Consider the following 72,089-nt stretch of genomic DNA (forward strand, 5'->3'; position numbering starts at 1 on the left):
ATATTAAACATTTTTGATGCTGTGGTCTTTATATATTATATTATATGTTATGATATTGAAAGCTGGAAAAAAACATACTCCACTCACAAATCATAACTACATTTAAAAAAGTTCTATAGAGTCTACATGTATTAGGTAAAAATTCAGGCAAGCCTTGAAAAACTCCAAAAACTTTCTGATCATTATTCAGGTGTATTAACGTTCCTGTGCGAATGAGAGTTTAAAGCATTTTAAATATTTTTAGCTCGGTTGCATGTAGCTATGGAGTGAAGAGAGCAAAACGGCCACGTTAAACTGTTAAACTTCTCATTATATATAATAAGATATATATCAGGCAAAATAATATATAAGTAGGCCACCAAATGTTCAAGCTAGCCTTCTGCAAACCTGAAATACTGGATCTGACCCTGCTTACAGTCGTGACTTATAATATGCTCCAAGTGTAGGCTGCATTCAATTATTTCTCCGGAATATTTATGATTAAGTTACCTTGAATTTTTATGAGCTGACTGTGAAGATATTAATGTAAATATTTTTGTAATTTTTATTAACTTGTCAGCATGGGTAAGTAACTGTGATTTACATTCAATATGCCTTCCCAAATGAGAGCTATATAAAACATTTACCAAAAATTATGTATTAACGGATTTGTATATCTATTACCGGATCTCTAGACTCCCGATCTAACAAAAAAGGTCTTTTAGACATTATAAATGGAAGCAAAACGAAACATCAACAGAGGGATCGTACATATGCAACAATGTGTTCTAATCGCGACTGCTGATATTAAAGCCTTATTTGAAAAAACCCTTAATCTTTTATCTTTGATCACTATTATCTGTAAATTTACGTACATCTCTGAGATTAAGCGGGGCCATTAAGGTAAAGTTTTCTTACCTGATATGGGTTCTTGACAAAAAAATCCCCGCGCAACTTATTTCCAGTCCAGTCCACTACATATGTATTTTTTTAACCTCCGGAGCATCCAGTCTAAGCCCATACCGCTGGAAACAGTACCAGTATAAGTAAATTAGTCGTAACTGGGAATCGGACCCAGGTCGCTGGTGTTGTAGTCCAACAAGCTTGATAACCATTGCGCCACTGACCCTCTGCTTAACACTGTCAGAATGCATGTGTCGAAAAATATCGACATGTACATCAACAATGTTGTCTATAATAACTGTAATGTGTGTGTGTTTTTTTGTTGTTTTTTTTTTGTTTGTTTTGTTTTGTTTTGTTTTATTTGTTTTTTTTATCAGACATGGCATGATCAGTCAGTGTTCATGTGGGATTACCGCTTTTGATTTTAAGTTAACCACTGTTAAATCAACAGCAGTTTTTCACCATTCTTGCTTTTTGAACAGCCCCCTATTGGTGTTCACTGGAAGAGACTAATGGTTTACCCCCGACCGTCCGTCAGTCAGTTCGTTAATTAGTCACACAAACTAGGATCCTGCGATAACTTCAAAAATAAAAGATTTTTTATGACACTTTGTACATATATAGGTGACAATATGGAGAATCAGCACGTCGTTTTATTTGTTGTTATGACAACAAATGCGGTTGATATGCCAACAAATCAGTGTCCAAAATATGACAGAAAAGTGGATTCTGCGATAGCATTTAAAAGACAAAAAATCTTGAAATTTGGAATGTAGAAGACAATGTTGAGAATATGCAAACTATTCTATTTTCTCCGTGTGTCCATCCGTTTGTCCGTCTGTCTGTCCTTCCGTCAGCCTAAAATGGTGAATTTTGCCATTCGTTAAATAGTACAAGGTTCTTTTCATGAAACGGTATACATGGATGGGCATATGGAGAATATGCACATTCTTTTACATTGGCAATATTCCAAAATCTGAGAAAAAAGTACATCAAGCGATAATTTAAAACGTCCAAGAAATGTTTCCATGAAACCGGACTTGTAGATGCGAGGTTTATTTGGAGAATGTGCCGATGATGCAGTTTCTTCTATTAAATTTCAATATAAAAATGTAGTTCTTATGGTAAAAAATATGAAAAATGTTCCTTCAGGTAGGGGACTTTTATTGCTGGGCAAAAGTCTTGTTTCGTGTTATTTTGCAAAGATGTATGTTCTAAAAATGTAAATAAATCAATCCTTATGTTATGCAGTCAGTTCCAGTTTCACTTAGATTAAAACCACACACGTTAACCGGTTGCGAGCAAATCATTTAGTTGCGGGAAAAACAGTTCTCCGGTATTCTTCCCGGAATCTGCAATGGGGTGTTATATTTGGTGCAAAATGTGCTTCTATAAAAACACGAACGAAGAACATGTAATGTGTTTCCCGTTTTAAACTAACGTATATTTAGTAAGTAATGGAGTGATTTTGTTGAAAAAAAGACGGAAAACGAACATTTAACGCTGTTAGATATTTAATTCACTTGTCAATTTACGGACTGTCGTACTAACGTCATCTTTAAAGATACTGTTTGCTCTGAATATTGTCCAAGTTTTAACCGTCAAAACGCAATATTCAACGAGTGATAGGCATTCAAACATGACTTGACTGGCGGCATTGCAAAGTTTTAAATTATTTGTGTGGCAAGGAAGAGCAGTTTGAAATAAATGGTCTAAGCAGTGATATAAAGCTCGTTAGCATTTTACACCAGCTTTAATTAACACACATATAATTAAACATACAACCGCCCTACAATGCGATGTACCGTCAACACGTCTTTTTTGTAGGTTTTCTTATGCTATGCAAAGTTAGTTTTTACATTATTTGCGACGTTTCTTTCAGGAACACAATGCATAATTATGTACCTGTGCTACTACGCCAATACAACATCTGAAATATATCGGCAGTTAATTTAGCACCTCTGTGGCAAATTTAAAGTACAACCAACTTGAGCTTGACTGTAATACAGGAAAACCAGGACATCGAACAAAAATGTTTGAATCTGTTAAACCCGTGCACATACTTTATCTTTGGCTGAAAATAATCATTTACACGTATCATTACTTGAAGAAAATAACCAGTGTTCCTGGAATCTGCACCAGTTCAAACCTACCCTCCGCAAAACATGCCAACTTCCCCACATGAATCAGAGGCTGAGAACGAATAATTTATGACACAGTGTCTTAAGGGGAACATACGTCTCGACTGAGGATTGAACTCACGACCCCACGATACGCGATCCATAGTTCTGTGCTCTTGGAAACCATATGCTATTTGTTGTTCCTTGACAAAATCTGAGATATAAACACGGGTTCGGTTAAGCCGTTTACGAGAAGAAGCTGATTTTTTATTTTCAGCTCTGACAGTCCCTAAAGGGGGTTAAGAGGAACCATTTGAATAGAGTCGATAGAGAATCATGCAAGGGCTCTATATACCATGTTTGTGGTAGATCCATTAAGTGGCCCATTAGAGGAACTCGATGAATTTTCTATATTTTAGTTCAAATGTCAAGCAGGACAATTTGAACAAACTTGGAAAGGTCAAGGTAAGGATGCTCTAGACCAACTTTGTTTAAATCCCACCAATCAGTTCATGAGACATTGTTCAAAGGGATAGTTTAGCCCAGACTGCTCCTTAAAAGGTCAAGCTGAAAGTTTTGAATAAAGTTTGAGAAAGGATTCTACAGACTAAATTTGGTGAAGATCCATAGAGTTGTTCCTGAGAAAACATTTAAAGGTTGTTTTTCTATTTTCATGTCTAAGCCCACCCCCACCCCCACACCCACCCCACCCTACCCCTGTAAGCGGGAAAGTGGAATCACTTAAGTAAACTTGAGAGATGACCATTCAAGGGTGCTGCAATGCCCATCATGTGATTCATGATAGGAAGTTGTTTTAAGGGTTTTCTTTATTGAGCTCTGGTAGCCCTTAAAAGGGATCAAGCATAACTATGTAAGCAAATGGAAAGAAGATCTTACAATGATGTAACAGACCAAGTTTGGTGAAGATCCATCGTCCTGTTCATGAGAAGTAGTTTAAATTTTTTTTTCTTTCCGTTTTTAGCTCTGGTGGCCCATTACAACGGGCCAAGCAGAACCGTCACAGTAAATTTGGGAGATGTCTACATAAGGTAAGTTTGGTGAAGAACTATCATCTGATTTATTAGAATAAGTGGTTTAAAGCTTTTTTTTTTCTACTGGTAGCTCCGATGGGTTTTAACGGAATAAAACTAGGAGAAGACTATCCCTTAATTGAAGCTACAGACCAAGTTTGGTAAAGATACATGAAGTGGTTCATAAGGTGTTTTGTTTTATTTTAAGCCATGTCGGCCCCTGAAAGCGGCCAAATGGAACCATTTGAACAGACTTGAAAAAGGTCCGTACAATGAAGCTACAGACAAGGACTGGCATTTGTCACTATTACATAGAATAAAAGAAAAATTACAAAGTTGAAATTTTTTGACAAATTCGTTATTATCAGTTTAGTGGCTAGTCTAATGATTACAGGTCACAAGGTCTCTGGCGTCCTCCATAAAATGGGTCAAGCGGAACTGTTTGATTAAGGACTATTACAAAGATGCTACACACCAATTTGATAAAGATCCATCATCTGGTTCATAAGAAATCGTTTAAATGTTTTTCTACATTTAATTCTGGCGGCCCCTAAAAGGAGCCAATTAGTGAACCATTTCAACAAAGAGTACTCTATAAGGATGTTAAAGACCAATGTTGGTAATATCCATTATCTGGTTCTTGAGAGTCGTTTTAAATTAAAGGTTTTTTTCTCTACATTTAGCTGTTGCAGCCCCCACATCAGTCAAGCGGGACCAAGGAAGGTGAAGATTTATCATGCAGTTCATTACAATAAGCTGCTTACAGGTTTTCCTATTTTTAGCTCTGGTTAGTCGCTAAATGGTATCAAGCAGGGCCAGTATGAACAAAGTTGAGAGAAGACATAACAAGGATGCTACAAATGAAGTTTAGTGTATATCTATCATCTAATTCATCAGAAGAAGTCGATGATAAAGTTTTTTCTTATATATCTAGCACTGATGGAATTTCTTCCATACCGAAGAATATTCCTCCGACCAATAATCGATAACGGTCATATTTTCTATATAGAAATAAGAAGGGCATGTACACATTTTACTTAATAACAAAATTACTAAAAATAAGAAACCTTAGTTGCAAAAATATTACCAAAGTTCAACATTTGATTCATCACACGGTATTTTTAAATTAAATTTTATTTTTATTTTTGATTCGTTCCTAACATGATGTTTAATGCCATCATTTCGTCATCTTTCCCCTTCTATTTTCCATATAAAATTTGTAAAAATCTCACACATGCGTTTCTTAAAAGTAATTTTTTGGATAAAACCAGTAATATGAAAGCTTAGATGCAAATGGTTTCCTACTCTCGATAAATTTGTCTTTTGAATGGTATTTATTTCATTTTTGTAAAATAAAAATTTGATTCGTTCTAAGACGGTTAATTTCCACTGATTTTGAAGAATAATTAACTTCTTTGCGAAGTTGTTGTTGTAGCGTCATGTGCAGACGACATGTAACGTGAACATGCGGTATCGTGATCAAAAGGTTAAAGTATATGATTTAATCAGTTTAGTTAATTTGTGATTGAATATTTTATTCGACACAATGAGTGTAAGTTTTAAATAAATTTTACTTCGCGAATAAGTCTTTTTGTGTTAATATCACAAATTTTACAACATGAGAAATTCAATTAAATATTGCAGTTAATATCCTAGTTCTAAGAAGAAAGAGATGCGGGTTGGGGGATGGGGACAGCGGGGGTGACCGGGTGAGTGTAAACACTGGGACAATAGTTTAGTGTATACCTATCGTCTAATTCATCAGAAGAAGTCGATGATAAAGTTTTTTCTTATATATCTAGCACTGATGGAATTTCTTCTGTAAACACTGGGACAACTACGAAGTAAACATATCAATAGGGGTTTTTCTTGAAGTTTTTCAATACATATTTTAAATGTTTACTCACTAGTGTATTGTACATTTTTAAGCCCGAAAGGACACAGTAAAATTTTCATTATTTTAAAGTAACTAAAGATACAAATATATGATAGAATAACAACACCTGAAAAGTGCCTTATTTTGGTACCACTGTGCAAGAAATAAAAATATTTGAATGAATTATGTCCGTTAAGATCCCAGGGGAATTAAGTTAGTATGACTGAGGATGTAAGCACATGTACATTATTATTTATTCTTTTGTTTCTTTTGCTGTAACTCCTTTCATTCATCATTATCGTGTTAATAAATCTGTGATGACTTAATGAAAACAATAAAATGTCCGATTTTGTAATCGGCGTGAAGTTGGCAGTACAGCAGTAGCAGCAGTAGGAGCAGTTAACTGCTGCTACTGCCAGCAGTTACAGCAGTTAACTGCTCCTACTGCCAGCAGTTACAACAGTAAACTGCTCCTACTGCCAGCAGTTACAGCAGTTCATTGCGTGTAGCAGTTATCTACCAGCAGTTACAGCAACTGATCGTGTGTACTAACACCAGTTATCTGCTCTGCCAGCAGTTACAACAATCCATAAAGTTGTATTACCAGTTAGATGATGAGAATGACACATATAGATGTCACTTACTGCAGTTTTTGGAGTTTTCTATATGATATTGAAAGCTGTTGAAATACGAATTTTTGAGTTGTTTTTTATATTTCCTATATCAGTTAAATGACGATATCTGGTATCAGTGTCAGATAGATGTTACTGTCAACAGTTACATGATGTCTCTACGATCCGCTTCATACAGTTTCCTGTTTATGTTACTACAGGTAATTAATGATGCCAGCAATAGAATGATGTTACTAAGAGCAGTATCGTCATCTTTCTTACCATTTTACTGCCAGCAGTTAAATTGTTTATGAGAACGTTCACCAGTCTCCTATATTCGTAATTGCTAGAATTTAAATATTGCTAAGAACAATTTATCTGTTACATATATGTTAATGATTTATGAGAGCAGTTTACTAGGTGTTTATATCTGTTATTGCTAGCAGTTAACTGGTTTATACGAGATAGTTTAAAATTCACCTATACATTTTGTAATACCAGCAGTTAAATTATTTACAATTCTCATTTATGTTTCTGCCAGCAGTTAAGAGGTGTATGAGAGCAGTTACTAGTACCAGACTCCTGTCACTACTAACAGTGAAATGACCAATGAAAGGAGTTTTCGAGTTTTTTGTGTTACTGTCAGCATTCAAATAATAACATCGTATAAGACCAGTATATCAGTTTTCTACATGTAACTACCAGAGATAAACATGTTTTATGAAAGCGACCAAGTTAAGAGGCTCCTGTTACTGCTAGAAGTAAAATGGTTTGTGGCAGCAATTAACAACCTCTTGTTACAGACAACGAGAGCATTAAACAGTTTCGTATCAATTTCTTAAAAGAAAGCTTCAACCCCGAGTTCCCCAAAACAAGACTTTTCCCGGCAAAAACCGCCCTACCTCGACCCGGGTTTCTCCCAAACAAGAGTTTTCACGGAATGGCGGCCACCCGTGCCTGGTGGGGGACAACCCTCTCTACAATGGCCACCCGGTCCGATCCAAAACTCAAGGTCTGGGGCAGAGCTGGGGGCGCCCAAACTGAAGAAAATGGAAAATTCCGAAAATGACCTAAAACCATCTTTGAGACCCACTCACGAGTAAACAAGAGTTTTCCCGGAATAGCCACTATGCTGGCCACCCAGAGACCGTCACCCTCTACAACGGCCACCCGGTCTCAACCCAAACTCAAGATCCCATAGGGACCTCCTATTAACTGCTGGAACGATTTTAGGCCACCCCCGACCCACCCCCGCCTCACACCTCGACCCGGGTTTCTCCCAAACAAGAGTTTTCCCGGAATTGCGGCCACCCGTGCCTGGTGGGGGACAACCCTCTCTACAATGGCCACCCGGTCCGATCCAAACCTCAAGGTCTGGGGCGGAGCTGGGGACCCCCAAACTTCTCGCTTTTACCAAATGTACATGATGCGATAGAACCGCCTGGGTAGCCTAGTGGTAGAGCGTCCGCCTCGAGAGCGGAAGGTCTTGGGTTCGATCCCTGGCCGCGTCATACGAAAGACGTAAAATATGGTACTATCAGCTTCCTCGCTTGGCGATCAGCATTAAGAGGATAGTGCTAGGTCTGGTCAGCCCCGTGTCAGTATAATGTGACTGGGTGGGATATCATGTCACGTGTCTACGGCGTGATATTCTAGTGAGGCATCACCATAAAGTTGCGCATTGTGCTCACTGCTACAAGTAGACACCGTCGTTTATATGACTAAAGAAATGTTGAAAAAGACGTTAAACCCGAACACACACACACACATGATGCGATAGATGCAGTCCTAAAACCTAGTTAAGTGTCTTTACGGAGCCAGGAAATTCGATTCCACAGCATGCAACTGTTTGTTAATATTTATTCCTATCTTCACGTCAATAATCTTAAAATATATCTCACTGAATATATATGCTATGCCTATAAAATACAAGTACTCATTTTAATTAGAAAACGTGCCAAATACGAAACCATAATTGATCATACATGTAACTATCTAGAAAAGCGCGCGTTTTTCTACTTTCATTTTAATTACATCAAACTTTACCATAGGCGTAGGAGCAAGGAAGTGGGGAGGGGTGGGTGGGAGGCGGGGGTAGGTAGTGCACCCCTCTCTCCAATTTTGTGCTTGAAATAACGGTACAAAAAGGAAACATTTAGATGCACTGAATGTACTAATATAGGGATTTACTTGATGTGATGTATATTGCAAAGAAGTAGAACGTTTTTATTTACACAAAATACTTTATGTCATCAACATCATCAAACTAGTGTAACAGCTTATTAACTGCTATAACTGTTGGCAGTAGGAGCAGTTGACTGCTGTAACTGCTGGCAGTAGCAGCAGTTAACTGCTGCTACTGCTGTACTGCCAACTTCACGCCGATGATTTTGTAACAGATTATTGCGTAGTATACGCCGAATGCCTGTCCAAATAAGATTAAAATACCGGTAACAAAACACAACAGATGTTACTATACGATTCATTAAAACGATTCATTAAAATATTCAGATAAACTACAGAAATATCAAGCAACACGCAATTATAAATTACACGTTAACTACTGACAAATGGTAAAGGCTTTTTTTTAAAGTCAAAACTCTTAAAATCATAATTATTTCTTTTTCTTTCCTAAATATATTGAAATCCGAAGATTACCATGTCGAGAAAACAACTATCGTTGCATTTCTGCAAGTTTGTCACCAATGACTCCGTTTTTACTTTATGATTAAAACGTTGATTTTTTTGTTGTTGTTGTTTTTATTGTTGTTTTCTTTTTTGTGTGTGTCAATCAGGTCTCTTATTCTTGCAAAAATTCTTTTACTGAGTAATGATCTGGCATATGAAATAACGTATATGTGAGCAAACTCCGTCATGCCAGCGCCATCGCTTGAGAGTTGGATGAAAATAGTACACCTTGCAGAGTTCGTTATCAAAGAGATCAGGCTCGTTTACTCCCCAAAACGTGAATGACGCATCGGTTGGTTCAACTGAGTACTTCCACACTTTACTTCCTTCGGATCTAATGCCATCTATCCAAACACCATCGTAGTTAATAAAATGTTTTGTTAATGTTTCGTTAATGTCCTGAACTTTAGTTGCAGAGTCAATGTTCACAAGATGTCCTCCATCATGCAGGCACACCTTCTCCGCGTCATGTCTGTTTTTCTTGTCTAAGTACAATTTGATACAGAAACCGTGTTTTGTTTTGGTATAAGTATTCGGACAAGTGCTTTCACAAACCTCCGACTCGAATTCAACTTTGGGTGCAGAATGGGTTTTGCAAAGAATAGTATTGAATCCACAGGTTCTGCTGCGGTTTCGACTTCCAAATTCTCCAAATTTTCGGGTATCACACCGCGACCATTCATTCCAGTCTGTACAGTTATGTAAACGACATATTTCCTCTATCACTCTTTCGTCGTTCCGCGTACTGACTTTTTGTTCAAGCTTTATGATGATTTTCCCAATCAGCTTCAGAAATGGTTCGTCGACTTCCTGGCCCAGATCCACAAGCGTCTGTCCACTTATTGTATCATTGATAACGGTATCATCCGCAGCAACGGTAATGGATAAAGTGCATCCCGTTATCAGTGCCAAACAAATTGCGGTTAGCATCTTGGACTTCATGTACAAAGTCTAAAGTTCACTTAGGTATTTTCTGAATAAAGTGCTAACTGAAATATACACAATAAGTTATAAGAAATGAATTAATATAAGTTGAAATTATTCGTTTATAATATAGAAGATGGATCATAGAAATACTTATCATCTACAAGTGAATATAGTTCATCTGTATAAAGTCAGTGTTTATTCCAATCCTATTTTGAACTGATAAGTTTTCACGGTTAACTTCCATCTTCGCCGGCTAATGCTAACGGTCTGATTCTGTATAACATTTATTGAGAGTAACGTCATCAGGTTTGCCCGCTAGATGAGTAGGATAGATCTTGGACTGCCCAGTCCAATGTTGGTATAATGTGACTGAATGGGGTATCATGATACGTGTCTCCTGTGAGGCAGCACTATATAAAAGTTTGGCATTGACTATTAAGTTGGGTATTGTGTTCACTGCTACAAGCTGACACATTTTCAATTATCGTTTTTAAAAGTACATCTGATCATTGACTGACACGATATATTGCAGATTTTATATCAAATTTCTACTTGAATGAAAAAGCTTCTTTTTTGGGGGGTGCGGGGGGGGGGGGGTTCAATTTACTGTACCTTTGAGAAGATGATATTTGAATAAAGTTACGTCTTTTCAGTAATGAAATGATTTAATTCATTTAGTAAAATGTGTCAAGTTAAATGTTTTTTCTTTTCAATAATTTAATACCATACTGGATACAAGTTTATTCACACCATGTTAAAAAAGGGAATCATTGCTTAATTACTAAACAGATCAAACAGACGAACGAATATGAAAAAAAATAAAAGCAGTGCTCACCATTTACCAAATTATCCCGTAAATGTCCTTTTATCCTCGACCACCAAACTGTACTGCAAAGAACTTATATCTTCTTCTCTAACTTAAGAATGGAAACAATACAAAACGCTTGTTCTTAAATCTTTTCAGACAGCTTAAATAGATTAGGGAACAATTTAACTTAAAAATATGTTCATTTTCTAGTCATAGAAAGACAATAGTTTATTCAGTTTGTAAATGAAAGATAAAAATGAGATAAATACATTGTTTCGGAGCCGGAAAATAAATAAAAATGTTTCACACAGTTTAAACGACGCAATATGTATAAATAAGCGCAATGAGATTTGGTTCACATGTCTTGACACAATTTTCTACATTTATATTTACATTTTGTGACTGGTATTGTCATTGATCATCGTTGTTGATTATATTGAAATATTGATGGAAAATTAAAAATGAAAAAAAAAGAAAATGGGGGGCGGGGGGTGATGCATGATCGGGGTGATGGGCATGACTGGGTGGAATGGAGTGAGGTGGGGGAACAGTACAGCTTTGCATGTTGATAAATATTCATGGGTTTGAAAAAATAATAAGGAAAGAATTTTTTTTAGAGTGGGGAGGGGAGGGGGTGTGACCAAGGCAAGGTGGTGATCAGGTGTGGGTACACAACATCACATGTTTATAATAAATGTTCAAGGAAAAGAATGAAAGAAGGTTTCTGAAATTCTACCAATTGTTTGGTTTGTTATATACAAATATGTAGATTTTCAAACAATTAAAGGGCAATAACTCTAAGGAAAATTGACCAATTGAAAAAATAAATGACAGACATCATCGAAGTATGTTGGTTCATATTTATTTCAAGTTTCATGAAATTCTACCAGCTTGTTACTGAGAAATGGCAGCAGACGTGGATTTTTTCATTTAATCAAAGGCAATAACTCTAAGGGGAATTGACCAATCCAAAAAAAAAACTTGACGGGCATCATCGCAGTAGGTTGGTTCATATTTCTTTCATGTTTCATAAAATTCTACCACCTAGTTACTGAGAAATGGCTGCAGACGGACATTTTTCATTAAATCAAGGGCAATAACTCTAAGAGAAATTGACCAATCCAACAAAAACTTGATGGGCATCATCGCAGTATGTTGGTTCATGTTTATTTCAAGTTTCATGAAATTCTACCAGCTAGTTACTGAGAAATGGCTGTGGACGGACGGACGCACGGACAATGCCATTTCAATACCCCACTCCCGATTTCATCGGCGGGGAATAACTAGCGCGCCAATACGACAAAAACCCGTATTTGTCGTTTAGGCGTGTTTGAAGGGGATGAATATAAGGTCGCTATATATAATACTTTGTCGCTAACATGCTAAACGCCCATATTTTATCGAAGAGATATCAGATGGAATATTTCCTCAAGTGACGCATATTTTCCGGAGAATCGTAGCAAAGCTGGACAATCTGAAATTGAAAGGGTATACGATTTTGCTTGTAAACAACACGTCTTTTCATTATATGAAATTTTAACGTCGATAAGCAAGAGCCTTAATTTCATGACTCCACAATATTTCTGAGTTCTCAGAGAGTATATGTCTTCATGGTTCATATTTTTTTAATCTTTTTGTAAGAATTAACATCCAAGACTTAATTTCTTACAATGTCTCTGTAGTTATTAAGTGCTTGTGAAATTTGAATATCAGTGTAACAAGAGGGCCAAGATGGCCCTAGGTCACTCACCTGAGAAACACACTATAACAGTGTAAACATGTTAATAAACCTACTGATTTCATGAAAACAAATATTTTGGTCAATTTTCATTAAGATTGGACTAAAAATGTGGTCTCTTGAGTTTAAACAAGTATTTTCTTAGATATGACTTAGTTTTTGACCCCAGATGACCCATTTTCAAACTCGGCCTAGATTTCATCAAAGCAATCATTCTGACCAATATTCATGAAGATCAATTGAAAAATACAGCCTCTATTGCATACACAAGTTTTTTCTTTGATTTGACCTAGTGACCTAGTTTTTGACCCTAGATGACCCATTTTCGAACTCGGCCTAGAATTCATTGAAGTTATCATTTTGACTTAATTTCAGGAAGATCTATTGAAAAATACAGCCTCTATGGCATATATAAGCTTTTCCTTTGATTTGACCTAGTGACCTACTTTTTGACCCCAGATGACCCATATTCGAACTTGACCTAGATTTCATCAAGGCAATCATCCTGACCAAAATTTATGAAGATTAATTGAAAAATACAGCATCTATCGCATACACAAGGTTTTTCCTTGATTTGACCTAGTGACCTAGTTTCTGACCCCAGTTGACCCTTTTTAAAACTCGGCCTAGATTTCATCAAGGCAATCATTCTGACCAAAATTCATGAAGATCAGTTGAAAAATACAGCCTCTATCGCATACACAAGGTTTTTCTTTGATTTGACCTAGTGACCTAGTTTCTGAACCCAGATGACCCCTTTTCGAAGTCGGCCTAGATTTCATCAAGATAATCATTCCGACCAACATTCATGAAGATCAATTGAAAAATACAGCCTCTATCGCATACACAAGGTTTTTCTTTGATTTGACCTAGTGACCTAGTTTTTGACCCCAGTTGACCCATTTTCGAACTCGGCCTAGATTTCTTCAAGGTAATCATTCTGACCAAGTTTCATGAAGATTAGTTGAAAAATACAGTCTCTATCGCATACACAAGGTTTTTCCTTGATTTGACCTAGTGACCTAGTTTCTGATCCCAGTTGACCCCTTTTCGAACTCAGCCTAGATTTCATCAAGATAATCACTCTGACCAATATTCATGAAGATCAGTTGAAAAATACAGCCTCTATCGCATATACAAGGTTTTTCCTTGATTTGACCTAGTGACCTAGTTTCTGATCCCAGTTGACCCCTTTTCGAACTCAGCCTAGATTTCATCAAGATAATCACTCTGACCAATATTCATGAAGATCAGTTGAAAAATACAGCCTCTATCGCATACACAAGGTTTTTCTTTGATTTGACCTAGTGACCTAGTTTTTGACCCAGATGACCCATTTTCGAACTCGGCCTAGATTTCATCAAGGCAATCATTCTGACCAAGTTTCAAGATCAGTTTTAAAATACAGCCTCTATCGCATACACAAGCTAAATGTTGACAGACGACAGACGACGGACGCAGGACATCGAGGGATCAGAAAAACTCACCTGAGCATTGCTCAGGTGAGCTAAAAATGTACGTGAATCATCCCAATGAAGACGTAAGCTGCAATGTTGATTACACAAAACTAATATACGTGTACCTACCGAATATCAGTGTAGTAACAGAATACGTTTACATTGGTAGATCTACTTTATATTAGCTTACAGAATCGCAGGCTAGAATCTGGTTCTAGAGTTACGGATCTATACCACTAGATAATAGTGCAGAAGTTGTCTAGGATTACGGATATTCTTGGTAAGGACCTCCTTTTATCAGATGTCTACATATAGCTTATTTAATCTTCAATTTTGCTGCGAATGAAATATCAAATAAGATTAAAGCAATCACGGTTTCACCCAATCTTAAATGTATCTTTTGCATGTTTTAAACTTTACTGCTTCATTTCCATTTGTAACAAAATTGAAGATTTAATTAAGCTACAATACCTGGAAACAAGACGCCCAAATGGGCCTAAGTTGCTTGTGACTTTTAGACCTTGCTTCCGACCAAGTCTGGTGAACCTCCATTAAACAGTCGGCAATAAAAAGAATACACGGGACCAAGCTGCACCATTTGAATTCGAATTCGAGCAAAGACCATGTACAGGTGGTACAGTTCAAGTTTGGTGGAGATCCATCAATTAGTTCATGAGAAGTTGAAATTGTTTTTTATAATTCTACTTTTGGCTCTGGGGCCAAGCAGAATTATTTGAATATAACTGAGATAGGACAATACACGATGCAATTGATAATAGGTAAGGGTAGATTTCTCGGAAGCACAGGCCACGTTCTGCAATGAACGATCAAGTTGTTCATGAGAACTTTTTTTTCTATTTTCATCTTTCTTAAAAGAAGTCAAGAAGAACAATTTGAATAAATTTGAGAGAAGACTATGGAAGGATATTACATACCAAGATTGGTGAGATATATCTACTGTTTCATGAGAAAAATTCATTTAAAGGTTTGTCTATTTTTAGCTCTGGTGGCCTCTACCAGTGGCCAAGTATAACTATTTGAACATTCATGAGAGAGGATATATAATACATATATAAATTTATCAATATATAAATCTATACATGAATGCTACAGACCAAAATTGTTTGAAGTTTTTTTTTTTTCTACTTTTTTACTCTGGTGTCTCCTAAAAGGAACCCTGTGTAACCATCTGAATAAACTTGAGAGAGCAACATACATAAATGCCACAGACCAAGTTTGGTGAAGATCCATCAAGATCTCCATAATCTTGTTCATGAAAAGAAGTCATTCAAAGTTTGTTTTTTTCTAATTTTAGCTCTTTCAGCCCCTAAAAAGGAACCAAGAGGGACCATTTGAACAAAATTTAGACAGAATACTATAAAACTAGGAGTTGTGTTGTTTTATTAAGTGGTTCATGGGAAGAAAAGATTTTTTCTATATTGACCTCTAGTGGCCAATAAATGGGACCGAGCAAAAGCATTTGAAAATATTTGATAGAGATCCATACCAGGATGCTACAGACCAAGTATAGTGCAGATCCATCATCCAGTTCCTCAGATGACGTTGTTAGGTTTTTGTATTATAATTCTGATTCTCCATAGTAGTAGCCAAGCAAAACCGTTTGAACAAATTTGAAAGCAGTCCTTACAAGGATGCTACAGAGCAAGCACAGTGAAGATTTATCAAGTGAATTAAGGGAAGAAATTGTTTAAAAGTTGTTTTATATTGTTTGGCCAAGTTTAACCATTTGAATAATAGTGAGAGAGGTCCGTGGCAAGATACTACTAACGAAGTTTGGTGTAATTCTAACCAGTAGTTTAGGTAAAACTGTTGATGCAGGGTGCCAGACCATCCACCTATACTAATAGCTAACCCTGAACAAAGTTCAGGCAAACTAGGAAGAGATCCTCTACAGTCAAGTAGCGCAAGAATCTCTCTGTCAAGGTATTAGAAAGTATTCTACAGCCTAAAAGGCTTCCAAACAGGAATGCACAATAATTTGGTAACAATAACAACTGTACATAATCATGTCTCTGCATTTCTTATCAATTTCATACAATTTATTATTTTTCAATAAAGCATTGCATGTATCACAACAGCAGCTTATAAATTTAGTTTTACAATAGCAAAACAAGGGTCATACTAAAATGGCTAAATATTTCTCTCGCTTCCCATTTTATCAAACACAATTACCAATAATTTGGAAACAATAACGCCTGTACATAATAAAATTATATATCTTTGCATTTCCTTTCATTTAATTTACATTAATTTTCTAAAATGAAGCATTGCACATACCAGAACAGCAACTGATATATTTAGTGTTACAATTGCAAAAGAAGGATCATACTAAAATGTCTGGATGTTTGTAATTTATTACACATTTTATTAAACACAAAAAAAGATAAATCAAGACAAGAAGTTGTAACAAAGTTACTGACATTCCCACTGCAAAAGATTTACTGGCATCCCAAATCTAGGAATATTTCTAACATAACATACTGCAAGCCAATATAAAGTCCTCTACAAATTAAGGGGCAACATAATGGAAATGTCCGTCTCAATTCTACAAGCAAATAATCATATATACAAATGTATTATGCTATAATCAATGAAAAGATAATTAATTTGACAAAAAAACTGGAAATCTATAATTGGTAATTATTGCATTCAAATTTTAATATTAGCTGCAATTAAATACACAATGTGTATTAAAGTTCAATTTCTATTCTGAGATAAAACATCTGAAACTGTTGGTTACAACTGTTTACATTTCTGCATAAATTATTGCCTTTGGACCAAAAATGTTTCCTTAAAGGAGGTCAATCACATTTAAGCAATATTTTATGACATTTTTTCATTTCTAGTGTATTCTGTTATGAACAAAAAGACCCAGTACATAGAGCTAAATCCCTTGTTTTGTCATGTTTTATGAAATTTTGTAATTACTCCGCTTTAACATGAAATTATTCAAAACATGAACTATTTCATTTGATTTCAATATAATTTCTAATTTTACATTTGCATTGGATAGTAAGTTTTAAAATAGTGTGTAGCTTCCTCATTCATTGATTTCAAATCTATCCTGGTTGCGCAACCAAGATAGGTAAAGGGAGGTAATATTAAGTTTACAAACATGCATTTCTAATGAATTTTGGCTAAATATATATTTTTAATGTTAATCTTTGACAAATATAGTAAAATAGTTCTATATTCATATCAGTCCTTAGGCAAAGTATGCTGATTAGATTAATACATATGCTAAAATAACTATATCTTTGTTGGGCAACCAGGATAGGGAAATTAGATTTTAAAAATACTTCCAGCAAAAGCTATTTGTTAAACCTTTGATCAAATCCATTACTTTATCAAAATCTGACTAACCACCTTTAAAGCCGGGTTTAAGCTATTACAGAGTTTGTTGTATCTTCTATATGGAGTAAAGAAGGCAAAAAATGGGGAATAAAGTATTGTTTGTTATATCTGAGTTTTCATTATATCCGTGCTCCCTATATCTCAGTTTTACTGTACATACATACATTATATGTTATAATGCAAAAAGTTCGAGTCTGGGTTGGCATGTCTGAAAATCTAGAGTTTGTTATCTGCTCTTAAACATCTATTTATACTGTCTATAAAAATGTTATGATTATGATATACTTCATCGCCTTAAAAGGAAAGAAACAAAATACACCAACACAATTTTTAATTGAATCCCTATGACACATCAGCTTGTTGTGTTGAATGTTTATGCCAAGTTATCTGAATATGCAAGTAAGCCTGAACAAGAAAAATGGCCTAAATTCATTGACCTTTGATCTTGGGACCTGTGTTAAAAGGCAGATAAATTTCTTAAAACTTTATAAATTGAGATACATATTTCAAAGACTCACTTAACTAAATCATTTATCACTAATACATGAAAGTGCTTTCTAGGATTTGAAGTTGTTAAATTTATGTGATAATGAGCTGCTTTATACATCTGTATACAAACAAAAGTAAATCTGAAAATTGCCATATTTTTTCAAGGTGGTAAAGGGTCTCTCATTTGAACATAATTTGTTGGCAAGTTTCTTAAAGACTTTCCTTCTGTTTTCTTTCCACCCTGTTCATGCACTTGTCTATAAATATCTACAGCTTTTTCTTCATCATCAACATCAGTGTCTATGTCACTTCCCACTTCAACAATTTTCACACCACCCCCAAATTTTTCTTTCAATATCTGTTTCTTTTCCTCCTCCAGTTTTTGACGCTTCTGAAGCAGTGAGTACGCCCACATAAGGTCGTCTTCCCATAATTCCTTGCTACCAGGATTGAGGTGTACTGCTCTCGAGAAACTGTCTACAGCCTGTTTATAATAAATCAATATCACATGACTGAAAAGCTTTCACATAGCAAAATCTAATGTTCACTACTTTTTTAATACATCTTTAAAACTTCAGTTCTTTAATACAATATAGCTTAATCTCAAGTATTTATTTTTTACAACATAACTAATTTTTGAGGACTGTCTTTACTAGGGAGTTAAATCTTGAGTACTTAACATTTTACTTCATAGCTGAATCTCCAGTGCTTTGCTTTTTACTTCATAGCAAAATCTTGAGCATTTAACTTTTTACTACACTGCTAAATCTTGAGTACTTTGCTTTTTACTTCATAGCTGAATCTAGAGTACTTAACTTTTGACTACATACCTGGCAGCTAAATCTTGACTACCTTGCTTTTTATTTCGTAGCTAAATCTAGAGTATTTAAGATTTTACTACATAGCTTAAAATATCCAGTACATTGCTTTTTACTTCAAAGCTAAATCTTGAGTAATTAACTTTTAACTACATAGCTAAATCTTGAGTACTTTGCTTTTTACTTCATAGCTATATCTTGAGAATCTAACTTTCTGCTACATGGCAAAATCTTGAGTATTTATTCTATTACTACATAGTTATAACATAGATAAATCTTGATTACTTAACTTTTTACTGCATAGCTTAAACTTGAGAACTTTCCTTGTTTGTATGATTTAGCTAAATTTTGTTGGGTTTAACGTCGTACCGACATAATTATAGGTCATATGGCAACTTTTCTATCCAGCTTTGATGGAGGTGGCAGACCCCGATTGCCCTTCCGTACATTATTTCATCATGAGCGGGCACCTGGGTAGAACTACAAACCTCCTGTAAGCCAGCTGGATGGGATTTAGCTAAAGTAAAATGTCTGACCTACATGTATAATCTCTTTAAAACTACTTTTGCCGTTACTTTTTATGTCTAAAGGACTAACGAGTTAAAAATAAACAAAATTTAAGCTTGGAGTCATTGTATTTAAGGCTTAGCTTGGTGTCAATGTTAAATGTCATTAAAACTCAATACAGGTAACCAGATTTACGTATTTTTCACAACCAGGAAAACCATGCACGTGTTTGTGTAACTATGGATCAAAAGATTAAATACTTTCAAGGTGATTGTCTCACCATTTTTACTTCTCCCAGTCCAAGATAAGCTCGGCCTAATGTCTGGTGGGCTATCCACCATGTTGGCCCATACTCCACAGCTTTCTTAGCCGACTGCACAGCAGGAAAGACTTCACATAACTCCATCAGAGCCTGAAAATAAACTGTTATCATTGCAAACCTTTAACTAAATAAAAAGTAATCTCATAATGTTTGCAATCAAACTGTGTTTACTATAAACAACCTTCATTTCATTTAGCACAGATATAGCTCTTGGGTGTACCAGTAATTTAGCACAGTTACAGGTCTTGGCTGTTTCAGTAATTTAGCATAGATAAAGCTCTTGGGTGTACTAGTAATTTAGCACAGTTACAGGTCTTGGCTGTATCAGTAATTTAGCCCAGATAAAGCTCTTTGGTGTACCAGTAATTTAGCACAGTTACAGGTCTTGGCTGTATCAGTAATTTAGCACAGATAAGCTCTTGGGTGTACTAGTAATTTAGCACAGTTACAGGTCTTGGCTGTATCAGTAATTTAGCACAGATTAAGCTCTTGGGTGTACCAGTAATTTAGCACAGTTACAGATCTTGACTGTATCAGTAATTTAGCACAGATAAGCTCTTGGGTGTACTAGTAATTTAGCACAGTTACAGGTCTTGGCTGTATCAGTAATTTAGCACAGATTAAGCTCTTGGGTGTACCAGTAATTTAGCACAGTTACAGGTCTTGGCTGTATCAGTAATTTAGCACAGATAAGCTCTTGGGTGTACTAGTAATTTAGCACAGTTACAGGTCTTGCCTGTATCAGTAATTTAGCACAGATAAGCTCTTGGGTGTACCAGTAATTTAGCACAGTTACAGGTCTTGGCTGTGTCAGTACTTTAGCACAGATAAAGTTCTTGGGTGTACTAGTAATTTAGCACAGTTACAGGTATTGGCTGCATCAGTAATTTAGCACAGATTAAGCTCTTGGGTGTACCAGTAATTTAGCACAGTTACAGGTCTTGGCTGTATCAGTAATTTAGCCCAGATAAAGCTCTTGGGTGTACCAGTAATTTAGCACAGTTACAGGTCTTGGCTGTATCAGTAATTTAGCACAGATAAAGTTCTTGGGTGTACCAGTGATTTAGCAAAGATAAAGTTCTTGAGTGTACCAGTAATTTAGCACAGTTGAGCAGTTAATGCAACAGAAGAGTGTGATTACTTATTATACAGTATTGAAAATGTGTTACTGCTTTATACACAATAATACTGAAATTTGAATGAATAGAGTGACTGAAGAGTGATCAAGTTTGCCAGTCAGTTGTAACAATAAGACATTAGTTTATTTTATGCTTTCCAGTGAAATACTGAAATTTATCAGTGAAATAAAATTGATATTTTCACTGCTTCTGTGAAAATATCATTTTTATTTTCACTGGTACGGAACTACACTAGAATGGGAATAAATATGAACTATACATAAATTCATAAATTCCCTGCAAAATATACTTCAGTAAAGGTACAAATGCATATAAATACTTACAGGATCATTATAAGTTCCATTATGTAAAAATGTAAAAGAAATCTGGAAACGTCATAGAACTATTTGACAGTTTTTCTACATAGATATCATGACGTCATGAAATTATGATGTCATGATGCTATGCACATGTATTGATTTCCATTTGATATCATACCTATCTATTTCTATTATTATGATGTAGGTTTCAAGCCTGGACATGTTAACAGTGGTTTAGGATTTGAGAAGCCATAAACAGAGTTATTGTACTTTACAGACACTTGGTTTGCATGCAGCTTGAGCCCTATATTGTTTGTTATGTATTTTGATGAATTATTCATGCTATTTAGTGAAAATAATATCTGGGGAATTCAGTTATTTCCAAGTATTGTGGAAATATTTTTACTGATGTTTGCTGAAGACATTGCCCTTCTCTCTGACACTATTTCAGGTTTACAGCAAGAACTGAACTTGTTATATCAATTTAGTAATCAATACAAGTTAAATGTTAATATAACAAAAACAAAAGTTCTAGCATTCAAAAGCTGCGTGAGATTAAGCAGCAGAGAGAAGTGGAAATATGGAGACAGCTATCTTGACACTGTTGATGGTTTTACTTATGTTCGGAGTTTACTTCTCAAATAGATTATCTTTATACAGAATGGCCGAACGCATGTCTATATCTTTTAAATTCATTAAAGCAGTTTCAATGTATGCCATATAAGACCTATTTTAAACTATCTGATACCAAAATTGCACCTATTTTGCTGTATGGGGCAGAAATTTTGGGTTTGAAAAAGCTGCAAAGTGTTGAAAATGTACAAGTAACTGCATGTAAATGTTTTTTAACTGTTGGTGAAAATGCTTGTAATGCAGTTATAGGCGATATTTGTTGATATCCAATGTATATATTTGCTGCTGAACAATGTATTAAGTATTGGATTAGACTTTTGAATATGCAAAGTCACAGGTATATCCAACAGTACTATGAAATGTTACTGTACTTGGACAGATTTGATTATAGTAACTGGGTTACGGAGGTAAGAACTAACCTTTTTGGGTATGTTTGGGAAGAACAAACGGTTGCACATCCAGAGAAGTTTTTAATGATTTATGTTCAGCAATTAAAAGACCAGTATATACAATCTTGGAAAGTTAAATGTGAACAAAATGTAAAACTAAATACTATGTACACTTTAAAGCCTCATATACTGTTGATAAATATATATATGTTGTTGATGTTTAGAAATATAGAAAGCAACTTGCTATGTTTAGAAGCTCCAACCACAATCTTATGGTTGAAAAATGTAAGCAATATGGTACTGACAGAGAATATCGGCATTGTCCAGTTTGTGAAAGTTCACTGGAGGATGAGCTTCACTTTACTTTATTTTGTCCTCTGTATAATGACATCAGAGCAATATATATTTCTGAAATTTATAGTGCATATGCAAAAGAAGAAACATTTTATATGCTTATGTCTAATGGAAATGTCGAAACAATACAAAATCTTTGAATGTACTTATATCATGCCTTCCAGAAGAGAAAAGAATACCTGTCTATATTCAAATACCGGTAGTCTATTGTACAGGGAAACAAAACAATTTTTTGATATAGAATGACTGTAACATGCTGGCTTGTAACTGTCACTGTATAGTATTGATGTTTATATTGTATGTATATCTGTGTATGGACTGGAGGCCTTATGTACAATAAAGAATCGAATTGAACTGGTTCGATTATAAGTCACTATTAAGCATAACATATTGATTGATGGTCAGATACAAACTTTTAAATGTTTATTACACCAAATCAACATGTCATATATATGAGCATTATTAAAACAGCAAAAGCCCCAATTTCTACTAGATTATATTACGTCTTTATACACTTTTTTTTTGCATTTACACATTTTATTGTAAGCTTCTTGTTCCAAGGTTATAAAACTGAATCTGGAAAAAAGTCTCAAAATTCAGATCTTGCCATTGTTTAATTTCTCAAAATTAATTTTAAAATCAGCCAATCAGATACTGGAGTTTTTGAGACTGGTCATCAAACTCAGTTTTTTACCTTGGCACCTTATCACACTTTACCTGAGCCTTCATCTCATGTATTTTCTCATCACATGGTGTATACTGCAATGCCTCTTCCCATTTCTTCAATGCTTCCCAATATCTTAAACATAATCTGGCAGTTAGTTATCTTTTTCACAGAACTGCTTGCTGATTTTAAAGCACAAGTTTATCATTACACATTTCTGAACTCTCACCTACATGTATGAGATGTCTTTTCCCAGTGGATCAGGTTTAAGCCAGGCAATACAGAGAATTAGATGCCTGGGTCCATGGTTATAAAGCTTAGTTTGAAGACCAGTCTCAAAACCCAAGCATCTGATTGATCAGTTTTGAGCACAATCTTGAAACTGACCAATGACAAGCTTGCATGGCAGACTGGTCTCGAAAATAAGTTTTTTTTTAACTTTGGAGCTTGATTGGGTTGAACCTGCTGAGGTCAAAAACTAATCTTCTCATGAAATACCTGTACTCAATTTGGAATCAATATTTTATACACATTCATTTTTTAGAATGCGGAAACTTGAGTAGTGTCAAATTATTTATCATTTGAACAAGCATTACATTACTGTGAAAGCATTCATGTTCATGGCAGACTTAATTTTCTTGGATTTCATGGTTGCATAAATCCACAAAATTAAAACAAACAAACACATGAAATGCTCATTCATTTAACCATCAAAAGTTGAAATCCATGAAAATTTTATCAAACCCCCAAAAAATAGTTGTTTTAGCCAAAAACATGGAATTTCAAGCCCAATAATCAATTTCTAAGTTATTTTCTGATAAAATACAGACTGTGCATGTATTTTCAAAAGTAATGTACTTTGCAACAGTCACAGTCATAAATGTACATTAATTGTACCTTTCTGAACCAGCTAGAACAGTTCCTTCCTGAACAAGCCTGTTTGCCTTGGCAACTCCATCTTCTAAGCCAATCACAGTCCTTCTCTTAATTGGAGCAAGTGTTAGCCAATCAACTTCTCCATTAGATAATGAAACATCGCCTTCTTCTTTTGATTCCTCTTCAAATGCTGATGAAGCGGATTTGGACACCTGTGCTCCAATTTTTCGCTTCCACCCAAACTTCTTTACACCTTCATTGGCCATATTTTCATAGGGTCACATACAGCCCCATATCTTAAAATATAAATAATACACAATATCAAATTTGTTGAAGTTTGCTGAATTATTGATCAATCAATGAATGTAACATTAGCATTTGTTCATTAACATGCCAATGCTGCAAGTCTTCATACATATAGTTCCTCCACATTAACTTGTGTGACCAGTTCTATATTTTAGAGATATTTTTATTATGAAATTCATTAAAATAACATTAAGTCATTATTTTATCAGAGTGCCCTTACCTTTCTACAGTTTATTACTTATCTAGAAATAATTATAGCTAAACATATGTGCATTTGATTTGGTCTGCTACTTCAAAAGATATTCCAGACAGAATTTGATATGGTAATAATTTAATTAGTAAGTGTTAATTAGTATCAGAAAGTAATAAGACTGGAGTAGACAAGTACTGGTCAGGTTTTAATGTATGCATTTGTGATATGATTGGTTGAAGTATGATGCATGTATGATGTGATTGGTTGAAGTATCAAGTGGACATAAATGAATAGGTTGCAGAGTTTGGAGGGAAAGTTGAAAGAAGTCAGTTTGGAGTTTGAGTGAGACTGAGGTTTTTGTTTTAGGCACCGGAAAGTCCAAATTAGTCAAAATTGAGATTTTAATATTTTAGGCAAGAAATACTTTTGAAACTTTGAGAATAATAAATTATTATGTACTATGAATTGATAAATTGGAATTATTGAAAAGTGATGATATTATTTAGAATGGAATAAAAGAATATTAGAACTCTACCACTTGTTTAAATAATAGCTAATTCCCCCGAGAAAAATGGACCCGGTTAAACTTGCATAAAAACAACCCGGGACTTCAAAAGTATTTGACATATTATAATCTCAATGTATTAATTTTCAAAAATGTCTGAAAAATACCAGCTATATATATTGTAAGAAACTTTAAAATCTGAACAAGCAGACTAGATTATTGGTAACATTCTCAGCTATGTAAGGAGAATTTTATAGTATTTTCAGGGGAAGTGATAAAAGTTTTAAAACCTTGGGAACATTATCAAACTTAAAGCATAGAATGAAAGTAAAAATATTTTCTTTTTTTTGGTGAGTCGTGCTACCACTTAATAATAGGATCATCTGATAGCCATGGGAATTTTAAGCAAACTTAGGTCAGTTATAACATTCCTTTGCTTGGGGAATAGGGCTCAAATTATTTTCTCAAAATATGTCCATCAGTCGTCAAAGAAAGAGCTTATCATACCGAAACTGGAATATTCATCTCCTATATGGAATCCCCAGCAACAACCCCAAATAAAACATGCAGATTGAGTAAGTACAACTTAACGCAGCAAGATTTGTCACCAAAAAGCCATTTAATCCCCTGAAACCATATAGCGTCTCTTCAATCATCACAAACCTTCATTGGTCATCATTACAACAATGCCGCCAGCGCTTTGACATCATCCTTCTATACCGTGTGGTCCATGGACTTATTGCGGTGCCTGCTTCATATTTACCTACTAAAGCAATTATTCAAACCACTAGATGACCACAAGTTCTTGCAGCCTCACTGCCGTGTGGACATATACCAACATTCATTTTTCCCACGCACCATACCAGTTTGGAATGCTCTACCCATCGCTGCTGTCTTCCGTCCAGTCGCTCCCCAGACTCTCTGCTTTGGTGAAGAATAGACTGTATAGCGTATATATACATTTGGCATAAGTCATTTTAACTACACACACGTTGAAGATGCGTTCTCACTCTGCCATGTGCAGTTTTTAACCATCTTCAGACCCAGTCGATGTCCACAGAGGCGTTGGAGAGTACATATTCGAAGTAGTCGAACTAATCCGACGTATACAGTTTGTTTTTATATTGTGACGGTCAAACTGTAACTGCGGTGGCTGCAGAAGTCAGAAATTAAAAAGCAGCCGCTCAGCGACAGTAAGCTTGTCTAATATTCGAAGTAGAAGTTTGCAGATCGAAACTGAATGTAGGGTTTATTGTGCGGACAAGGGCAAATATGCGCCAATTTTGGGTAGCAGACCACAACTGACTGGCATTTCACTAGGATATTCAACCCTCATTATCTTTTCATTTTTTTGTTCATCTATGATAGAACTTTCATGAAAAATAGGTGTAGGAAAAGGTGATGTTCTATAAACTTAAAGATATCCTGGATACGTTAAAACGACCTGAAGTTGTCTTTTTTTTATATGAAACAAAAAAGGATTTCAATTTTGTAAATATAATGTCGCGAAATCAAATGACAAATTAAAATTGTCAGCAGCATGAAGTTTGTTAGACCATTTCCTATGGATATTTATTTAATTGGTTTAATTTCTAATAGGAATACATATTTTCAGCAATATCTAATGTTTAATGCTTTTAGATTTTACCAATTTCAATTAAATTCTGCTAGTTTCTTGCGTCGCCCATATTTGTTTACATTATTAACTTCATTTCTATTGGTTCTAATGAAATGAAACAAGCGTTTTGATTGGAGAAAGTATTTCCCTGATTCGTACTCGCACCTGTTTTAAAAATTGACGTCAAAACTGCAAAAGTTGTTTCAGGTAAAATGCGAAATTGCTTCTACATTTTTGTGTTTACAAATAAAGTAATTAACAAGTTTTGTTTAAGTCATGTTTCTACACACAGTGAGATCGATATTGCAAAGATTTAGCTTCAACTGTAGAAAATTTCATTGAGCAGTTTGTTACATTTTTTCGTCCAAATATTTTCGTACCCAAGAATGACCAAACTGATAAAAACAATATTACATTGTCTTTAGTCCTGTATGGTGAGCAACTAAAGCGTAAATTATGCTAATAATATCATGTTCAGGTTGCATGACTGCGACATAGAGGCTGTTCCATAATACCATTGTTTATTGTTTTAAAATCAAATCTCGAGTTGTCTTAAAAATCCAGCTCAGAGATGTTTATATGCTGTTATGGATTAATGGATGTGACCATCAGAAAATAAAAACAGCATCAGTTAAGTTATGGTAGCCAGAACTATTCTCGAGTATATCGTTTTTGTATGTTAGCTGGTATTTCAGTACCGGCACTTAGTCTAGACAAGCTTACTGTCGCTGAGTGGCTGCTTTTTAATTTCTGACGGTTTGACCGTCACAATATAAAACAAACTGTATACGTCGGATTAGTTCGACTACCACTTAGTCCAAATAATTGTACTCAAGAGTTGAATATTGTTATATTTTTTTGACTGGTCGATATCGGTGACGGGTCAAAACGGCCCAAATCCATGACGGTCCGTAACCAAAACGGCCCAAAACCAAGACGGCCCATACCATGACGGACCAGTTTTCATTAATAACCAATAATAATTAATACATTAAAGATATCGCGGTAAAAACTGTGATAAGTAAAATAATTTTTTAAGCAATTAAATGCCCGTAAAAGATAGATAATTATGTTAATTGACATAACTTATTTAAATGGTTTTGACCGTCAAATAAATTTAAGAATGTATCGCGATATAAGTAATTACTTAAAAGTAATTAATGCATTTATAGTGATTGAAGCATTATGCAGATGATTATAATAGGATTAATTACGCATATCAATAAACGGTCGATGTACTTTAAGAGAAGAGACCAATCAAACTGCGAACATAATTATACTGAATTGCAATCAATCAGAAAAAATAATTGTCCCTTAATATAATTTATTCTAAATCAACTATGATTACAAAATAGCATCTTTAATTTGTCATAACGGTATATTACGGTATATTTAATATATCTGGGCCGTCCTGGACTGGGCCGTCTTGGTATGGGCCGTTTTGGATTTGGGCCGTCCTGACCCGCATTCTCGATATCCCCCTCTAGGTAGACAATGTAAAATATCAGAATGTAAAATCGGTCTACCCGAGGTCTCATTATTTAGACTAAGTACTTATAGGAATGTATTGAAACTGGGCACATTTGCTCACTGTGATGAACAGACATGCACTGGGTTACTTTGGTACCAAAATTCTTGCTTACCTAGCAGGGAAAGAATATATTTGTCTGCGCTCACACCAGGGTTAGATATTCCTGTTTTTCCCTATGGAAAAACCTTGTCTAAAATAGCATGCACTTCTAAAGGTGATGTCACATGGTACTATAGACTTTATAGTCTCAATTTTTCGACTGCAAGGCAGACTGATTTCACAGACTGACATTTGCTGTATAATTATCTGCCTCTGCGAAGGGCATTATAGTCTCTTATATCAAAGAGCCCTTTGCACACAATTTAAGTTGAGCTAACGGTACTGGCACTATTATGACGTCATAAACTATAAAAATATATAATGCCAGGAAATATCCAAATCTGTTTGTCTCCACGACCTATATAAGTGAACGTGATAGGCAAGAAAAATGATATTACATGTCCACCTGTGTAAGACAGCTGTTTTCCTGACCCTCGGGACAGTTTGGGGAAAAACCTTGTTTTTTTTCTTACCACAATGTCCCTATGGTAGAGAAAACCCGGTCTTACACAGGCAGACGTGTAAGATCCTTATACTCTATTTTCCATTTTTACAGAAATGGAAGTAGATTGAAACATCACAAGCTTGTTTGTGGTAATGATCTGACATGCATTGTTAAATGTTCCATTGTAAACATCTTTTATGGCAAGGCTGTTGAATGGTTGAGAGGAAGTCTCCTTCAACAGCTTGTTTTTATATTGTACTGAGTGAATGGGCTCAGAAGAAACATGATTATTTAGCATGATAATTTTTCATAAAACGATGTATTATTTTGTTTTAATGCTTCTTTTAATTTTGTTTTATATATATAAGCTTAAAATATTTTAGCCTGATAGATAGGGATCATTTGAACCCTGCAGACACTACCACATTGCTATATAAAAACTAGCTCTTTGGCAAAACAGCAGTATAACTTACACTCGACCCTACTAGTACTACCATTTATTTTAGATTTTGTTCTCAAATTCTAAGAGTTTGAAGCTCTATGTGACATTCCAAGGTGTCAGTTTATATCAATTGTGGGTTTTTTACATGTGGCTACAAAGAAATTGAAAATATTTTACTGGCATTCAAACCTGGGACCTCTTAACACCTGAGATGCCACACTTCCACATCACTGATACCATGATTATAAAAGCTTGCTTTTTAGCATAGCAGTAAAAGTGCACCATTTTATCAAAACCTTAAAAGTTAAATTATCTGTCTACAGTATGTTTTTAAATGCTAAGGGCATAAATGATAAGTACTTTATAATACTGGGTATCTAGACCTACAAAAATGAGTAGAAGAAGGCCTAGCTTGTTGTCATGCAAATTATTTCATACAGACATGACTGCCATGTAAAAAATTTCTTAGAGACACAATCATGTGACTGTTGTGCAAATATGAAATGAATCATAGACAAGGTTGCTGTCTACATAGCCTCTACCAGAGCTCTTTACCGTAAATGGCTTGTATTGGAAAATAAAAAGCAATATACTTTTCTCCAAGTTTGTGTTAGAAACTTGTAATCCTGACCTCAGTAAATTTCAAATGAGTGCAGGGCACTAGACAACTTTTGGGGACAGGTACCCATACCCTCTGGAAGTAGAATTTTTCGTCGTTTTAAGACAAAAAGGGGAAGTTTTTAGCCATATATATGTTACTACATTTCATACTTATTAATACTGTTTTCAATCATTTCTAACTAATGTAACTATATTGCAGCAGTATTAAACCTTCCTTGGAGGCACTATGATATAATTTGATAGGAGTTGATATCTAGTTGTAATGTGTTAAACAACCTATTATCAGGGGAATTTTCTTCTGAGAAGGGGAATAAAACATATTATTTTATGAGGGGAATGGGGCCCATATTCGGCCCCAAAAATGGCCAAACGGATGCCCTGGTCAGTGACAATAATTACTAAAGTGCTGACAGCTCTTCTCAGAATATTGAAATACAACATGTTTTGATACTCAGTTTCTTTTGTTTTCCAGCTATGGATCTTCATACAATAACTTGCTCAGCAACTTTAGAGGAGTTGAATGCTAAAGGTGAAACACTCAGAAAAATGCAACATAAGAATGTAACATTCACACTAGGCAGGAATGAATTCAGAGATGTCATATTATGCGTGAACTTTCCCAGTAAACGTGAAATGAAGTACACTTTAAGAGATGTATTGGTGCACAAGAAATTTGTTAAGGATGGTAAAGCAACCATTAAACTTACCACCGATAACACACAGGTTATGATGTCAAACTGTGCTCCAGATAAATTGATAATGTTTTTAAAGACCATGACAACAAAATTAGAATGCTTGAAAAAGAAAGGATTTGTAAGTGAGAGGCTCAAATGGAAGTCCGATCTTCCAAGAACATTTGATGAAATTAGTCCACTGACTATGAGAGACCTGAAAGAAGCACATGAGGCCAAAGCTAAGTTGGCAGAAAAGTGTGATTTGTACACGCCGAAAGGAAAGCGGAAAAGATGTGCCAGTGATGATAAGGAGAACCAGCAACCGCCAGCAAGTAAAATGGCGAGGAAACTTATCTGTAATGATGGGAAGGGCACAATAGGTATCAACTTATGCGGATATACTTTGTTTATTATTTCATACTTGTACACTGATTCAGACTCTGGCTAGGTGTATTAAAACATCTAAACGTTTGGAAGTCAGAGCTCTGGCTTTGAGAAAGTTTAGGGGTTAAATGAGTTGCCTGTTTGCATCTTAATTGAAAACATATTAAATCATGCACAGGAGTGAGTGGAAGGCTTTCAGCTTAAATAAAAATCCCACCTGCCTTAGTTGAAAGAAACTTAGAAAGCATAGACTGGCTTAAATTTGCAATTTTTAGCTCTACTATTCAAAGAATAGGTAGAGCTATTGGACTCACCTGTGCATCTACATCAGCATCCCGATTTGGTTAAGTTTTTGTATGTAAGCTGGTATCTCAGCTGTTGAATAGTCTAGCATTGCTGTCCTTTGACAGCTCTTGTTCGCTCGAACTCAGACAATTTGAACACCACCCTCCTCTTGAATTCATTGTCGGGTTCCAGCAAAATTCCTGTATAATGTATATAGTTCCATGAACGCTTGAACTACTCGTAACTCAAACTAATTTTGCATGTCATGTCGAGTTTAAGGGAACAAAGTTTGACTGTGTGTGAGAACACTGCTAGAACTACTGGGTAAATCATTACTTTCAAATATTGAGAATTATAGATTATTTAAAATTTGTATTCTGTGAGATTGCATGATCTATAAATCAAAAGATTTACAAATATTTTTACAGGATTACAAGCTAGCAGTTTACCTGAGGCAATCACAAATCCTGTCAAGTTAACTAAGGAGCAGACAACGGTTCTAGAAAGTGTGAAAAGTGGACAGAACATTTTCTTCACTGGTAGTGCAGGAACTGGAAAATCTTTCCTTCTCAGAAGAATTATAGGTAAATTTGTTGCATTTATGTTGTTCTTAGAGCCCGCCTGCTTGGCTCAATATAGGGAGAACACAGATTTTTAATTATCTTTGGGAGAGGTTTATTGTTATCTGTGACGATTTGATGGAAGACAGTGTGTGTCCTCCACCTCTGGCTGAATGTTGTTTAGAAGTTGCTTGAAGAGAACAGGTTAGATCTGGTATAGAATACAGGAACAATGAATAGGCCAACTGCCTACTGTTACATCACTGGACAATACCACCTAAAAATAAACATTTAATATTCTGTTGTTTCAGAACAAAAGTAGCATTAACATGCTAGAAATGTTCAAGATATGAATATGAATGCCCAAATATTTTCTGCTATTTTTCTGCTACACTACAAGTTTAGAAGTGACTTGTTCACATAATACAATTCAAAAATTAAGATTATGAACGCGGCTCATGACAGACTTAAATTTTGATTTTTGAAAAATATCTGTGTCAGTTACAAAATCATCTTATGAAAGAGGTAAACTGCTCTGAGATGCTGGAAAAAAAGTCAACAATCATGGGTTTTACCAAGTACTTGTATTTCATAGACCAGGCGAGGATCACACTGGCTGTTTTTGAACGACTGTCTATGTAAAAGTTTTAAACAATACTTTGATAAAAGAAAATACCCTTGTTGTAATCTTGACTTAAATTGTAGCAAATGGCTTAGGTGGTAAATGGTAAAATGACCACTGGTACATTTGTTTGTTATTTTTCCTTGTCAGATTTACATTTTACTTTAAACTCTGTGGAAATGCAAAAGTAATTTTTAAAAAAAAATTGTTCACAGTTTGAACATAAATCTTGACATTTTTGTGTATGTATAATCTTGAAGACATTTATTCTGTACATGTTATAGGTGCGTTACCACCCCAGCACACATATGCCACAGCTAGTACAGGAGTTGCTGCTTGTCATATAGGGGGAACAACTCTTCATCAGTTTGCAGGTTTGTCATAATTCTCTTACTTCTATGAACACTGACAACCCATACAATCACTCATTTCATCAAACAGTTTAAGAGCATCCAGACTCTCATTTTGATTGTGATTGTAATTGATTTTTCTATCAAATTATGTTACTTTTAACCCTTAGCCTGCTGGCGGCAAGTGATTCTCATTCTGCCTTTGCGAACAGCGCAGACCATCTGTGCAGTCTGATCATGATCATCATCTGCCCTGTTCGCCATTCAGTCAGTATCTTGGTAAGCACCCCTTAACAGTTAATGGTACTGTCCAAATTGAATGATGGACAAGTTCATTATAGAAATTTTGCATGGTAAGGATTAAAATACAGACTGACATACTCATTTCTAATACATAATTCATCACTGCACTGCACAAGATGGGTAACCCAATTGATATAAAGAAGCACTTGCCTGCTTTCTGCACTGAAGTGATGGACTGTTACCATTTTATTTTCTGTGATGCAACAATGTATATTTTCTTTATTTTCTCATATGAGTTAAAGGCACTGACCTCCAAATTGTAATACAACAAAAAAAAAAATAAGGATACATTTTAGATATCAGAAAATTATTGCTATATTAAATTTCTTATGAAGATTTTAAAAAACTTTGTTACTGGCAGATTATAAGTTAGGGAAACATAAGAATTTTTCCATTCAAAATTGAAAAGCGATTAGCATTTGTAATGGGATACCAGAGGTAAACTGCCTTAATTATAAAGCTTTATTTTTAATGTCTGTTATACCAATACACCAAGGAGGAATACGTAATTATTACATATTCCTCCTTGATGTATTGGTCAAGAACATAGGACAAATTTTATATCCACGGTGTCCAGGTTCGATTCCCAACTCGGGCATGTTTTTTTTCTTGATTTGGCATTTTTAAGACAGTTTAGAAACAAAAACTCATATTCTAATGTTCATTATATGACCAAACTTCAATTTTAAAGAAAGATCATTTTTAGAGAAAACTGGAGCTGATTGCTTGGAATTCCAGATATCGACTTTCAGCTGTAATTACTGATACCAAGTCTGGGAAGCAGAAACACACATTGTGAGGGTTAGTTTAAATGGACACACTAAATTAGATCAGAACAATGGGCGGGAGGGTTCATAAGAAGTTTCCACACAACTTGCAATTCAAAACAAATGCTGTTGTGACTTATTTAGAATTTTAACCAGTCTTTAAAAACAGAGTTACTTTACAGGTATAGGATCTGGTCAGGCAGCTATAGAACAGTGTATACAGCTGGCATCCAGACAACAAGTGGCTCAACAGTGGAGAAAATGTAATCATCTAATCATTGATGAGATTTCTATGGTCGATGGAGATTTCTTCGATAAACTAGAGACTGTGGCAAGGTTTGTTTGAAGACTGTTTTATTTTATACTTTCATACTCTGTATTACTCGGTTAATTGCTATAAATTACAAAGAAAAATGGGCAACTTCTCAGTTTATTCACCATTCTCCATTTTCCAGACAAATAAAATAATTAAAAGAACTTGACTCTAGAATTGGAAAATGTTGAAATGCAAAATATGATAGCCCAAGCTTTTGCAAACATTCATTCTGGAGTACTGTCCTAAATTTGTAATGAATATGTAAGAAATAAAGAAAATTAACAGTTCTAAAATGAGGGTGATTTAGAATGGTCTCTTTCCAAAGCAGATTATAGTGCTTCTGTTTTACTCTGACATTGTTACAGTGCTCAGAATAATGGAAATACCAGAGGTAGTACTAGAGAATTCAAACTTGCCAGCTTAGTGAGTGCATAGAAAACAATACTCTGTAGGCAGGTGAGAAACAAGGCAAATATTTTGCCAGAAGACAAGTATAAAGTCATTTGTCACACAGCTATAATAAATTCATGGGTATTTTTTAAGTACTTTACAGGGAACAAGTTAATATGAGTACTGAATCAAGGAAACACTGGTTAGTGTGATAATGACTGAAAAATGATACTGAACACGTAAAACAAACATCTCAGATTTGTTTATTGTCTGCTTATTAAATCTTGCATGCATATGTCATATTTACTTCAGGGTAATCAAGAAGTCAGACAAACCATTTGGTGGCATACAGTTGATCATCTGTGGAGATTTTCTACAGTTGCCACCAGTTACCAAAGGATCTGAGAAACGGAAATTCTGCTTTCAGGTAACTGGTCATAAATTAAAGAAAAATTAAACTATGGTTTGTTAGTTTGTTGGGTTTGAAGTCTTAACTAATACCATTTAAGTAATTTTTAATGTTGAAGAAAGACCCACATATGCTCCTTAAAAAGTTATTTCAGACACATGGGCGGAGACCTTCAGCAAGTCAGTTGATAGAGCCTCTTTACACAAAACATTTCTGTTTTCCAAGGTTGGTTTTTAATCACAGTGATAGTTGCCACACTTTTGATTGACAAGTAATTCCTAGTTATTGGCAGTGGATGGGATTCTCCGTGATGTTAATTAATTGGCATTTCTTATACTATCATAGAACTTATACTGTCATAAGACACAGGTTTTCAAGAACATTAGTGAAGAATTGCAGAATGGTTAGGACTAAAAGTGAAAATATTTTTAAGATTTAAGGAATATTTCTAAGTGGTAGTTTTTCTCTGCAGTTTAGCTAGGTTCAGCAATAAAATGAACACCATTCCTGCTTTTGATGGAGAGAGAAATGTAAATCTTCTTGTCCCAAGTAGCACAGTTTGTAGAGTACACGATTATTAAATTATTTCCTTGAGTCGAAAAGGTGTTTTCTGTAAAAACTGCAAATTTAGCCTTGTCCGCTCTCTTAAGTCAAACAGTTTTCATCCAATCTTCCACAGACTTGCAGATAATGTTTATGGGCATAATATCTCAGCCAAGTTAGATAACCAGCCAAATCACCCCAGGCACTCTTGGATTATGGCCTTTGAATTACTCGAAATCTGCGCATTTAGTTTTGTCCGCTCTCAAGTCGAACAGTTTTCATCTGATCTTCACCAAACTTGCTGACAATGTTTGTGGGCATAATATCTCGGCCAAATTTGATTACCAGCAAAATCGCACCAGGCACTCTTGGATTATGGCCCTTGAATTAGGCCAAGTTCGATGACGGAGGTCTTTCATGACAGTCTGCCACTCTTGTTCACGTTGAATTTGGATTTTGTTGTGGTTTTTTTTTTTCAGTCGAAATCCTGGAGTAAAGTTATACAGCTGAAATTAGAGTTAACAGTTGTTAAACGACAATCAGACAGCAAGTTCATTGATATTCTACAAAACATTAGACTTGGAAGGTATGGTATTTTAATTCTAACTTGAGGCTGTATGGAGGGTACAAAAGTTGAAGTACTTGTAAAATTTATTTTAAGATTTCAGAAAATTATTGATATATTTCTTAAGAAAACTTTGAAATATAGTTACTGACAAATTATATGGTTGGAAACCGTAAGAATAAGTTGTTTTTTACAGAGGTTAAGTATATATTCCTCCGTGGTGTATTGGTCAAGACTGCAGGGAAATTTTTATTGCCATGGCAACCCGGGTTTGATTCCCAACTGTAGCATGTTTTTTTTCTTGATTTGGCATTTTAAAGAAAGTTTAGAAACAAAAATTCATGTTCTAATGTTTAAAAAGAATCAAGAACTTTTTTAGCCAAAATCTGAAGGTTATTGCTTTTAACAGTTGAGATATCCAGATACATGTAGTTTGCATTATGATCAGATTATCTGTATTTTACAGATGTTAAGATTATGTGTTGCATATCATTTACATGTATGTATGCATATACTTTATATTGCTGACTTTAAATCACTTGCCACTCATCGATGTGGGTTCGAGCCTCATTCGGGGCGTTGAATTCTTCATGTGAGGAAGCCATCTAGCTGGCTTCCGGAAGGTTGGTGGTTCTACCCAAGTGCCGAAATAATGATGAAATAATGTACGGAGGGGCACCTGGGGTCTTCCTCCACCATCAAAGCTGGAAAGTTGCCATATGACCTATGATTGTCGGTGCGACGTTAAACCCAACAAAATAAATGAAAATGTACTTACTACAGATGTCCAGATTATGTATACACAACATTACGTGCTACAGCAAAGAACAACATACAAAGGGAAGGAATCCTAGCAACCCAGTTGTGTACACATAAGGAAGATGTCAACCAGATCAACAACTTTCAGTTGAAAAAGCTAACAGGTAATATTTTGTCATTTTTAAGAGAGGTGTGGAGAAAATGACGAAATTAAATTTTATTTCTAGATATACATGTACTTTTATTATGACATCTAATTTTTGTACTGTTTGACTTTCCAGTGCTAGAAGAAATTGAATAGACAAGAGTCACTTGATATATCATTTTATACATTGATTAAAATTTTCAACAAATTACAACTTTCTTTTGTAAATCAGTTAAGCACTGCTGTGCAAAAACCAATGTTAGGTCTTAAGGACCACTACGAATTCAGATCAGCCTGCATATCCATGCAGTCTGATCTAGATCCTCACTTTTCGCTTATCAGTGGCATACAAGTGCTGACATTTCTGCACAAACAGTATGGATGTGAGGATAAGCATACAGTATGTGTGCGCACTATGGATCCTGGCTGGTCACAAAGTCCTTGCATTGATTTTTCACACATCGGTGCTTGCAGTAACATTGTCCTTCTTACTCAAGCTAAAACTTACCTTATATTGCTTCCTAAAGGTCCGTCCAAGAGGTATGAGGCGACGGACAGCGAAGAGGCATACCTGAAACAGATAAACTACCTCTGTCCTGTCCCCGCCACGCTGGAACTGACTGTTGGGGCACAGGTGATGCTAGCCAAAAATGTTGATGTATCCCAGGGACTGGTCAATGGGGCTAGGGGTGTGGTTGTGGGATTTGAAAAAGGAGGAGAAGGTAAGATTTGTGTTTATATTTGGGATATTCATTTCCAAGTTTTGGATTGTTGCATCTCTTTGGATGTGTGTCATTACTACAGAATATATTGCTTAAAGCTCCTGGGATGCATGTTACTGTTGCAGTTTAAACTGCTCTAGGTCATTGGGATGCATGTGTAGAGAATAACAGGTTACTGTCTTTTGAGAAAGGGTTTTCTATTTATAATGCCATTATTAACAACTTCTAATTTTTTTTGTTAAATAGGAGCGCAAATGACTGAATATACGGTAACCGATTTGTACAGATCACAATAAAGTAGGCGGGGTTTTTACAATCTGATGTCCTTGTACTTTATGATAGGTTTACACAGTGTAAAGTGTTCTCAGGTCACTGACCTGAGAAAGACAGGCTCTATCAGGCAGTTTTTATAGTAATGGCATGAAAAAATTACAGCAGTTTATACTGCTCAAATTATGCTTGAGAGAAAATAACCAGTTAGCTTGCCGTTGTGGTAGTAGCAATGACAAATATAACATTGTTAGCTTGAGACACTTCCAAGTCCCACCCAGTGCATCTGAAATCTTTGGCTGAACAAAGTACTTTAAAATCTGGTAAATAAGCGTATACGCTTATAATAATTTTAGTGGCACTTTTATGCGCCTATTTTTGATATGCGCTTATACTTAAGCCAAAACTATGCGCTTATATTTGATATGCGCTTATAGACAAGCATGTGCGCCTATTTTTGATATGTTAGAGAAATTGACAGTGCTAACCTTGGTTGAGAAAACGAAAGTAAAACATCGTCATGGACGTGCGCAGTGAACTACTTCCTTTTATTGCATACAGTATTTATACATAATGAAAGCATAATTAATATTATTGATCATGCATAATTTGCAAATAATGTTCAATCTCCCACACCATTCAATCATTGATCAACACTAAGATTGTAACATGTTATCCATATTGTTTTTACAGACTTACAAAGAACGACAAACTGTTATGACAACGCAAACAACTTTTCTGATATACAAACGTACTTTCATTTACTGAAAACATTTTCTATTCAAAAAGCATGATTATCGTAAACAATTATCATTTTATCAGACAATAGACTTTAAAATCTTTTAACACCCATCGGCTATTCAACAGGTAAGAACACTTGTCACTTGTATTTATGATAAACAATTATCACGGTATAATACCGTAATTACGTCTTTTTGCTGCATCTGTTGTTTGTTTACCAATAATCGGATATACGCCTACTTTCGATACAAAATCATGGTAAGGGCATGACATGCGCTTATTATCCCATACTGAATAATGGTAAGGCCGTATGCGCTTACTTTTGATATGCGCTTATATTCGAATATGCACTTATTTACCAGATTCTACAGCATTAACCCTTTCCCTGCTAAATTTCTATAATGAACTTGTCTATCTTTCAATTTGGACAGTACCATTTACTGTTAAAAGGGGTGCTTACTAAAAGATATTGACTGAATGGCGAACAGTGCAGATCATGATCAGACTGCATGGATGTGCAGGCTGATCATGATCTACACTGGTTGCAAAGGCAGAATCAATCGTGTCCAGCATGATAAGGGTTAAAAAATGAACATAAATGTTTTTATAATGTATAACTGGGGTAATACTGAGAAATATATATTTCAAGGTTTACCGGTTGTGAAGTTTCTATGTGGCCAGGAAGTGACTGTCAAACCTACAAGATGGACATTTAAATTAGCTGGCGGTGTTTTCTTGAGTAGAAAGCAAGTTCCTCTCAAGCTTGCCTGGGCAATATCAATACATAAAAGTCAGGTAAATGCTTACATCATCAAGTACTACTAGTTACATGATTTGTTGGATATACATTCCACAGAAAGTCCATATCAGGCAAGAGCAAAGCTGATGTTCTGCATTCGGTTACCGGTAGACTATGTTACAATTTTATTATGCTAACTTCCCTTTTTCTTCCATATTTGCGAAATTTGGACTAACATAACCACAAAATTCATTTTTGAAAATCACTAGCCGGGTATAGAATTTCAAACCAGATTTGGAATATATCAGGGTCAGCCCATATCTCTTGACCAATAGAAATGTTGGAAAATTGAAGAAAAGATAAATGTAGTTGTATTACAGGATTTAAATGAAAGTTTTACTGAAACAAAAGAAAGAGTCCATTTAGATGTATATTTGTTAGCATGATCATAGAATGTTCTTGAATTTAAGGTTTGATCCTCTCACATAATGCCAGTTAATATATTTTATATTTGTGAAAATTTGTAAATATTTATGGAAAACTAAATTGTCATGTATACAGTAATGCCTATGACTTGAAAAAAAAGGCAGTGAGGCTTGCTTAGCTTTAAAGATTTTATTTCATGTGTAATGTATACTTTAGTATAATTACTAATTACTTTAATTGTTTGTGTAGGGTATGACGCTGGACTGCGTGGAGATCTCACTGTCTAAAGTATTTGAATCAGGCCAGTCATACGTAGCACTCTCCCGTGCAAAGAACCTTGAAGGACTACGAGTACTAGATTTCGACAAAAAATGTGTTCGCTCGGATCCAGATGTACTGAAGTTCTACCATAGAATGTCATTAAAACAGAAAATGATGGACGGAAGTATAGAACAAGAAAGCGGCATGAAGCGACCTAAACATTGGTGATGCCTGGAAGTTGTGATAAAACTTTAAAAGCGTACAGTATTAACAAAAGATCTCAGTTTTTACTACATAAACACACAGCTGCCAAAGCTCTGAGCTGGGCCAAAAATACTCGGGATATGCCAGTATTTTCACTGACATTTTATCATTAAAACTTTATTGCCAGTCATTATGTTTGAGAGAAATCCTAATCATAAGGCAAGTCACATTGTCTTACTTGCTATTTTTGGTGATGACAGATGCAAAATTGTGATGGTTTTTAGTGGAAGTTGTTAGGGGCCAATAGAGTGAAATATAGAAAACCTGTTTTACAACTTCTTCTCATCAGATCCTAGACGTATCTTCATCCTTTTGGTTTTTAGCATCATTATAATGTCCATTCCCAGGTTTATTATGTCCCTTCAAAGAAGGAGGGGTATATTGTTTTGCAGATGTCGGTGGGTTTTTAGTTCACCTGAGCAATGCTCATAGTGAGCTATTATGATTATGCTGTGTCAATCATGCGTCCGTCCATCCATCTGTTGTCAACAATTTTGTTCAAAAGACATCTCCTCCAAAACCACGGAATGGATTTTGATGAAACTTGGCGTGGATGTTCCTTGGATGGTCCTCTACCAAAGTTGTTCAAACAGTTATGCTTGGTTATACATAGGGGCCGCCAGAACTATAAATATAAAAATCTTCAAACAACATCTTTTCCTAAACCGATGGTCTGATTTTAAAATAATTGCAAACAAATGGTCCTTATGTAAACCTCTACCAAAGTTGTTCAAATTATACCAATTTGTCAAAAAACATGGCCGCCAGGGGGTGTAGTCACTTTTCCTTATATGTATATAGTGGAAATAAAAAAAATCTTCATGTGTGTAACTGCTAGCCTGATCTTAAAATAATTTTACACAAATGGTTCTTGAATGACCCTCTACCAAGATTTTTCAGATTATTTTGATTCGTCAAAAAAACATGGCAGCCAGTGGGTGTGGTCACTTTTCCCTGTATGTATATAGTGGAAACTTTAAAAATCTTGTGTGAAACTGCTGGCTCGATTTTAGAATAATGGAGAGCAATAGGGGCAATATAAGAACCTTTAAAAGACTTCACATAAACAGCTTGACGGATCTTTATCAAACTTGGTCGGTAGCATGACAGGAAATTTTTTCAAATGTAGGCACATGGCCATTCTTATGCCCCCGAAGGGAAGCATATTAGTTTTCAACTGTCCTTCTGTTTGTTCGTTCGTTCCTCACAACGTTAATTTTTGCATGAAGGCACTTTACTCGCGAACCACTACACCTAGGACATTCAGACTTCACATGCTGATAGTACTTATTGAGTACACGACCCCTACTGACTTTGGGGTCACCAGGTCAAAGGTCAAGGTGCTGCGGAGGCATTTGTCACCATTAGTGACAGCTCTTGTTAGAGATCCTAAAAGGGGCCCTTTAGAGCTAAAAATAGAAATACCCCTTAAACAACTTTTTCTAATGTATAGCTTAATGGATCTTTATCAGTCTTGATCTGTTGCACCATTACATTGTCCTTTCCCAAATTTGTTCAAATAGGGGCACTTGGCCATCTTAGGAGGCAGGTAGCATTAAAAATAGAAATAGTACATGTTGTCACGGAGGTCACAAAACTATGTAATCCTTCAGATTGCACAACTTACTGCATAGTGATCAGCACCAGTTTGCACTCCCTTTGTAACTATTTTAGCTCACCCTAGCATGAAGTGCTCAAGGTAAGCTATTGTGACCAGTCATTGTCTGGCATTGTGTGTCATCTGTCATAATTTGCCATGTTAACACTCTTAGAGGCCACAGTTTTACCCAAATTTTATGAACCTTGGTCAGAATGTTTGTCTTGTTGATCTTAAGGTCAGTTTAGAAACAGGGTCATGTTGGGTCAAAAACAAGGTCAGTAGACCAGATCAAAGTAAAATCTTGTAAACATTATATAGAGTCCACAGTTTAAGTTTGAAACTCAGAATTCAGGTCAGAATGTTTGTCTTGATGTCCTCTAGGTCAAGTTTGAATCTGCCATCAGCAGTGTTAAAAATCTTGCTATTTCGCTTTGTCGCCTTGTTGCCCGGACCAAAGCGACAACGCTCCAAAAGAAAAAATCTTGCCTTTTTATGCCCCCCTTCCCCCATGAGTGTTGAGGGCATATAGATTTACTCTTTTCTGTCTGTACGTCCATCCCAAGTTTGTGACACGCCAAGCTCAAAAAGTATTTGATATAAATTGATGAAACCTTGCATGAGTCTTTATCATGATATGAACTTGAGCACCTCCTATTTTTCAACTGGCTCCGCCCCCTATTTTTAGACTTATGGCCCCTGAAATAGCCAAAAATGCACATTTTCACCTTGTGACACGCCTAGCTCAAATAGTATTTGGTGTAGATTCAAATGAAACCTTGTATGATTCTTAATAATGATATGAACTTGCCCACCTTTTTCATTTGGGTCCGCCTCCTATTTCCAGAGTTATTGCCCCTGAAATAGTCAAAAATGCACATTGTCACCTTGTGACGCGCCTTACTCAAAATGTATTATTATATAAACTGATTAAACCTTGCATGAGTCTTTATCATGATGTGAACTTGTGCACTTACTATTTTTTATCTGCCTCTGCCCCCTATTTTCAGAGTTACGGTCCCTAAAATTGTCAAAAATGCACATTTTCACCTTATGACGCACCTAGCTCAAAAATTATATAAAAAGATGAAACCTTGAAATGGATGTGACCTTGCACACTTGGCATTCTCCTTGAGAATTTTAGCGTTTATTACAGAGTTATGGCTCTTGAAATAGCCAAAATAGTGAATTTTTTGTTTGTGATGCTTATAGCTCAAAAAGTTTATGGTATAGAATAATGAATCCTTTTCATATTTTTTTATGCCCCCGAAGGGAGGCATATAGTTTTTGAACCGTCTGTCTGTCTGTCCGCAATTTTTGTGTCCGGTCCATATCTTTGTCATCGATGAATGTATTTTCAAATAACTTGGCATGAATGTGTACCACAGTAAGACGACTTGTCGCGCGCAAGACCCAGGTCCGTAGCTCAAGGGTCAAGGTCACACTTAGACATTAAAGGATAGTGCATTGATGGGCGTGTCTGGTCCATATCTTTGTCATCAATGGATGGATTTTCAAATAACTTGGCATGAATGTGTACCACAGTAAGACGAAGTGTCGCGCACAAGACCCAGGTCCGTAGCTCAAAGGTCAAGGTCACACTTAGACATTAAAGGATAGTGTGTTGATGGGCGTGTCCGGTCCATATCTTTGTCATCGATGGATGGATTTTCAAATAACTTGGCATAAATATGTACCACAGTAAGACAACGTGTCGCGCGCAAGACCCAAATCCGTAGCTCATAGGTCAAGGTCACACTTAGACATTAAAGGATAGTGCATTGATGGGCGTGTCCGGCCCATATCTTTGTCATCGATGGATGGATTTTCAAATAACTTGGCATGAATGTGTACCACAGTAAGACGACGTGTCGTGAGCAAGACCCAGGTTCGTAGCTCAAAGGTCAAGGTCACACTTAGACGTTAAAGGTCATTTTTCATGATAGTGCATTGATGGGCATGTCCGGTCCATATCATTGTCATTCTAGCATGGATTTTAAAATAACTATGCATGAATGTGTGACACAGTAAGACGACGTGTCGCGCACAAGACCCAGCTCCGTAGATCAAAGGTCTTAAACTCTAACATCAGCCATAACTATTCATTCAAAGTGCCATTGGGGGCATGTGTCATCCTATGGAGACAGCTCTTGTTTTTGAGGCTATACCCCATTAAGACTGCAAACATATAAATTATTTCCCCTTATTTGTGACATATGTACCAGTGGGGAACACACCCTGTGTCCTACAGACACATTCTAGTTACTTTGTCGCCTTCATGTAGCGCATATGCGCATCATTATTATAAGATTTGACAGAATGTATATTTTATACAAGGTATGCGCTACAGGAAGGCGACAGCAAAGAGGCAAGATTTCTGGTATTTGCAGGTCGTTGCCTTTTCGCTTTGTCACAGGCGAAAAGTTGAGATTTTAAATCTTGCTATTTCACCTTTTTGCATTGTGGTTTTTCACTTGTCGTGTTCTCAATCTCACCCTGGCACCAGGGACAAAGTGAAAAGGCAACAACATGCAATATCCAAAATTTCACCTTTACCAACAAAGAGAAAAGGCAAAGTTGGCAGAAATCAGCCACCATATGGAGACCAATGACATTGATTTGTGTACAATCTGTTTAACAACTGGAAAAGATGTATAAAATTACACTAATTCATTAAATAAGAAAATCTAACCGTGCACTAAATAAAAGCAATTTGACCATTGGTTGTGAAAGATAATCATTCTGTGTTCAATGAATTTAAATATATGCTGTTTTTACCTTTCAACAGAAACAGGGTGTTATGGAATGTGTGTGCTATATTGATGAGAAGTCATATTGCTCAGTGGCAAACTGATCTAAATAGAGCGATAGGTGTTAATTGTACCCCCCAACAACAAAGTTGTAAGGGGGGGTATACTGGTTTCAGGTTGTCTGTCTGTCTGTCTGTCTGTCTGTCTGTCTGTCTGTCTGTCCGTCCGTCCGTCTGTCCATCTGTCGGTCTGTCTGTCTGTCTGTCCGTAGACACAATCTTGTGCACACCTTCTCTCCTCTTGACATCTTGACACAATTTAATGAAACTTCACACAAGTGATCAGTAACAACAGTAGTTGTGCATGGGGCATGTTAGGTTCTTTCAGAAAAAAAATTGCAGAGTTATTGGTTATGGGGCTTTGTTTTTTGTTACTATACTATATACATAGACACAGTTTTGTGCGCACCATCTCTCCTCATCCCCTTGACACAATTTAATGAAACTTCACACAAGTGATCAGTAACAACAGTAGTTGTGCATGGGGCATGTTAGGTTCTTTCAGAAAAAAAATTTGCAGAGTTATGGGACTTTGTTTTTTTTACTATACTATATACATAGACACAATCTTGTGCGCACCATCTCTCCTCATCCCCTTGACACAATTTAATGAAACTTCACACAAGTGATCAGTAACAACATTAGTTGTGCATGGGGCATGTTAGGTTCTTTCAGAAAAAAAATTTGCAGAGTGATGGGTGTTTGTTTTTTGTTACTATACTATATACAAAGACACAATCTTGTGCGCACTATCTCTCCTCATCCCCTTGACACAATTTAATGAAACTTCACACAAGTGATCAGTAACAACACTAGTTGTGCATGGGGCATGTTAGGTTCTTTCAACGACAAAAATTGCAGAGTTATGGGACTTTGTTTCTTGTTAACATACTATGTACATACAGTCTGCATATTGAGGGCTGAGCGCGAAACTATTGTATCTTGTTCTTTATTTATATACAGTTACAACAGTTTCGCGCTCAGCCCACGAATTATTATTATGCAATCTTGTGCGCGCCTAATCTTCCGAACCCTTGCACACAATTTAATGAAACTTCACACTAGTGATCAGTACCAACCATAGTTGTGCATGGTGCATGTTACGTTCTTTTAGATAAATATTCTGCATAGTTATGGGACTTTGTTTTTTGTTACTATACTGTATACATACAGTCTATATACATACAGTCCACATAATTATGCAATCTTTTGTGCGTCAAATTGCAATGTATTGTGTCGGTGCATGCGGGGGGTACATTCATCACCTTTAGTGATAGCTCTAGTTGCACTTGTCATGATAAACTAGGTTATTTTAGAATAGTTAAATTGCTAAGCTATGTTATGTTGTAAGTTACCATTTTGTCATAAGTCTGCACTTTCCAAATGAAAATATAGGGATGCACCCCAAAGAATTATTGAAACTCAGGGCTTTTTCAGTGTGTCCCACGGGGCCGAAATTCGGCCCCATTCCCAATGGCAAATATGCATATTTTTTCCCAATAGCTGTTCAAAAATTCCCAATCAAAGCAAAAAAAAAAAAAAATTTTTTTTTTTTTTAGACCTATTTTGTTGCAAATTATAGTGGTGCAACCATTGTATTGTAGATTTTATTGAATTTTCAGCTTGAATTTGAATATAAAGCAGTTTCCTTTTATGAATATTAGCAGTAGAAATCACAGAAATACACTAAGGAAAAAAAAAGGACTGATTTTCATGGAAATACTTTCCTAATTTGGATGTTTAACCGTACATATATTTCCCAATATGACAGTATTCGCGAGTCGAAAATTCCCAAAAATCACAGGGGCCTTTTTCCCAAAATGGCCAGAAAAAGCCCTGAAACTGGACGGTATGTTAACAACTATCTGAAAGAACAGTTGTCTGTTCTGTGTAGACTGTGTTGACTCGGAGACAGAAACAAATGCCCTTTATACGTTTTCTAGCAAGATGTCTGTGAGAATGTTCATTTATTTGTAGAAAATGCATTTGATGGTATGTGTGATGATGTTTTCTCACCCAAACATGGTAAGGATCTAGGCAAGAACCTGCTGTGATATATTAAAACTTAGAAATAACACCTCATATAGTAAAAATATTCTGTAAGTAGTTATACTTAAAAATGATAGCAGTTTTTACAGCAATGGTATAAACTTTAAAGGACCATAATGCTTTAAATTTTTATCTTAAAAACAGATGAAACAGCTTTCCAAATAGATATTATGCATACATACATGGTTAGAAAAGCACTACTTCTAAATATTGCACATGAACTGTCATAGTTAGAGCATTCAGGGAGGTATTAATAAAAAACATTAGATCCAATAAGACATTCTAGTATATTCAGCAATATTTAAACCTTTGACAAATGTTAAAGAAATTAATTATCAGAAATAGGATTTAACAAGAAATTAGTGTACTTTATGTTTATAATGGAAAATGTGTGAGCCACATTTTGAACAAAGGCATTATGAGCCCTTAAAGTAAATTGTGAAACATCTTAGTGTCTATTCAGATACTTATAATAATAATAATTTGTGCATTCAGTAATAGTCCTGAACTGGTAATGGTACATGTTATTAATCTTCAATCTGACATACACACTGTATGATTGTATGGATGTCATTTCTGTATAAAAAAATAAACATTTTAATTATTTAATTTATATTTGTGTAATTTGTAACTTGGTATATCTTACATACTTGCAATGTTTGTTGGATATTCTGTTATTTTAATATGTTTTATATGTTACATGGATTAGTCTCAAATGATTTTTACAGAATGGCTATATACATATTTATTTGTTTATAACGTATATGGATGAGACTGAAATGAATAAATAAAATACAATAATCTACAGTGTACTGTCTGATACAAAATTTACGACATTTCTTACAAACATGTTTGTCTCATTCCGATTAGTGGAGGTAATCTTTTATGATGTATAACATTATTCTCAAAACATTTGTGTTCAATTATTAATAATTTATATTAACAAGCACTTTTCTTCAGTGTTTAGGTCTCACCCTTGTGTCATTGGCTGCATAAGTTTTTGAATGTAAGCTGGTATTTCAGTAACCACTTGTGGGAATGGATTGAAACTTCACACACTTATTCACTGTGAAATATTGATTTACACTGCACAGGTTCAATAACTGTATTTTGATATTTTACAAAATTATTCCCCTTTTTCAACATTGCATTTTTGAGGTTAAGTGTTTGTATGTAAGCTGGAATCTCAGTTACTGTACCCACTAATGGTAATAGATTAAAACTTCACACATTTGTTCACTGTCATGATCTTACATGCAGTGCACAGGTTTCATGATTCTACTTTGCATTTTTATAAAATGATTCCCCTTTTTTGACTAAGCAGTTTTTGGCTAACTTTTTGTATGTAAGCCGGTATCTCAGTACCCACTAATGGGAATGGATTGAAACTTCACACACTTGTTCACTGTCATGGGGTGATATGCATTGTACAGGTTTCATAACCCAGTTTTGCATTTTTGCAAAATTATGCCTCTTTTTCAACTGTACATTAATCAGTTGACAAGGCTGTTGATTAGTAAAGCATTGCTGTTGTTAATTGAAGTTGTCAATACAGAGGGAAGACTTTATTCCGAGATTTTATTGGATAAAATGCCTTCTGGTTGTACACACAATATAACATTCTAACAGTTACATGCTATTTTGATCATCAATTCACATGATAATTTATTAAAAATGAATTATGTTCAGCAATACTAAAATACATTGATTTCATTATTTTCATATATTGCTGTTTTCTTGTTTTATGATATCTGAAAATCAGTAAACCTTACCAAAATTTAAGTTGTTGGACAAGGCTGTTCAAATAAAACAGTTCCACACTGAGCTAAACCAAGTTTCTTGTTCAATAAATAAACTTGTACATAGGGTCATTTCGAGGCGCAAAAACAGTAATGTACTCAATTACATCACGAAAAGAATAACTTTCAAGGGTATGACTTGGCAAATTGTCAGACAAACAACCTATTAGGAGTGAAGTAAAGTTTCAAGGAGTCTTACATGCAAGAATGTTTTCACTGTGTGAAACAGATTTTGAGATGCTTGTCTAAAAATTAATCTAGATAAGTGCTATGTTATTACTGTGTTATAATGTTAACAAGAAACATTGTATTTGAAACTGACAGTCAACTAAATTATCCCCGTTTTATCCAAATTTCATAAAGCGGTAAAAATTAAAAAAAAAAATCTGTGTAACATGCATACAGAGAAGTTAAACCTGGAACGATGTAAGGGAACTATATGGAAGAGAAAGAATTGTATTTATGATAACTCCATTTGAATAAATTTGATTCGAGCATATATAAAATACAGGAACTTGATCGTCGACCAGACATTGATAGTTCCTGAAAATATTATTAAACTGTTTTTCTGAAACTTAATCATACTAAGTTTATAATGATATTATTAGTAAGTAAGCTAAGCATATCCCTTTATTGCACTTGGTCAAAATTATGACCCCTTTTCTAAACAAGAACCGCATATGTTTGAGTATAAACTATGTATTTGTCAGATATAAGTTTTGAAGCATCTGAAAATATTATTTTTACCTCCACATTTGGAGAATAGAGGTGCTGTTCTACTCGCGTCAGTGTTGGCATCGGCGTGCCCTTTCTTGGTTAAAGTTTTTCGGCAGCCTTTGTTTTTTAGCTCACCTGAGCATTGCTCATGGTGAGCTATTGTGATCACGCAGTGTCCATTGTGCGTCTGTCCTTCAGTCCTTAACAATTGTTTTTTTAAAAAAAGACATCTCCTCCATAACCACTGAATGGATTTGATGAAACTTGGCATGGATGGTCCTCTACCAAAGTTTTTCAAACGGTTCCGCTTCATTGCACACAGGGGCTGCATGAGCTAAAAATAGAACAATCTTCAAACGACATGTCCTCCTAAACCGATGGTCTAATTTTGAAATAATTTCACAAAAATGGTCCTTATGTCACCCTCTACCGAGATTGTTCAAATTATATTGATTCGTCAAAAAACATGGCCGCCAGAGGACGTGGTCACTTTTCCCTATATGCATATGTCTTCTTGTGTGAAACTGCTGGCCCGATTTTAAAATATTTTTACACAAATGGTCCTTGTGTGACCCTCTACCAAGACTGTTCAAATTATTTTGATTCGTCAAAAAACATGCTCGCCATAGGGCATGGTCACTTTTTCCTATATGTATATAGTGGAAACTTTAAAAAAATTAATCTTCTTGTGTGAAACTGCTGGTCCGATTTTAGAATAACTTTACACAAATGGTCCTAATGTGTGACCCTCTACCGAGATTGTTCAAATTATTTTGATTCGTCAAAAAACATGGCCACCAGAGGACGTGGTCATTTTTCCCTATATGTATATAGTGGAAACTTTAAAAATCTTCTTGTGTGAAACTTCTGGCCCGATTTTAGAATAATTTTACACAAATGATCCTTGTGTGACCCTCTACCAAGATTGTTCAAATGATTCCGATTCGTCAAAAAACATGGCCGCCAGAGGGTGTGGTCACTTTTCCCAATATGTATATAGTGGAAACTTTAAAAAAATCTTCTTATGTGAAACTGCTGGCTCGATTTTAAAATAATTTTACACAAATGATTCTTGTGTGACCCTCTACCAAGATTGTTCAAATGATTCCGACTCGTCAGAAAACATGGCTGCCAGAGGGTGTGGTCACTTCTCCCTATATAGTGGAAACTTTAAAAAAATCTTCTTGTGTGAAACTGCTGGCTCAATAGTAAGATAATTTTACACAAAAGGTCCTTGTGTAACCCTCTACCAAGATTGTTCAAATGATTTTGATTAGTCAAAAAACATGTCCGACAGAGGGCTGGTCACCCTTTCCTATTTGTATATAGTGTAAACTTTAAAAAAATCTTCTTGTGTGAAACTGCTGGCTCGATTTTAAGATAATTTTACACAAATGGTCCTTGTGTGACCCTCTGCCAAGATTTTTCAAATTATTTCGATTCGTCAAAAAACATGGCCACCAGAGGGCGTGGTTACTTTTCCCTATATGTATATAGTGGAAGCTTTAAAAAAAAAAATCTTCTTGTGTGAAACTTCTGGTCCGATTTTAGAATAGTTTTACACAAACGGTCCTAATGTGTGACCCTCTACCAAGATTGTTCAAATTATTTCGCTTCGTCAAAAAACATGGCCACCAGAGGACGTGGTCTTTTTTCCCTAATTAGTATAGGTATATAGTGGAAACTTTAAAAATCTTCTTGTGTGAAACTTCTGGCCCTATTTTAGAATAATTTTACTCAAATGATCCTTGTGTGACCCTCTACCAAGATTGTTCAAATTATTCCGATTCGTCAAAAAATATGGCCACCAGAGGACGCGGTCATTTTTCCCTATATGTATATAGTGGAAACTTTAAAAATCTTCTTGTGTGAAACTTCTGGCCCGATTTTAAAATAATTTTACACAAATGGTCCTTGTGTGACCCTCTACCAAGATTGTTCAAATGTTTTTGATTAGTCAAAAAACATGTCCGACAGAGGGCGTGGTCACCTTTTCCTATTTGTATATAGTGGAAACTTCAAAAAAAATCTTCTTGTGTGAAACTTCTTGCCCGATTTTAGAATAATTTTACACAAATGATCCTGGTGTGACCCTTTACCAAGACTGTTCAAATTATTTCGATTTGTCAAAAAACATGGCCGCCAGAGGGTGTGGTCACTTTTCCCTATATGTATATGGTGTAAACTTTAAAAGAATCTTCTTGATGTGTGAAACTGCTGGCTCGATTTTAAAATAATTTTACACAAATGGTCCTTGTGTGACCCTCTACCAAGATTGTTCAAATGATTTTGATTAGTCAAAAAACATGTCCGCGAGAGGGCATGTTCACTTTTTATCCCCCCCCCCCCTTCGAAGAAGGAGGGGTATATTGTTTTGCAGGTGTCGGTCGGTCAGTCGGAATGTAGACCAAAGTCGTTTCCGGATGATAACTCAAGAACGCTTGGGCCTAGGATTATGAAAGTTGATAGGGAGGTTGGTCATCACCAGCAGATGACCCCTATTGATTTTGAGGTCTGTATGTCAAAGGTCAAGCTCACAGTGACCCTGAATAGTAAAACGGTTTCCGGATGATAACTCTAGAACACTTGGGCCTAGGATCATGAAAGTTGATGGGGAGGTTGATCATGACCAGCAGATGGCCCCTATTGATCTTGAGGTCAGTATGTTAAAGGTCAAGGTCACAGTGACCCTGAACAGTGAAACGGTTTCCGGATGATAACTCAAGAACGCTTAGGCCTAGGGTCACGAAAATTGATAGGGATATTGATCATGACCAGCAGATGACCCCTATTGATTTTGAGGTCAGTATGTCAAAGGTCAAGGTCACAGTGACCAGGAACAGTAAAATGGTTTCTGGGCAATAAATCAAGAACGCTTGGGCCTAGTATCAGGAAAATTGATAGTTAGGTTGGCCATGACCAGCAGATGATCCCTATTGATTTTGAGGTCATTAGGTCGAAGGTCAATGTCAAATTGGCCAGGAACAGTTAAACGGTTTCTGATCTTCTTGTCCAAAACCATAGGGCCTAGGGCTTTGATATTTGGTATGTAGCAAAATCTAGTGGTCCACTACCAAGATTATTTAGATTATTTCCCTGGGGTCAAATATGGCCCCACCCCTGGGGTCACATGGTTTATATAGACTTATATAGGAAAGTTTTTTGAAAAACCTCTTGTCCATAACCACAGAGCCTAGGGCTTTGATATTTTGTATATGACATCATCTAGTAGTCCTCTACTAAGATTGTTCAAATTTCTCCCCTAGGGTCAAATATGGCTCCGCCCTGGGGGTCACATGGTTTACATAGACTTATGTAAGGAAAAACTTTGAAAATCTTCTTGTCCAAACGACAAAGACTATGGCTTATATATTTTGTAATGTAGCATCATTTAGTGGTTCTCAACCAAGTTTGTTCAAATTATCCCTCTAGGGTCAAATATGGCCCCGTCCTAGGGGTCACATGGTTCATATAGACTTATATAGGGAAAAACTTAGAATCTTCATGTCCATAACTTACATCATTCAAATTTGGACCACATGTATAGTTTTGAGTGGCAAGATGAACCTTGACATGAGTTGACCTTGATCTTGACCTAGTGACCTACTTTCACATTTCTGTAGCTACAGCCTTCAAATTTGGACCACATGCATAGGTTTGTGTGCTGAAACAAACTTTGACCTTGTTATTGACCTAGTGACCTACTTTCACATTTTTGAAGGTACATGCTTCAGATTTGGACCACATGCATACGTTTTTGTTCCAAAATAAAATTTGACCTTGATTTTGACCTAGTGACCTACTTTCACATTTCTCAAGCTACAACCTTCAAATTTGAACCACAAGCATAGTTTTGTGTACTGAAATGAACTTTGATCTTTTTTTTTTTGTGAAGCAGAGCTTCTTTTATTCATTTAAGTTATTTATACATACATACATACATCAATGAAACACAAGTCAAATACAGTTTCATTGACATAAATGAAAATAAATACGTATTTTCTAGATATCAACTTAGCTGTTGTCACAAATCTTATTGAAAAAAGTTATATTAACATTTTTGAACTTATAATAATGATGCATGATTTCGAATTCTGATCTAAAAACTTTAATTATATCATATTCTGTCGCCCAGTTTTCACTGGAAAAATACGATTTATAAATGCTAAACCTAACTATGGTTAAAAATATGTTAATATAAAAATAATTAGGTTCAGAAAGTTTGTATCCGAAAATTAAACTTTTTATTTTGCGCATATTTCTTTCAATTCCACACTTATAAAGCAGATTTTGTATTTTTGTCCAGAATATATCTACTGTTGTACATTTAATGAAAAGATGTTCGTAATCTTCTAGGACTCTACATTTAACGCACAGAGGAGTTTCAGAAATTTTCCAGGAGTATCGTATACGTCTTCGCTTGTAAATATTTTATTTATAACTCTAAATTTAAATTGTTTATGTCGGTTATCTGGAATTCTTTTTATAAATTGATATACACTGTCCCATTCTATTTCTTCGTTTATTTTAGTTGACCAGTACTTATGAGTAATCAGTTTTGTAGATATTGTTTTGACTAATATTTGGTAAATTTCTTTGGTATCAAGCGTTTCTAAAGATTTTCCTTTAACTTTTAAAATTTTATCAGTTTTTACTGTTGTTTTAGTCGAATTTTCAGATTTGAGCTTTTGCTTCCATAATTTTGGTATAGCCTGGAAAATCTGATTCAATTCAGCTAAACAGTTTCTTTTGTCTGTCAGCTTATTCAGTATAATATTTTGATCAATTTCTCCTTTTGTGTTTATTATATCATTCACGAATAAAATATTTGAGTTAATCCAACTTCCAAAAAATAAAAATTTATTATTTATGTGTATGAAACTGTAACCCTATAACATTTGTCTTCTTACCCAAACGAATGTCTTTATTTCAGGATGTTTTTCTAAGTTTTTTACCTTCAGCCAGAGTTCTATTAAGTTTTTATAAAAATCTGAAATATTGTTTAGTTGAATACTTTTCACACTGTTCAAATTACATTGAAAAATTAGAAAGTCTTTTCCAAAATTTTCTAAGTAGTAATTTGGAATGATTTTCCAACTTGTATTATTATCATCTGTCAGCGCTTTGACCCATTTTAGTTTTATGGCAGTAATATAGGATTCAATGTCTATCATATCTATGCCACCACATTTTTTACCACCAATAAGTGTGTTTCGTTTTATTTTTTCTCTTTTATTATCCCACAGAAACTTGAATATCAATGTATTTATATCTTTTATTATCTCTTTTGGTACAACTAGAGAATGAAATAAATACGTGAATTTTGGTATTAGTGGAGACTTTATGATCTGAACTTTGCCATAAATGGTCATCTTACGTTTACTCCATGCTTCTGTTAATTGTTTACATTCTGTTAATTTTGTTTTCCAATTTAGAGCTGAACATTCATCTTTATTTGTACCAAAATATACTCCTAATGCCTTAATTGGTTTGTTCGGCCATGTAATGTTTCCTGTGGTTTCCGTATTTGACTTAAAACGTCCTATCCACATGGCTTCTGTTTTGGTTTTATTAAGCTCAAGCCCCGAATGTTTGCCAAATTGCTCAACGAGTTTTATTGCATTATTAATGTCTCGACTTGATCTCATAAATAGTGTTGTATCATCAGCTAGTTGTGATATTTTTATACGTTTTTTACTATTTTTTATTTCGATACCAGTTATTTCTTCTGAATTCCATATTCTTAGTGCTAGAATTCCGAAAGATGACAGCCTTGTGTAATACCTCGATTTAAATTAAATGTTTGTGATTTGTGTCCATTATTAAAGATATATGACTTGATATCATTATATATTGTTTCAACCCATTGGATAAAGTTCGATTTAAATCCAAAATGTTTTAAGACATTTATTAAAAAAGTCCATTCTAAAGTATCGAAAGCTTTTCGAAAGTCTAGAAATAAGATGGCTCCCTCAGTTTGTAGCTTTTCAGAATAATCAATAACATCTTGTATAAGTCTTATGTTATATACAATGAATCTATTTTTGATATAACCCTGTTGGTCCAAACTTACAATTTTGTGAATAATTTTCTGTGATCTATTTGCTAAAGCACGAGTTCCTATTTTTAAATCTACACAAAGTAATGATAGAGGTCTATAATTCTCTAATAATGTAGGGTCACCCTTTTTGTAAGATAAGGTTAGACAACTTATTTTCTGTGAGTGAGATAATTCTTTGTTATCAAAGCTGTCATTAAAAGAATCTGTAAGAATATTTCCGATGCAAAACCAGAACACTTTATAAATTTCGGCTGGAAGACCATCAGTTCCGGGACTTTTATTAGACTTCATTTCAAAAACTGATTTTTTAATTTCATCTGTTGTAAATAAACCTTCGCAAATATCTGCATGTGTTTCAGAGAGTTTTTGTTCATATAGCGTATTGTCTAGGTATGATATTATTGTATCTTGGTCAGTTGTATTTGATGAATATAATGTTTTATAATAATTACCAGTCTGTTTTAAAATTGACGTTTCTTCTGTGACTATTTCACCATTAATTTTCAACGAGTGTATAGATTTCTTTGTTTGCCTTGAGTTTTCGAGGTTTAAAAAATATTTTGTATTCTTTTCACCTTCTTCAATGTATTTTATTCTTGATCTTATCTGTGCGCCTTTAGCTTTAATGTCATATAATTCTTGTATCATTGTAAAGTTTAGATTGTAAATTTTTTATTTCTGTTTTTGTAACAACCGTTTCTTCTTTTTCGAGTAGTAATTTCAGCTTGGCCTCTAATTCACCAATTTTGTCTCTTCTTTCCTTTGCTTTCATTTTCGAGTAGTTTATTGATGTATTTTTAATTTCAATTTTACAAAACTCCCAGAGATCAGTTTTAGATACAGTATTTTTGTAAGTGGTTTCACATTTTTTTTATTGTTTGTTCTATTAAAGTTTTGAAATTTCCAATATCCTTTACCACGTTTTGTTGCTTTTGTTATTTTTAATGAAATAGCCTGGTGATCTGTAAATTTAATACATGCAGGTCTTATATCTGCACCTAAAATCAGAGGCATTACATTTTCTTCAATCAGCCAATAATCGATTCTACTTTTTTCAAAGCCATTTCGTCTTCTCCAGGTGTACTGGATTTTATTATTATTAAAAAGTTTCCGTACATCTTTAAGATTGTTTGATTTAACGAAATCCGTAAGACCTTTTCTCGGTTTGGATTTAGAATTTTCATTTTTGTTATATCTATCAGAGAGTTGCAATGTATCGTTCATATCACCACCTGTTATGATATATCCTAGGGCATTTTCACTCAGTAATGTAGTTAAATTATTATAGAAATTATTTCGCTTAGCTTTGTCATTGTTTGCGTAAATGTTTAGAATTGTATAGGTGTCGTTGTCTATAAAAATATTACCGTTTACATCAACGAAATAGTTTATTAGTTCATAGCTCACTGATTTATTGATAAGAATAGAACATCCTCTGCTTGTTGAAGTACCGAATGAATGGAACAAGTCCCAGTCTTTAAATTCTTGTAAGATCAAATCTGTTATGTCATTTGTGAAATGTGTTTCCTTCAACAATAAAATTTGCACTTTTTGCGATATAACATATTCCAGCAGCCTACTACGCTTGTTTTTATCCCGAACGCCTCGAACATTCAAGGATAAGAAATGATTAAACTTACTCATAATATAATGTTAATCAAAAGATCGTGGACAAGATTTAAAAAAATAAAAACATTTTGCTACTAAATGTTTCAAAAACTAAGTGTTCGACAACTCCTGTGTGGAATACAAAGAACTGACCCTTACCGAAAAAAACATAAGGAAACAAGAACTTATGTATTAATCTGGTACAAAAGACAATCTCCTCCATGCATATGGTTTTAGATAACTTTCAATAAAGCGACCAAAATATGCAGAGACATAATGCTTATAACAGGGAAACTCGAAAAATAAATTTTCAGAGTGGGCAAATTCATAAGGCAATGTACTAATCCCCAATGATAACGCGATTCCCGCCGAAACGCAAGGACGAGTCTATTTCATGATAACTGATGAAATAATAATTCATAATGGTTACCCATTTACTTGACAATTAAATATTAGTATTTCTTTCATTTTAAATAGCCACTATGTATATGGCAACATAGCTCAGTTGGGTAAACTGCAGACAACAATTGGATATAAGCAAATCGTTTTGTGGGTTCGAATCTTCACGAGGGTTATTTTTTTCAGATTTTTTTCTATTCGTTTTCATTTTTATTTCATTACTTTTGTTTCTTTCTTTGATGGTTTGAACTTGTATATATGTCTTTATATAACACAATAGCATGTTCATTATTCGCATGGCTTGAGTGCATGCATTTAATCTATCATCTTTGATATATAATAAACTATTCTGATCTGCCATATCGGCTTTAGATACCTCTCTGTCGTATTGTCACAGAGCTCATGAAGGAAACTAAATTTTTATGCAAAAGTGAAATAAAAATTAATTCTCAATGCTGAGTTTCGAACCCACACGGCAAAAGATCTGTTGACCATGGAGAGTATGCTTTACCACTGAGCTAATTTGTAATTGGAACAAAATCTAGAAATATTTAGATTGTAACATGCTAGAAAAATGCTGAATACCCTATGTTCCATTTTAATCTATTTATAGTCATGTTTGTAAATATCAAGTTATCGTTGGGGCATAGTACATTACATTTAACAATTCCTTCCTTGGATAATAAAAACACTAAAACCACGTGGTCACCTGTCTTGCGGCTTGTTCGCGCCATTTTACTATAAACTGGCACGAAAAAAGCCGCTTTAAACAAGTACATATTTATACATAAAATATAAATTGTATTCAATCGCTTCCAGTATTTAAAATAAACGGACAGCATAATTAGTATTACAGTTAGTTACCGTTATTAGATTCATCACACTGAATTTAAAAAATACCAATGTATAGATACACACGTTATATAGCTTTCTAAAAAAAGCATGTGTACAATAGGCATAATTTCATTTATTTCAGCTTGAAACAAAAATGTTGAAAATGTCTATGTAAATCAAAACTTATGAATTTTGTATTCAATATACAAATCTCAAGTATTTAAGTATTCGTTACATGGGTGGATGAATATTGACACAATTTTAAACAACCCGGTATGTATAAAATTGTTTCGTTTCATTTTGCCTTTAAACAAGTTATTATTTTGACAATTCATAATAAACACATTTGTATATAGATGTGCAGTATAGGTAACTTTGGTTTATACATAATGCTGAGTTTGATATATAAAATCATATAACATGTTCAGTTTAACAATATATTTAATTGTATATATCATTCTATTCACAAACACATGTGTTTGATTTTTTTTAATTAATATACGCTGGAGACTTATTCAAGAAATCAGCATTTCGTAAAGATCCGTATGAAATCATTGTTCCTTGTCGTGTGTCCGTATTCGCTTGCCTGGTAGGTGATTGACTGGTAAATTAACACTGGCCATTTATTTGCACGCCTTTTTCGTGTTGTCACGAGGATCCTCCAGTGGTGTAGGAGGTGACCTCGTTACCGATCCTGTTCTGTTTTTGTTAGGTGTCTCGTTCGCATTTGTTCTGAAATATGTGTCAGTTTGTTGTTGTGCCGTGTGCGATATTCGTCCGTCCGACCTTCTGATTTTGCCTTTTTCTTTTTGCGTTTCACCTTGCCTGACTTAGGCGCCTCAAGGGGCATAGCCTTCTCGGGTTTGGATTGAGAATCTATTTTTGAGGACAATTGTGTCTCATCTGGTTCAGATTGGGAGTCATATCGAGTGGTGTCATGCTGAGTTTCTGTGTTGGATCCTGTGTCCGTTTCCGATTCTGAATCGTGACTAAGGATGTCACATTGCCCTTTTTTGTGCCCCACCTTCAAACACTCCGTGCACTTCCAATCATTTTTACAGTTATGTATAGACTTACAAAGTCTGTTGAGATCAAATAGTCTGTAATAATATTAATTTATTCACACTGATACTAAATTATTTTCTCAGAAAAACATTTTCTCTCTAGGCTCATCTCAACAGACTTATAAAATGCGATTCTGAGGTTATATAACATCATGAAGAGCCATTAGTAGCACCTGTCAATAGCCACCACAAACTGACCTGCAACAAGATTAATTGAATAAACTATTTCAAATGACCTGTACCAGATGTTTGATTTTTCTCTAGAATTGAAAGAAAGCCAAGCCTTTTTCATGCAGAACTGAAGTATTTGGTTAGGCATTTATAGTTGCTGAATAGCTGCTGCAGAACTTTTTTTAACACTCACATCTTTCGAAATGTTTTTTTTTTATTTGTTTACATTATTGTAGAAAATATGACAGGAGTAAGGAGTTTATGTTTTCAATATAATATTATTAAAATTGCTTTAGAAATCGCTAGTTTGACTTTAAGAATTCATTACAAATGAAAATTTCTTTTTCAAAAAAAGAAAATTGATGCATCATAACAGTCAATGCTGCGTTTAAACTGCGCATTATACTACTTACGATTTACTAATTCGATTTACAAAAGAAAATATGTCCACAGGCCCATTACAAAATCCCCTTTTCCTCTTTCTGTGACCCCTGCACCCACCCATTTACTGTGGCTTATCTCAACAGGAATTCAACATTTAATTGGTGCACTTTTGTATGTATGTTATTTGATTGGGGATAAATGATATATTATTGTACATTACATTTTCATCTGTCTGTGAAGTGTTATAACATATTTTAATGAAATTTCCTTAAAACCATGTGTATTAAAATATAAATATTTCCTGCATGAATTATTTTGACCACTTAATTTTCATTTATTTCTGTCAACATGCATAAATTTGTTAAAATTGTAATCAGAGTTATGGGGATTGTTTCTTATGGTGTAGCCTTTGATAGTAAATAACTGTTTTAAGTTTCAGGTCAATAGCTTTAATAATAATAGAAATATTGAACGTTATATAAAACTTTAACCATAAAAATTCTAACTTAAAAAGGGACATAAATCTGACAAAATTCAAATCAGAGTTACGTGGATTGTTTCTCCTGGTGTAGACTGTGGAAATAAATAACTACTTCAAGTTTCAAGTTAAAAGCTTTGATAGTAACAGAGATATTTGACTTTAACAAAAACTTTAACCAAACAATTCTAAGTTAAAAAGGGACATAAATCTGACAAAATTCAAATCAGAGTTACGTGTATTGTTTCTCCTGGTGTAGACTGTGATAGTAAATAACTATTTTAAGTTTCAAGTCAATAGCTCTGATAGTAACAGAGATATTTGATTTTATCAAAATCTTTAACCAACACCGACGCCGACGACGACACCAGGGCGAGTGCATCGTAGCTCTACATTTTCTTCGAAATGTCGAGCTAAAAACTGCAATTAACCACATTTTGTAGCAGCACTGAGTAAGCATATCAGCATTCAATATGACTGAAAACTATGCAGGTCTAACTTTTCGTGTTTTTGCTGATTTACTTTTCCAGTTGGAACAAACTTTCCTACACCCTTTATAACGTTACATGTATTCCATAATACATACAACATAAAAATGCTTTCTTAAGGAGGTAGGTTACCTTTATATTTGTATGTGCGCATGTCCAACCGGAAGCTAACGTGACGATTTACGACGACGTTTACGACAAACTAAATGTGTTTGTATATTCATTCTTCTGAAAACAAATCATAGACCTGTCTTCGATCTGACGCTTTATGGTTTAATAATGCAGAAATAATGAATAAATTGCCGCAGAAACGCTTCAAAACAATGTTGCCTTAAAATGACGTCATTGACGTCATGACGTTACGTGTCAGTTACCGCGCAAAATTAATAGCTTTTATCTTGAAAGAAGGTAGTTCTGTGCATTTTCTTTATTCAAACTATTTTCAAGTAACCATTACTTGCTGAAATATTTTTTATGAATCTTTTGCTCTGAATAATAATCAATATTTTGCTTCTTTTATCTAGTTATATTGAAATGTTATGCGGAATGTAAGAAAATGGATGAGGGTAACCAATGTTATTTGGAATATAGTTGGGCGAGAGGTTACTTGTTACGGCCGTTTTCAAATAAAAAATCTAGCAGTTTGATTTGCAATACCTATTTTACAGGTTCCGTTGATAATTTGTAACTTATATACTAAAACTAAGATCTAAAATTGTTCAAATTTCAGTAGAAAATTGTGGTTTCTTGAATTGAATTGATGTTACCATGGAAACGAAGCCCGTGACCTATGTATCTCAATGTAAAATTCAAAAGCGTTGACACTAGTCTATTTAAAAAACACAGCTTCGGCTTTTTATTTTCATTTCAACAATATCCATGAGAATAAAAGTAGCATGCTGAACGATTTTTCCATGAAAAATGCCAGACGAGGGGTACTGCTGTAAGTATTTTAAGCTTAGAAATTTGCTTGAATAAATGCAGATAACACGAAAATATAACTTACGTTAGAAATAATATGTTTTAAAGCTACATCAACTAGAAAGATAACCTTATTCAATATTATTTTATAAGAAATTACGACAAAAAGCAACATTTAAGCCATTTTAAACATCTCTGTTGCCATGGTTACTTTAAACTTTAAGAAAAGTAGGGTACCATGTATAGTGCTTGGTATTTTGCTAATAATATTACCCAAATATTCCATGTTAGTCATTAACAGAATGGCACTGAAGCCGTCGATAATCCCTATTTTTATACATAGTTGTTTAAAAATGAGAGAAAATGTGTTACCATGGAAACACAAGCCCCGCGACATATACTTTTTAAGCTTATATTAGAAAGCTAACGTGCTTACTAGTAAAATTATAGATTATGCTGACTTCTACGGATATCAGTGAAACTAAAATACACTGAAAAGTGTTAAATATCCGTATTTTCCTTCTTCTTTCAATATGAAATACCTTTGCAGGGTCATGTTCTTCAAACCTGGATAAAAAATGAACTTGAAGGGACAGAGACAAACGAAACTGAGATTTTAGCAGTTAAAACTTCATATTACACGAAATACAGAAAGATGCTGTGGTTCAACTAATTTGAATTTACCCTTGTAACAAGGTAACCTACCTCCTTAAATCATGGAAAGTTAAAATCATATTTATATTGTTTTTCCCTAAAACAACCTTATTGATTAAACAGGCTTAATTTTAACTATGATTGAATAATTTCTCTGCACATATATGACATATAAACTATCAGATTGATATGATTTTCTGAAGTTGCCACCTTGAATTATGTTGGTCAGTTTTCAAGTCATTTGTTATTGTTATTACGCAGCACCCTAGTGCACAGCATGTCTTCACTATCTAATCAGAATCATAACTGATGTAATACATTGCACAATGCCATTCACAGGGACCACTACAGTCTAATTAACATGAATCTGCATGGGGACTGTAGATAGGAAAATAATTTTGTGACTTTTTGCAGAGATTAATCTACCCTCTGACATAAGTAAAAAAACTTTGGCGGTATATTGAATAAAATGTATTTAATTCATTCACAAAAATGATTTGAAAGTATCTTGAAAAAATAAGAGATTTTTTTTTTCAATTTCAAATTTCTTCCCACTGTTTTTTTTTATCAAGGATTCAAACAATTCATAAATAGAATTAAACTGACAGTATTTTGATGTAATTTATACATTTTCAAATTTAAATTGTAATTTATTTATACTTACTGGGATCTTTTACAATTAGTGAAAATTGATTTCTCTCTCTACCTTACTCACCAAGTCATAAAAGCAAAGCACTGCTTATTGAAATCTTGGGGCAGTCAGCCAAAGGTTACATTACATCATGAACACGCCTGCAATGATCTTAATGAGATGGTGATTACTAGCGAGTATGAAATCTGTCCGGTTCAGAATCGCATTTGTCCAGTCGTTAGAGACAGAGGCAAGAGATATTGTAATTTTTTTTAGAAAGTGGTATCAGAGAGAATTGATTTTATGGCCAGGTGCTTTACATTCAATGACTCTAACGACTGATGCCAGTCTAAGTTATGTATTATGTGGCCTATTTCAAGACATTTGAACTTTGATCTTGAGATTGAACTAGTGACCTACTTTCACATTTCACAAGCTGCAGCCTTCAAATTTGAACCACATGCACAGTTTTGTGTACCGAAATGAACTTTGATCTTGAGATTGACCTAGTGACCTACTTTCACATTTCTGAAGCTACAGACTTCAAATTTGGACCGCATGCATATTTTTGTGTTCTGAATTGAAATTTGACATTGATTTTTACGTATTACCTACTTTCACATTTCTCAGGCTACAGCCTCCAAATTTGAAGCACATGCATAGTTCTGTCTACCGAAATGAACTTTGACATTGAAATTGATCTAGTGACCTACTTTCACATTTCTCAAGCCACAGCTTTCAAATTTGGACCACATACACATTGTTTTGTACCGAAATGAAATTTGACCTTGATTTTGACCTTGAGCTGGTCTTGAAATTTGGAACATTCAAAAATGGCTCAGTGGATGGCGCCAAGATCACTCTGTAATCTCTTGTTAGGTTAATAGGTTAAAGGTCAAGGTCATATTAAACCAGAATGGTAGAACTTTTGTTTACAGTGAGCATATAATTTCTGTTCCTTGTGCAATTACTAAATGCATCAAGGGGGGCATTTCGTGTCCGACGAGCTCTTGTTCCTATTTGTATATAGTGGAAACTTTAAAAAAAATCTTCTTGTGTGAAACTGCTGGCTCGATTTTGAAATAATTTTACACAAATGGTCCTTGTGTGACCCTCTATCAAGATTGTTCAAATTATTTCGATTCATATAAAGACATGGCCGCCAGAGGGCGTGGTCGCTTTTCCCTATATGTATATAGTGGAAACTTTAAAATATTTTGATCTTCTTGTGTGAAACTGCTGGTCCGATTTTAGAATAATTTTACACAAATGGTCCTAATGTGTGACCCTCTACCAAGATTGTTCAAATTATTTCGATTCGTCAAAAACATGGCCACCAGAGGACTTGGTCATTTTTCCCTACATGTATATAGTGGAAACTTTAAAAAATCTTCTTGTGTGAAACTGCTGGCCCGATTTTAGAATAATTTTACACAAATGATCCTAATGTGTGACCCTCTACCAAGATTGTTCAAATGATTCCGATTCGTCAAAAAACATGGCCGCCAGAGGGCGTGGTCACTTTTCCCTATATGTATATTATGGAAAATTTAAAAATTTTCTAGTGTGAAACTGCTGGCCCGATTTTAGAATAATTTTACACAAATGGTTCTTGTGTGACACTCTACCAAGATTGTTCAAATTATTCCGACTCGTCAGAAAACATGGCTGCATGGGGGCATGGTCACTTTTCCCTTCATGTATACCATACTTGTCCAGATTATTGCCCTAAGATTAAAAAAGATGGCCACTCCCCATATGTCTGACATGTACTAACTATAGGCTTTTATACTAGAAACTTTGAAAGTTTTCTTCTCTGAATCAATAATAGCTAGAGCCTTGATATTTGGCATGTGTTATCAGATTTGTTATGTCTACCATAATTATTCAAATTATTGCCCTAGGTTCAAAAGTTTGTGTGACATGTATAATCTATAGGCTTACATAGAAGAAACCTAACTCTGTACTTATACAAACACACTTGAAGCCTTGTACACGTGTGAGCGCTTTAGGGTCAGTGACCCTCTTGTCTTTGTTACTATTGCTTATATCTTACTGTAACTTCACATTAACAATGTTCAACATGCAAACAAAGTAGGTGCAGGGGCTAGGCCCATTATACATAAGGTCAAGGTCACCAAGGTGTTATACTTAGGTTATTTTTAAGGTTAAAGTTTTTCAGCAACCTTTGTTTTTCTGTCATACCTTTGTTACTTTTGCTTATATCTTACTGTAAGTTCACATAAACGTTGTCCAGCATACAAAGTATGTGCAAGGGCTGGCTTATTATACCCGAGGTCAAGGTCACCAAGGTGTTATACCTAGGTTATTTTTAAGGTTAAAGTTTTTTGGCAACCTTTGTTCAAAGAATAGGTAGAGCTATTGGACTCACCCATACGTCTGCGTGGGCGTTCCCATTTTGGTTATTATAATAAGATTTTAGCTCTACTATTCAAAGAATAGGTACAGCTATTGGACTCACCTAATTTGGTAAAGTTTTTGTATGTAAGCTGGTATCTCAGTAACACTTATGAGAATGGATTGAAACTTCACACACTCATTTACTGTGATAAACTGACTTACATTGCACAGGTTTCATAACTCTATTTTGATTTTTTTCAAAATTATGCCCCTTTTTCGACTTATAATATTTAGTTAAGGTTTTATATGTATGCTGGTATCTCATCAGTACCTGGGAATGGATTGAAACTCCACACAATTGTTCACTGTGATGGTCTGACATGCAGTGCACAGGTTTCTTAACTCTACATTGCGTTTTTACAAAATTATGCTTCTTTTTCGATGCAAAATTTTTTTATTAATTTTTATATGTAAGCTGGTATCTCAGTATCCACTGATGGGAATGGATTGAAACTTCACACACTTGTTCACTGTGATGATCTGACATGCAGTGCACATGTTCCATAAATCTACTTTGCATTTTTACCTCACCAGAGCACGAAGTGCTCAAGGTGAGCTTTTGTGATCGCCCTGTGTCCGTCGTCAGTCATCCGTCGTCGTCAACAATTTGACTGTTAACACTCTAGAGGTCTCAGTTTTGGCCTAATCTTAATGAAACTTAGTCAGAATGTTACCGTCAATAAAATCTGATGAATTTGATATTGGGTCATCTTTGGTCAAAAACTAGGTCACCAGGTCAAATCAAAGGAAAAGCTTGTTAACACTCTAGAGGCCACATTCTTGACCCGATCTGTGTGAAACTTGGTCAGAATGTTAACCTTGATGAACTCTAAGCCAAGTTTGAATCTGGGTCATGTTGGGTCAAATGTTAGGTCACCCGGTCAAATCAAAGGAAAAGCTTGTTTACACTCTAGAGGCCACATTATGACCCTATCTTCATGAACCTTGGTCAGAATGTTGATCTTGATGATTCCTAGATCAAGTTTGAATCTGGGCCATGTTGGATCAAAAATTAGGTCAGTAGGCTAGATCAAAGGAAAATGTTGTTAACACTCTAGAGACCACATTTTAAGTTTGAAACTCATGAGAATAAGTCAGAATGTTTACCTTAATGACCTCTAGGTCAAGACCGAATCTGGGTCATGTGGGATGAAAAACTAGGTCATCCATTCAAATTAAAGGAAAAGCTTGTTAACACTCTAGAGGCCACATTTATGACCCTATCATCATGAAGCTTGGTCAAAATGTTTATCTTGATGATCTCTAGACCAGGTTCGAATCTGGGTCATGTCGGGTGAAAAACTAGGTCACTAGGCCGGATCAAAGGAAAATATTGTTAACATTTACGAGACCAACTTTTAAGTTTGAAACTCGTGAGAAATTGTCAGAATGTTTGTTTTGATAATTTCTATGTCAAGTTTGAATCTGGGTCATGTGGGGTCAAAACTAGGTCACCCAGTCAAATTAAAGAAAAAGCTTGTTAACAATATAGAGGCCACATTTATGACCCTATCATCATGAAGCTTGGTCAAAATGTTTCTCTTGATGATCTCTAGGCCAAGTTCGAATCTGGGTCATGTCGGGTAAAAAACTAGGTCAGTAGGCTAGATCAAAGGAAAATTTTGTTAACACTTTAGAGACCACATTTTTAGTTTGAAACTCATGAGAATTAGTCAGAATGTTTGCCTTAATGACCTCTAGGTCAAGACCGAATCTGGGTCATGTGGAATGAAAAACTAGGTCACCCATTTAAATTTAAGAAAAAGCTTGTTAACACTTTAGAGGCCACATTTATGATCCTATCATCATGAAGCTTGGTCAAAATGTTTATCTTGATGATCTGTAGGCCAAGTTCGAATCTGGTTCATGTCGGGTGAAAAACTAGGTCACTAGGCCAGATCAAAGGAAAATCTTGTTAACATTCTAGAGACCAAATTTTAAGTTTGAAACTCGTGCGAAATGGTCAGAATGTTTGTTTTGGTGATTTCTATGTCAAGTTTGAATCTGGGTCATGTGGGGTCAAAAATTAGGTCACCCAGTCAAATTAAAAGAAAAGCTTGTTAACACTCTAGAGACCACATTTATGACCCTATCTTCATGAAACTTAGTTAAAATGTTTATCTTGATGACCTCTATGCCAAGTTCGAATCTGGATCATGTGGGGTAAAAAACTAGGTCACCCGGTCAAATCAAAGGAAAATCTTGTTAACACTCCTCTAGGGGCCACATTTTTTATTCAGTCTTCATAAAACTTGGTCAGAATGTTTGATATCATAAGGTCATTTATGATTTCGACTCTGGGTCATGTAGGGTCTAAAACTAGGTCCCTTGGTAAAATCAAATGAAAAGCTTGTTTATACTCTAGAGGCCAGTCTTTTGCTCCAATCTTCACGAAACTTTGTCAGAATGTTTGTTTTCATGAAATCATGGACGAGTTTTTATCTGGGTCATATGGGGTCAAAAACTAGGTCACTAGGTCAAATGAAAGAAAATGCTTGTTTACACTCGGGCCACATTTTTTGGTCCAATCTTAATGAAAATTGGTCAGAATATTTTGGACAGATTAAAAATTAGCTCCGGTTGGGTAAAAAACTAGGTGAATAGGCGAAAACAAAGAAAAACAACACTAGAGGCCAAATTTTTGCTCCAATCTTCATGAAACTTGGTCAGAATGTTTATCTCCTTGAAAACTCAGATGAGTTTGAAACTGGGTCATGTGGTTTCAAAAACTGGTCACTAGGTCAAACATGTTTGTTATGTTGTGTTACTCTGGTGAGCGACCTAGGGGCATCATGACCCTCTTGTTACAAAATTATGCCCCTTTTTCGACCTAGCTGTTTATGGTTAAATTTTTAGCTCACCTGAGCCAAAGACTCAGGGTGAACTATTGTGATAGCTTCCCGTCCGGCGTACGTCCGGCGTCCGTCATCCGTCCACACTTTCCTTTGAACAACATCTCCTAAACCACCAGGCCAATTTTGATGAAACCTCACAGGGATGTTCCTTGGATGGTCTTCTTTAAAAATTATTCAAAGAATTGAATTTTTTACTGAACTCTGGTTGCCATGGCAACCGAAAGGAAAAACTTTAAAAACCTTCTTGTCCAAAACCACAGGTCATAGGGTGTTTATATTTGGTATGTAGCATCATTTAATGGTCCTCTACCAAGATTGTTCAGATTATTCCCCTAGGGTCAAATATGGCCCCGCCCTAGGGGTTACATGGTTTACATAGACTTATATAGGGTAAACTTTGAAAATCTTTTTGTCCAAAACCACAAGTCATTGAGCCTCAATATTTAACATGTGACATCATCTAATGGTCCTCTATAAAGATTATTCAAATTATGCCCCTGAGGTGAAAAGAGGCCCCGTCCCGGGGGGTCCCAAGTTTTACGTAGACTTATGTAGGAAACAACTTGAAAAATCTTCTTGTCTAAAACCAAAAGACCTAGACCTTTGATATTTGGTATGTAGCATTGCCTTTTGGTTCCCTACCAAAATTGGTCAAATTATGCCCCTGGGGTGAAAAGAAACCCCGGCCTGGGGGTCTCAAGTTTTACATAGACTTAAATAGGATTTTTAAAAAAAAAATCTTCTTATTTGAAAGCACAAGACCTAGGCCTTTGATGTTTGATATGTAGCATTGCCTTGTGGTTCTCTACCAAGATTGTGCAGGTTTTACCCCTGGGGTGAAAAGAGGCCCCGCCCAGGGGGTCCCAAGTTTTACATAGACTTATATAGGGAAAAAAATCTTCTTGTCTGAAACTGCAAGGCCTAGGCTTTTGATTTTTGGTGTGTTGCATTGCCTCGTGGTCCTTTACCAAGATTGTTCAAATTATGCCTCTAGGGTAAAAAGAGGTCCTGCCCTGGCGGTCCCACGTTTTACATAGACTTACATAGGAAAAAACTTTTTAAAATCTTCTTGACTGAAAGCTCAAGGCCTAGGCTTTTGATATTCAGTATGTAGCATTGCCTAGTGGCTCTCTAACAAGATTGTTCAAATTATGCCCCTGGGATGAAAAGAGGCCCCACACCGAGCGTAACATAGTTTTTATATGAGTTATATAGGAAAAAATACACCAAAAATTATCTGATCATATTTCCTAGACTGTTTAATTATAATTACCTGATGACCCCAAGTAATATGGGGTCACTTGACTGTAAATTACATACTGACCTACTTCCTTGTTTTTTTAAGATACATCCTTGAAATTTGGATGACATGTACAGTTTTGCACACCGATCTTAAAACTGACTTTCAGTGACCATGAATGTGACATACTGACTACTTTCTTGTTTTTTAAGATACAGCCTTGAAATTTGGATGACATGTATAGTTTGCACACCGATCTTAAAACTGATTTCTGTGACCTTGAATGTGACCTACTGACCTACTTTCTTATTTTTAGCTCACCTGAGCAATGCTCATGAGTTATTGTGATTGCTCGATGTCCGGCATCTGTCGTCTGTCAACATTTAGCTTGAGTATGCAATAGAGGCTGCTTTTTTATGCCCCCCTTCGAAGAAGGAGGGGTATATTGTTTTGCAGATGTTGGTCGGTCGATATGTAGACCAATCCGTTTCCGGATGATAACTAAAGAACGCTTGGGCCTAGGATCATGAAAGTTGATAGGGGGGCTGGTCATTACCAGCAGATGACCCGTATTGATTTTGAGATCTGTATGACAAAGGTCAAGGTCACAGTGACCCTGAACATTGAAATGGTTTCCGGATGATAACTCAAGAACGCTTGGGCCTAGGAACATGAAAGTCGATAGTGTGGTTGGTCATGACCAGCAGATGACCCCTATTGATTTTAGGTCAGTATGTCAAAGGTCAAGGTCACAGTGACCCTGAACAGAAACGGTTTCCGGATGATAACTCAAGAACGCTTTGGCCTAGGATCATGAAAGTTGATAGGGAGGTTGGTCATCACCAGCAGATGACCCCTATTGATTTTGAGGTCAGTATTTCAAAAATCAAGGTCACAGTGACCCAGAACAGTTAAACGGTTTCCAGATGATAACTCAAGAACGCTTGGGCCTAGGATCAGGAAAATTGATAGGGAGACTGGTCATGCCCAGCAGATGACCCCTATTGATTTTGAGTTCATTAGATCAAAATTCAAGGTCACATTGGCCAAGAACAGTTAAACGGTTTCTGGACGATAACTTCATAACACTTGGGCCAAGTGTCATGAAAGATGCTAGAGAGGTTCATCATGACCAGCAGATGACTTCTATTGATTTTGAGGTAAGTAGGTCAAAGGTCAAGGTTACATTGACCCGGAACATTTAAACCGTTTTCAGACAATTACTTGAGAACGCTTGGGTCTAGGATCATGAAACCTGATAGGGAGGTTGGTCATGACCAGTAGGTGACCCCTATAGATTTTGAGGTCAGTAGGCCAAAGGTCAAGGTCACATAAACGGAGGATACCTTGAGAACGCTTGGGCCTAGGATCACGAAACTTAATAGGGAGGTTGATCATGACCAGCAGATGATTTTGAGGTCAATAGGTCAAAGGTCAAGGTCACATTGAACCAGAACAGTAAAACTTTTGTTTGCACTGAGCATATAATTTCTGTTCCTTGTGCAATTATTGAATGCATCAAGGGGGCAGTTCGTGTTCGACGAGCTCTTGTTCAATTGACCTTCATGAAATTTGGTCAGAATGATTGCCTTGATGAAATTTAGGTCGAGTTCGAATATGGGTCATCCGGGATCAAAAAAAAGGTCACTAGGTCAAATCAAAGAAAAACATTGTGTATGCGATAAAGCTGTATTTTTCAATTGATCTTCATAAACTTTGGTCAGAATGATTGCCTTGATGAAATCTAGGTCGTGTTTGATTATGGGTCATCTGGGGTCAAAAAATAGGTCACTAGATCAACTCAAAGAAGAACCTTGTGTATGCGATAGAGGCTGTACTTTTCAATTGATCTTCATGAAATTTGATCAGAATGATTGCCATGATAAAATCTAGGTCGAGTTCGAATATCGGTCAACTTGGGTCACAAAATAGGTCACTAGGTCAAATCAAAGAAAAACCTTTTGTATGCGATTGAAGCTGTATTTTTCAATTGATCTTCATAAAATTTGTCAGAAAGATTGCCTTGATGAAATCTAGGCAGAGTTTGAATATGGGTCATCTGTGATTAAAAAGTAGGTCACTGTCAAATCAAAGAAAAACCTTTTGTATGCGATAGAGGCTGTATTTTTCAATTGATCTTTATGAAATTTGGTCAGAATGATTGCCTTTGTGAAATCTAGGTCAAGTTTGAATATGGGTCATCTGGGGTCAAAAAATAGGTCACTAGGTCAAATCAAAGACGAACCTTGTGTATGCGGTAATGGCTGTATTTTTCTACTGATCTTCATGAAATTTGATCAGAATGATTGCCATGATAAAATCTAGGCCGAGTTCGAATATCGGTCAACTTGGGTCAACAAATAGGTCACTAGGTCAAATCAAAGAAAAACATTTTGTATGCGATTGAAGCTGTATTTTTCAATTGATCTTCATAAAATTTGGTCAGAATGATTGCCTTGATGAAATCTAGGCAGAGTTTGAATATGGGTCATCTGTGGTTAAAAAGTAGGTCACTGTCAAATCAAAGAAAAACATTTTGTATGCGAAAGAGGCTGTATTTTTCAATTTATCTTCATAAAATTTAGTCAGAATGATTGCCTTGATGAAATCTAGGTCGAGTTTGATTATGGGTCATCTGGGGTCAAATAATA

General features: G+C 35.3%; 2 protein-coding genes and 1 long non-coding RNA gene across 3 annotated transcripts; 1 reads left to right on the plus strand and 2 right to left on the minus strand.

Annotated features, from left to right (window-relative positions):
* Positions 1 to 5,148: 5,148 nt before the first annotated feature.
* On the minus strand, positions 5,149 to 11,194 carry LOC123523495 (uncharacterized). Its single transcript, XR_008370220.1, has 2 exons — positions 10,971 to 11,194; positions 5,149 to 10,197 (listed from the first exon to the last, which is right to left on the minus strand). It is a non-coding gene; the product is annotated as an uncharacterized LOC123523495 (long non-coding RNA).
* A 4,972-nt stretch (positions 11,195 to 16,166) lies between these two features.
* On the minus strand, positions 16,167 to 26,724 carry LOC123524778 (tetratricopeptide repeat protein 33-like). Its single transcript, XM_045303244.2, has 5 exons — positions 26,656 to 26,724; positions 24,025 to 24,299; positions 23,181 to 23,262; positions 19,608 to 19,739; positions 16,167 to 18,486 (listed from the first exon to the last, which is right to left on the minus strand). Exons 2-5 carry the CDS (start codon positions 24,267 to 24,269, stop codon positions 18,163 to 18,165), a joined length of 783 nt encoding a protein of 260 aa, XP_045159179.2. The 5' UTR covers positions 24,270 to 24,299; positions 26,656 to 26,724; the 3' UTR covers positions 16,167 to 18,162.
* Positions 26,725 to 26,754: 30 nt separating this feature from the next.
* Positions 26,755 to 48,258, plus strand: LOC123523494 (ATP-dependent DNA helicase PIF1-like). The gene is made up of 11 exons (XM_045301160.2): positions 26,755 to 26,832; positions 30,236 to 30,817; positions 31,535 to 31,690; positions 32,573 to 32,662; positions 33,891 to 34,044; positions 34,727 to 34,841; positions 35,846 to 35,952; positions 36,715 to 36,854; positions 37,363 to 37,557; positions 39,218 to 39,363; positions 39,983 to 48,258. The coding sequence occupies exons 2-11, from the start codon at positions 30,238 to 30,240 to the stop codon at positions 40,220 to 40,222; spliced, it is 1,923 nt and encodes a 640-aa protein (XP_045157095.2). The 5' UTR covers positions 26,755 to 26,832; positions 30,236 to 30,237; the 3' UTR covers positions 40,223 to 48,258.
* The last annotated feature ends 23,831 nt before the right edge of the window (positions 48,259 to 72,089 follow it).

This window comes from Mercenaria mercenaria, chromosome 3 (assembly GCF_021730395.1).
Source record: "Mercenaria mercenaria strain notata chromosome 3, MADL_Memer_1, whole genome shotgun sequence".
Taxonomy (NCBI): domain Eukaryota; kingdom Metazoa; phylum Mollusca; class Bivalvia; order Venerida; family Veneridae; genus Mercenaria; species Mercenaria mercenaria.

What these genes read in the sequence shown, in the direction of transcription:
- LOC123524778 (XM_045303244.2), bottom strand. Translation starts at nt 24,269, where the DNA reads ATGGCCAATGAAGGTGTAAAGAAGTTTGGGTGGAAGCGAAAAATTGGA. An exon ending in TACATGAGATGAAGGCTCAG is followed by an intron (nt 19,740 to 23,180) that starts GTAAAGTGTGAT and finishes GTTTATTTTCAG; the next exon opens with GCTCTGATGGAGTTATGTGA. An exon ending in GACTGGGAGAAGTAAAAATG is followed by an intron (nt 18,487 to 19,607) that starts GTGAGACAATCA and finishes TATTATAAACAG; the next exon opens with GCTGTAGACAGTTTCTCGAG.
- LOC123523494 (XM_045301160.2), top strand. Translation starts at nt 30,238, where the DNA reads ATGGATCTTCATACAATAACTTGCTCAGCAACTTTAGAGGAGTTGAAT. An exon ending in AACTCTTCATCAGTTTGCAG is followed by an intron (nt 32,663 to 33,890) that starts GTTTGTCATAAT and finishes GTTACTTTACAG; the next exon opens with GTATAGGATCTGGTCAGGCA. An exon ending in AAACTAGAGACTGTGGCAAG is followed by an intron (nt 34,045 to 34,726) that starts GTTTGTTTGAAG and finishes TATTTACTTCAG; the next exon opens with GGTAATCAAGAAGTCAGACA.